The 72089-nt window shown below is 41.7% G+C and overlaps 2 protein-coding genes across 2 annotated transcripts; one reads left to right on the top strand and one right to left on the bottom strand.

Moving 5' to 3' along the window:
• Positions 1–26689: 26689 nt before the first annotated feature.
• MED10 (mediator complex subunit 10) lies at positions 26690–30813 on the bottom strand. The gene is made up of 4 exons (XM_035552808.2): positions 30640–30813; positions 30314–30397; positions 29139–29241; positions 26690–27493 (listed from the first exon to the last, which is right to left on the bottom strand). The coding sequence occupies exons 1-4, from the start codon at positions 30765–30767 to the stop codon at positions 27398–27400; spliced, it is 411 nt and encodes a 136-aa protein (XP_035408701.1). The 5' UTR covers positions 30768–30813; the 3' UTR covers positions 26690–27397.
• A 16771-nt stretch (positions 30814–47584) lies between these two features.
• On the top strand, positions 47585–64729 carry UBE2QL1 (ubiquitin conjugating enzyme E2 Q family like 1). Its single transcript, XM_035552708.2, has 2 exons — positions 47585–48600; positions 63402–64729. The coding sequence occupies exons 1-2, from the start codon at positions 47782–47784 to the stop codon at positions 63531–63533; spliced, it is 951 nt and encodes a 316-aa protein (XP_035408601.1). The 5' UTR covers positions 47585–47781; the 3' UTR covers positions 63534–64729.
• The last annotated feature ends 7360 nt before the right edge of the window (positions 64730–72089 follow it).

Below are 72089 nucleotides of genomic sequence, written 5' to 3'. Positions count from 1 at the left end.
CTAGGGAGTAATGACTGAAGCAAACCTGGAAGACAGTTGAATTCTCAAAGAAACCAACAACAAAACAGGAACAGCAGTGGTTGGACAGCAAGGTCCATCTACATACATGAGAAACAGCAGTTGACATTTTGGTTAACCCTAAGCCTCCATATATACAGTACCTGCATTTCAGCAGATTGTAAGGACATTCTCTCTTGTTTCAGCAAACTAAGCCTGAACTTCTTGACTTCCAAGAACACTACAAAGATCTCAGACTTTCTGCAAAGAGTGAAAAAGAGTCAGGGATTCTGGACTTCAGTGTATCTGAGCAGGTTAGCTAGTATCATGATTTTTATTTTATTTTTTTATCTCCAACATTTTATCAGCTTAGAATGATAATTCCTTAATTCAGTGTTTCAGATACAGTTGAAGTTTTGCTTTGTGTACAACAAATGACAACTAAACTGAGAAAACATATCCACCTAGCTGATATGATGCTAAACACAATAGTGGTTTGAAATTCTGAGATGAAAACACCTGTGAAAAAAATAAAAAGAGAGAGACGTCACTAAAGTCATATTATTCTTCAAATTTAGTATCAGAATAGACTTGGGTACAGCCTTCCAAACAAGTTTTATTTTTTTTCTCCCTCATATCACTTTGTTGGTGAAGAGCTCATGCTCAGACAGCAAAATAGGAAGCTGGGACCACTACAAGTATCTGGAAATATTTTATACACTTATCAATGGAATACCATTTACCATCTTCAACTATGGTGTTCCTCTGAACTTTTTTTTTCTTACATTTTTATCTTGCTGATTTTTTCCACTTCTTCCTCTTCAAAAATGAAAAAAACAATTTTACTCTATGATACTATTGCTTAGACCTGTTGCTGTAATAAATGCTTGTCTTTCACATTGTTTTACAGTTTGTTTTTTTTGTTTTCTTTTATTTTATTTTATTTTATTTTTTTGGCCTTCCTTATTTTGGCTGGCCCTCTCTATGTGTCATTCTCTCCAAAATGTGCTGATATTCTGCCTGTCAGAGAGCACTAGCCTTCTCCTTGGCTGCAAATCTAGCCTGGTGATCTTTATGTGTCCTGGCCTCTAAGCTCTTGTTATTTATATATATTTGTCCTGAAGATGGGGCATCAACATTGGTTAGAACCTTGGGCTAGATCTGCATGCATCTTTCCTAAAATAAACCTACCAAAAATATTTAAAGGCCTTCCTATCTTTAAAGTTGGACCTTAACAGAACACGAACTGGCATAAAATAATTTTGCTGACAGTGAAAATTCAGCACTTAAGGTGAGATTATACAAAACCACTGTAATCAGCTTTTGTAAAGAGCATTCCCCCTGCTGATTGTCCTAGCAAAGTTATGCCAGAAGATACAGCTTGAGCAAACACCTCACGGTGCCTACACATCCATATGAAAACCCAACCTGCCAGACTGTTCCTGTGACCCCGTGGCTCTACTCACCCTGGTTTTAGCCCCAGAACATTTTTCCATCTCAGTTAAAGGGAGGTGCTGGCAGCCCTTTCCCAACAGGGCTCCACCTGAAATGGAGTTGTGGCAAGGCAAATAGCCTGTCAGCCTGCCTTCCTGCTACCAACCTTTAGCCTTCCCAATACAACAGAAGTACCCACAAAGGAGGTAGTCAGCCAGAAAGAAGCCATACTGGCTGCCACGGTCTGCTTTCCCTGACATTAAACACTCCCATGGGCAAGGGTTGTACTTTTGTGTATGCTTGATGAAGGGCCTGATAGACATTATTCAGAGGAGAGGATTTTACACGTAAATAGATGCCCTCGGGGAGAGGGCTGGCCTGCTGCTCCCAGGCTGCAGCCTCAGGGGAGCAGTGAGGTGTGGCTGCTAGGCCATGCCAGGGACTGCGATCATGGTTTAGAGGCACAGACAACCACAGGCCAGCACTTAATTGCACGCATGGGTGCTGTTTAATTTGCAGATGTAGACATAGCAATTGCCCTTGCTGGCAATATATAATGGTCTCCTTCATCTGTGGCTCAGGCTGTGCCAGAAAATCAAACAGAAGCAGGGCACAGGCCCAAGTGCTGGTCCCCAGTCACTCATGCTCCTCAACTGGTAGCATGTTCAACCTGGTCCAACCCACTGTTTCCCAGCACTTGGGCATGGCTGGGAGGCTGACCTGCACCATGGGCCCTGGGCTGCGCAAACAGCTTGGGTGTGCACATTATTCCCATCCCTGAAAGTGCTCAAGGCCAGGCTGGATGGGCCTTGGAGCAACCTGGCCTAGTGGGAGGTGTCCCTGCCCATGGCAGCGGGTTGGAACTGGGTGATCTTTAAGGGTGATCTCCCTTCCAACCCAAGCCATTCAGTGGTTCTGTGATTCTGGTCAGTAGGTTAAGAGGCTGTAGTTGCATGGGTGGTAGTCATTGTCTGCCTGGTGATCTCTGAGACAGCAAACTGATCCTAGCCCATCAATTGAGGAGCAGGACAAACCCCTTACACCAATCCAAGGGGGCACAAGGAGTTCCCTTCTGCAGATGTCTTCCAGGATGCCAAGGGCATTCTCAGTTCATGTGTGAACACACTTCTCTGGTTTCACCAATAGTAACATCAATGATTTATTTATTTATTTATTTATGATAGTGCTTGGGGGTCTAATGGCAAAAAGTTCTTTAAAATAGCTATTTTTGCTACTCACTGAGTCTATGTTCTGTTCTTTACTCATTCATTGCCTTGAAAGGAACTGCAGTCATCTCATGAAGAGCTCCACTAACCAAAAAAAGATGTTTTTTCTTTTTCTGCATGACCATTATCAATCTCAGGCAAATTTAAGAATCAGTTTTTGATGTTTTTAATAAATTTGAGGAACCCCATGCTTGCCTTTTATGCAAGGCATTGTTTGAGGCTTTTTTTCACTTTTGTTGTAAACAGAGCCTGACTTCTCACATGCATTTAAGCATTTACTTTGCTACTTCTCTCTATATGTCAGCCATTGCAAGACCATTTCCAGATATTCTGGAAATGACCATTTCACTGAGATAAATGGCATTCCCCTTCAACCTTTTCCCCTTCAGCCTTTTCTCATAGAAGAGATGCTCCAGGCCATTTTCATGACCATTTGCTGGACTCTCTCCAGTATGTCCAGGTCTCTCTTGTACTGGGAAGCCCAGACCTGGACCCCACACTCCAGGTGTGGCCTCACCAGTGCTAAGTAGAGGTGAAGGATCACCTCCCTCCACCTGCTGGTGAGACTCCTCCTGATGCAACCCAGGTTGTAGTTGACCTTGGCAGGCCTCGGTTGCTATACACGGGAAAAAATTTGAACTCTCCAAACTGCATGTATTCATCAAGATTTCAAGTTGTTTAACATGCTGAAGACAGAGATTTATCCATTCACAGAAGCAAACTCCTTCTGCAATCTACTTTAATCATTGTAAATTCCTTACATGTTCCAGTTACTAAGATGAAGAGTATTTTTCATAAAAGGGCTATAAATAGAGCATGATAGGAACATTTTCACAGCAAGATGACCCACCTCCCAAGACACCTCTATTTACTTCACATTTTGAGCTCTTAACAATGGGAATTGTAAATCTGCATATTATTAATTGTTCTGGAGTACAAAGAAGTCAATATATCAATTCACCAAAGGCAGTCTCTTATACTTCACTGATTGTTACTAAGGAAGTCCCCTGGTCATGAACAGTTTTTTTCTTATTTTTGTGATAGTAAGACTAATTTGGGCAGCACTCAATTTTATTGCTGCATTTCTCCTGGGTATTCTTAATGATATAATCAGCTGTGTGCAATTCAGCCACTGAATTTTCTCATGTGAAATTTCTTACAGTGAGGAGTAACAAATGATGAATTTTTAGATAAATTGCTCTATTGTTCTCAATAAAATAATAATAGAGCAAGTGCAAGAAAAAAATGGTTTACACAGGGGAATCTTGATCTGCAAAACTTTCTACACACATTCTATTCTTGATTTACAGAAGCAAACTTAAGAATGCATTAGCCCACAAGAAACAAAAATGAAATTACTTGAAACTTGTGGAGAATCAAAAGATACCAGGAAATAAAAGACTGACTATTTCCTTTTTTATTCTGCCTAGGTGTTGTTGTCCCTTTAAGCTACTTAGAGCTTCCTGCACAAATCTGGAAAACAACACACACTTAAAAGCAGACTCAAGTAGCTTTGTCCTTTTAGATATGCCTGCAGTACTGCCAAGAAATGCTGACATAGCCACGTTAGCTGCAAACAAGCTAATTCAGCTATGAAGTAAAGCCTGATAGCTGGATAAATTGGTACTCTAGAAAATGAAGGGATGCAAGACACGAACTCCTGCTGGCTCTTGAACAGGAGACCTTTATTGCCATTTTTCACCACTACATATACTTTCCCCATAGCCCCACGTGCTGTCCACGCGCCCGAATCTGTCTTACAATTGGTTAGAGACCCTCAGACACGCGCCTCGAGCCAGCCAGCAATTGGCTACTGCCCAAAGCTCATCTTTAACACTGTAGCCAATTTACTTTATCTCAGCCTTGCTCAAGTTTTTGGTTCTACTGCTGTTTTCATCATTATCTCTAACTCAGAGACGTGCGAAACAGCACAAAGCTCCCTGTGAATTCCTTTCCCACAAGAAAAATCTAGAAACTATAGGAGGGGCCTGCTGCTGACACTTGATTCAGCTGGTTTACATTTGCATTTGGTCTGGGTGCAGACAAGTGCTGGGAGAAGGGGAGTTGTGTTTATACTAGCTTATAAATGTAGCAAGGGCTTGGACAAATTACTGATGGTTCTGACTCAAAAAGTCGTATTTCTTACTCTTGTCCCAGAATCAAAAACCTGCATTGTGCTCTGTTCAGAGAGCTTGAAATCAGCACCATAATGCAGTCTGCTGGACAGGCAAAACCCTATGTTTCACACCTCATCATGGGGTCCTCTCTTCCTCTTTTCATACACTATTTATTCTTCCTTTAAAGCTTTCATGTTCATCATTTTATTTTTTCAGGTTGTTATAAGTGGTCCATTAAGTTCTTTTTGCCTAGCTAAGGGACAGAATTGCTTTGCCACTTGCTAGCGTTGGTGCAGTTTTCAGGTTTCATTTTTACTTCATTTTGCTAACAAGCAAGGACTAATTTAAGTCATCTGATCAGCAACTTTTTTGAAGTAAAAATGGCATTGGTTACTTGTTAGGATGTTTAATATAAAGAATCAGAGACTAAGGGATAGTCTGATCTGACCAACAGGTTGGTCTATGAGAATGGCTCTGGTAGATTGGAACCCTTGCTGCTCTCAAGTTTAGTGAGACTTGTTCATGCAGAAAGTATCTTTGCAGTTGTTGATATTAGAAAAAAAAAAGGGCTCTCTTTATTTTTGATGTACTGCGCTCCTTTATAAATGTGCCAGGGTCCCTTCTGTGAGAGTAAACCAAGAAAAAAATCCTGGAAGGCTATACAGAGACTTTATACAGTTTCAGCTGTAGGTGAATTATTCTAGATATGCTTAAATACCTGAAATCATTCTGATTATAATGAGGATGTTGTCTTATTCCCAGCAATATGGACAGCAGTGCAATACTGTGTCCTTTTCTAATTTTGATCTAGTACACTGATGCACTTTATTTCATGCAGATTGATCAAAATCAGTATCTAGCACACAGAGATTCTTCATTTCACTTCATTGCTCCAGAATACCTCTCTTTAACTGCATCATTATGCAAGATAATATATGGGAAAGAAATAAATGGATTGTGATCTGAATATTGCTTCGAGTGCTAAAACCCATGTCATTCTCTTTGTCTGAAAAAAAACCTCACTGTATATTGGGTGGTTACCTTTTTCTTTCTGCTTTAGTTGGCTGCTTAATTAAGGTCCTGTTTTAAAATTCTGAATAATGCATATTGATTAATAGCTTTCACAAAAACTGCAAGAGTAAGATTGGCATCTGGCGGACTTGACAGATGCACGAGCCATTCACAACGCTTTTATGTCAGGCAATTCAGTCCCCAGAAAAGGAGACTGCATGACTAATGAGTTTTGCACCTCCTCTTCATGTGCTCATCTGCTTTCCCATTCATGTAATTTATTAGGCACTTATGTGAGTCATGGTCTGCACACTGAAGTGGGAGTGGTTGGTGGCAGCCATTATAATAACCATAAAGCAAATAAAACAGAAATCAGTAAAGTGGGAAATGATGTCTAAGAAGCAGGGAACACCTGTTTTCTGTTTATGCTTGCACTAAATATTTGCAAGGAGTTAAATAAAGAGACAGTTACAATCAGAGTTTGATAACATATTTGCACTCACAATTATTTCTGCAAACAAGCATTTTTGTACCATTGCTGGACTTTTGAAAAGCAAGGTTGGTGCATCTCTACTAAATGAAAACTTTCATCATTGTTCACTATCATGAGCTGAGTAGTTAATGTGGCATCTTCACTTTGGTAAAGCTTTTGACACTGACATGACAATCTGATGAACAAAACATATTTCTAGGTTGTCATAGGGTGGATATATAGTTTTTGGAAGAATGACAGTGGTTAACTGTCAAAGTAAGATATTTCAAGGCGGGGGGGTGTTACAGGAAATTTTCTGAGGCTGTTCCATTCAACATTTAACTTAAGGATGGTTGGAAAAAGCATAAACTACTGACTTCTATATGTAGCCCATTTATTTTGCATTGTTGGATAAAGTAAGAGGCTGTACAGACTTCATTCTCTTGATGTGGAGTTTGGCTACAAAGATCTTTTGTGGTGACTACTAACACATCTAACCTAATAACAGATGGGGCTCAAGGTAACTTTAATGTGCTTAAAATATAGTTGAGTCATGAAGAGACACTTCTAACCAAGGACGAAAAGTCTTTGTAGGCATCAGAAAACTGCTGCCGTCTGCAAGCATCAATAGGACGCTGTTTAGTTGGTTCTTTGGAAGTGTATCAGTACAGGTGCTGTACATCACAATTTTTTCTGTTCAGTCCATTGGCGTTTGAGATGAACAGGAACATTGTGTATCATGTGAATAAAATCAGCTATGGAAAAGTCAGATCTGAGAAGAACACAGATTTGAGCTAGTTCAAGGCAAACTGTAATGATGCAATTGTACATAGGATCTATTCTGTCAGAATTTGGAAGTGAGGTTGTCTTGTTTATTTAGGTCCAAGCCAACGCGAGTCATGAATTTCTATTAGCATCTCAAATACTTTATTGATAGAGGTCCAGAAAGCTGAAGAATGCTTGTACACGTCATAAAGAGGGTGTAATAAAGTGAATAGTGTTCAGCAAGTTGTTAGTAAACTTTTTAAAAGAAGATTTTTGCTGACTGTGACAAATGTGTAGCATTTCAACACTGACCATTAGGGAGAATAGAAACATTAAGTTCAATAAGGAGAAGTGCAAAATACTGAATCGGGGCTGGAATGCACCAGTACAGACTAGAAACTGACTGCGTGAACAGCAGTCCTGCTGAAGCAGACCTGGAGATAACAGGGGATGGCAGTTTGATTATGTCAGCTGTGTGGTCTCATTGCAAATAAGGCAAATTATGTGCTGAGCCACATTAGTATCGCACCCAGCACTCTGAGGGAAGTTTTTAGCTTCCTGTACTTGATATTACTGATGAATCCCCACCTGTGTGCAGATACAGACCTCTAAGTTCAAGAGGGATATGAAGGAAACAGAGAGGGTCCAGCAGAGATCAGCTAAGATGGTCATGGGCACGGAGTATGTGTCAGGGGAAGCTGTATTGGCTGGACTTTGGTAGTGCCATGAAGAAGAAGAGAGAATCTAATATCAGCCTACAGCTATCTAAATGATGGTAACAAAGCTGATGGGCCACATTCTTCTTTGCAGCAGCTGATGATAAAACAAGAATTGATGGATTTGATTTGTAGTGTTGGAAACTCAACTTGGACATTAGGAAAAGAAATGTTCACCAGAAGGGTAATGCAGCACAGAAGCAGGTAATCCAGACAAGAGTTGGAATCTCTTCCTTTGAAAACTTCAAAACTTCATTACACAAAAGCATGGATGACCTAATGTGGCACAGCAATAGTCCTGTTTCAAGCAGGAGGTTGGAGTAGAGACCTCAAAACGTCCTTTCAAACAACCTTTGTATGGTTTTAGGACAGTTTTCCCATCCAGGCTCCACCACATGATCTAGTTTTAAGCATTCTGAAAGCAGATGGGAAGACTGAAGTCATAGCAGGAATACACAGGTTAAAAGGCTGTCCTAGAACTGAAATCCAGGATTTGTAGAGATTGCCTGAAAAAGTAACAAAAGACAGTATAGAAAATAATTAAAAATACGGCAAGGCAATACATTACCAACAGAGCGCCAGCTGAAAAGAAGCATTTGGAGGTAAAAACACCCTGGACCCCTTTTAGACAAGACAGACCCTGTTGTTTCTTTTACAAGCCGTGACTAACTATTTCCACTTGTTGAAGGGAATAAATAGAAGTAGAGAAATGGCATAGAATGTAAAAATTTGCTAAAGGTTAAATTGGTGTTTCAAAGTCAATCGATTCAAAAGCAGTATTGTCTGAAAACTATTTCAGTAGGTATTGAGACCATCAAGCCTACGTTATGTGTGCAGAAACTAATAATTTCTGGAAAGTTAGTGCTTCAATCCTGTACCTAGTGTGACTTAAGGAGCGGAGAAAAGTGAGCCAATCATTTTTGACAGCAACACAGGTATTTACTTGTATAAGTCAAGCAAGACACTATGTATAGGGACTGAAGGAAATCTATCTGCAATTATCCAAGACAAGACTGGCACGACGCAATTTCTGTGGTTTATTGGTTAAGTCAATTTTTTGCTGCATTTGTATGGTGTTTGATAAACTTATCTTCTGATTATATGGACTGTGTTTTAATTTTGACCTGAATTTATTGTGCTTATTAATGCATTGCAATTTTAGTAAAATCACAGTAAATTAGCTCAGTGTATGCTCAGTTAAGTAAATAAATATAGACAAGTTGCAATGACTGAGAGCTTAAGTAGCCATAGACAAGAAATCTGCAAGTCAGTTGTCTCTTTGCAAGGTCATTTCCTCTCAGCAGCAGTTCAAAAAGAATTAATTCACTGCAGAACTGGTTCTTCCCAGAAATGCAAATCTTCTTCAGTAGAGCTGCATTATTGAACAGAATAAGCAGTTTTATTGGTCACACAGTTGGGGTTGACTTCTTCTTGGAAGAGCTTACAGAATTTTTTAAGTGTGGAAGTTTTAGTAACTTGCAACAACAGTACGGAAAGAGTTGCAGGAAAACAAGAACCTGAACTGAATAGGAAGAAGAAAATGTTATACTTTATGATTTTTATCATAAGATTTTAGGTGTAATCTTCCCAGCTGCTGCCTCTGTTCCACTTCTGTTACGACAAATTTGAAGTCGTTAATATTCTTTGCATTTACATTTTCTGCTTCCTTCTCCTTACTGAATCATGACATTATCTTGAAATACAAAGATGAAGATACTGAGTCTCTTAGCTCAGTCTCCTGCTGTGTTGCAGACAATCATACAGCACAATCTTTTGAAAACTTAGTTAACATCCTTAAAATAATAATAATAATCATTTTTTCCTGCCTTGCAATGTAGAAACTCATAAATTCCCAAGACAGTGACTTTGCTGAAGAAGAAGACAACAGTTAGGTATATACCACAAAACAACACAAAACTGGTTTCAACACAGAGATTTATAGATTTGTTCTGTTCATCTCCTTCAAGACTAGACAGTAGATATAGTTTACGGCTGAATTATATTCTGGGTGGGGAATAGATAGGGGAAGGAGGAGAAGGAGGAGAAATCCTTACAGTATCATGATGCAATCTTCTTCTAATTGATAAACAAGATTTACTCTTACTTTATAGGCTAGACAGTGATTCCCTGATTTTCTGGCCTGCTATTCATAACATTCCTATAATATATGAGTTCCTCACAGCCTTGAATATTTTCATCCATACCATCTTCCTAAGCAGTGTGCAAGTAATCTCAGTCCTCTTTCAGACAGCAAAGGCACAGGTAAATTCTCCAAGGTAGTTGTGTAAGTCTAATGCGACTATTTTGCCTCCAGTTTGGAGCCCAGGAGCATGCTCTGGGCTGTCTGGTCTCCTTACAGAAAACATTTGAAAAGTTAAGGTGCCTATAAATGGGATTATAAACAGCCAGCCCAGATAAATGACCTGTTGTGGATATTTGCTGCAAACTAATGTGAATTAATCTCTCGGCTGGTTAGGAATGGAGCCTGAAGTGGTTAGCTCAGATGTAAATATATAAACTGTAAACGTGTTCATTTGGTCAAATGGACACAATTTTAGAAGCGTGTCGCTGGTTTGAATGGGGTTGTGGCCTACTTGGAAGAGGGCACGCTGATGCACACACTCACTTACTTGTGTTACACCATGGACGTGCAGGCCCCTGTGACCAAGTCATACTGCCCGTGATGTGTGCAGACCCCATATGGACACATGTGCACACAACAGGTATCCCCTCACCCAGGAAAAGAGAAATGTATGGAGTTTAATGAGAAGCCAGGACAGACTGCAGTGGACACAGGGCAAGGCCAGGCATGCATACTGACCGGCGGCCTATTTACACACACACAGCCCCATTGATCCTCCACAAACCATTTTGATCCTTCTCTTTCCCCAAAACCCTTGGTTTCTCCTCTACACATCCCATAACAAGTCATGTGCAATCCCCAGATGCTCTTCTGCATGCTGTAGCATGTCCCATGCCTCTATAGACAGTGACCCCTCTCAGCCCATAAGGCGATGGTGACAGCCCCTCTTCTTCACTTGTGTGTGGAAGAAAGGAAGAAAGAAATAGAAAGAAAAAAAAAAAAGAATCATTACTGAATTAGTTATAATAGATTCACCTAACCTGACTTCTGGCACAAGAAGGACAGCTCCTCCACCTGCAGGTCTAGAGTTGCAGAACAGGTTCAGTGCCCTGCTATCAGGCAAGAGGCAGATCTCCGTATCTGGGAAAGCATCAGAGTTGGCCAAGCATGAACCACGTGTTAGCAAGAGGAGGAAGTGGTATGGGCTAGTAGTGGTAGGTTTCCATTTGTAGAGGACAGAAGTCCCCATCTGCCCATATGGCTTTCTGTCTTGAAAGATCTATTGCTCGCCAGAGACTTAGATCCAAGATGTTGCAGAGAAACAGCCAAGGCTCTCAGGCTATTACCCCCTGATGCTTATCCACATGGACACCAATGATACTGCCAGGGGAAACCTTAAGTGTATCAAAAGTGACTATAAGGATCTGAGAGAGAGGATCAGGAAGTACAGACTACTCAGACTGACTTTGACCCCTCCAAAAATCATGCATCAAGGCCCCCTGGAGCACATTCAGGAGTATATGCAGGAAAAGGAGGTGATCGGGAAGAGTCAGCATGGGTTTACCAAGAGCAAATCATGCCTGAACAATCTGATTGCCTTCTGTGATAAAATGACTGGATTTGTGGACACGGATAATTTTGACTTTGACTTTGTCACTTGTCAGTCCTTTTCAAAACACTCTTCCTTTTCTTGACATAACGAATAAAAACTTCATCTGATAAATTTCTGTATTATGCCTATCAGTTAGTGTATGGGTTCTAAACAGCTTCTGACCACAGCTACTTGAAGGAGCTTGCATAAATAGTTATGTCTGTCAGTTATAGCACAGATAGCTATGTGTGTCAGTTATGGCCCTGCCATGCTGCAGGTATAGGGAAGACAGTGATCAAGCTGACCTTTCCTAGCTGGGGTCTCAAGGAGCTGTATGGAGATGTGCTGGCACCTTGAGAAACTTCCCTGTCAGGTGCCATCAATAGTTACCATTCTTCTTGACCTTCTTCACCACTGTTTTTAGGGCTTTTAGGTTTACTTTCCAGGCACACCCACCTGAAGCTTTCTACTACAGATCCCTATAAGTGAAACAGTACCTTCTCCCCTGAGGGGCACCAGACTCACCTCTACTCTGCCACATACACACTCACGTGGTCCTGAGCAGACCGTTCCTGTTTCTCTGGAGGAGTTTCCTTCCTCCTCAAGCAACCACTGACTTGAGGGTGTTCTCTGATGGCAATGAGAGACTCATTATGGGCATGGACTGCAGGTGCTTTCTGAATGCCAAGGGCCACACTCTCATTAGCCTGTGGAAATCATTCCCTTTTCTGGGACACAGGGCATGCTCGCCAGCTGTCTGACTCCTCAGGACAACAGCAGGAAATACAGCCACAGAACAGCACTGTGTCCATGCAGGAAGCCCAGCACACCTTCCCTTTCCACTCCACCACCTCTGCACTCCAGTGCTAATCTACTTCCCCAACAACTCTCTGCTGTGATATTCTCCATTATTACTTCTACCCATCTAAAAGAAGGGCAAGGCTTCCTTTGGAGCATCACAGTAAAAAAATGAACCTCATCCTCTGCTTTTTTAGTATTCCTTCCTTTAGAAACACCTTTCTCAGAAAGGTGTTTCTTAAGAAGAAGCAAAAATTCTTCCCTGAGCCTAAGCACACAAGCAGTTATTGCCCACAAACAAGAGGGTCATGAAACCATAAAAAGTATGAATGGCTTCAAAGTACAAGCAAAAGACCTGGAAAGGAAAGGACACTGGTGAGTGCATAACTATGTATGTTTGTATGTGTTACATAAAGTTACCACTTTATAATTTATAATTACAAAGGCTTTCAAAAGAAAAGGGCAGTTCCTTTTTATTTTTTATTTTTTTTGGTCAGGAAGAAAATAAGCAATTTCACTCAATTTCACTTAAAATCTGAAAACCTCTGAAACAGTAGTTTTTCAGAGGTTAAAAATAATGCAATTTTAATGAAAGGAGTACAGTATCCAGGTCTGGGGCCCCCAGCACAAAAAGGATGTGGAGCTGTTAGAACGAGTCCAGGGGAGGGCCATGAAGTTGATCAGAGGGCTGGAGCACCTCTCCTATGAAGAAAGGCTGAGAGAGCTGGGGATGTTCAGCCTGGAGAAGAGAAGGCTCCAGGGAGCCCTCATTGCAGCCTTCCAGTACCTAAAGGGGGCTTATAAAAAAGAAGGGAAGTAACTTTTACACAGACGGATAATGATAGGGCAAGGGGGAATGGTTTTAAACTAAAAGAGGGGAGATTTAGATTAGATATATATTAGAAATTCTTCACTCAGAGGGTGGTGAGGCGCTGGCAGAGGTTGCCCAGAGAAGCTGTGGATGCCCCACCCCTGGAGCTGTTCAAGGCCGGGCTGGATGGCGCCTTGGGCAACCTGGTCTGGTGGGAGGTGTCCCTGCCCATGGCAGGGGGGTTGGAACTGGATGGTCTTTAAGGTCCCTTCCAACCCAAACCATTCTGTGATTCTGTGATTTGACATTGGTTTATCTTCTTGTGAACATAACTAACAAAATAATAGAAAACTCTAAGCTGCTTAGATGTATTCCAATCTGGACAAATACCAATTTCATATTCACACACAGAAGCCAGTATTTTGTTATTTCATTAGAAAGAGGAAATTAAAAAGTAATTTCCTTCTGTATTCTGAATTACAGGGTTAGTAGTACTATATTTATGTTAAATATTAATATTTCACCTTTGTCTCTCTTCTTGTTGTATTTCGTAAGTGGGATATGGTCTTTGAATAGCTAGATAACCATCTGAGAAAGTCAAAGTGCAGGGAGAAGTGGCATTGATAATTTATTAGTGGGGCAAGATTTACAAGAGTTGTGCTTTTAAATGTCTAATTATCCCTCCTGGTGCCCAGACTGAAATTTTAGATTCTCAAAAATCCTGTTGGTTTGATGCCTAAGCCCCAAAAAATTTGGCTAAAAGTGCCAAAATGTATATTTATGTTAACACATTACATTCTGTAAACGCCTATAAAAATGGACTCACCTAGTATGTAGACAGGGTCTGAGGGAGGAGAACACAGGGAGTAGAGAAGGCACTGCCATCATTTCTCTTATATAAGAACCCTGAGGATGACATCAGGGATGCTGCTGCAGTAATGATGTTTCTCTACCTGTGGAAACCTGTATCTAAAGCTCTTTTGGAACATTACCATCATAAAATCACATGGCAGCTTCTTAAGTGGCAGTAAATCTGGACTGCAAGCAACCAGCAAGTATCCTGCTGGTGGCAGACAACTTTCTCTACACCAAGCGCTTCAAATGACATGATAAATGCGGGTAAAAGAGGGAGAGGACAGAGAGGGTTTTAGACTTTTTTCACCATATTTAGGAGAAATATAAATGGAGTATCACCCCTCTCTTCCTACTCCCTCAGTCCAACCCTCTCCACATGCATATTCCCCCTCCTTTAGTTTGCCATATCCTACCCCATAAAAAATTGGTGGAACAGTCTTGATACAAGGCATTCGGGGTTGGAAACCCTTCAGCATCACAGCCTGTCGTATTTTGAATGGAATAATGATTGGTTATTAAGTGAGAGAATTAAAGGAACTAAAGCTTAATTTTTAGAGCACTTGCCTAGAAGCTGTTGAATACTTAATATGACTGTGATGCATTCACAAAACTGGAACCATGTCAAATTAAGGCAATGAAAATCAACACAGGCACTATATAGGTAGGGAAGGTGATATTTATTTTAAACAAAACTGGTTCTCCACTCTTACAATCGTTCTTTCCTAGGTTTCACTCATGTAAATTGTGTGTATTAATGTTTGGAGATGGATCGCTTGTGTGTAACAGAGAAGATGAGAGATGCCAGTTACTGAGCGCCCACTACGTCTTCTGAATTTCTTTGCTGGTGACAATCAACTGCTTTGGAGCAGTTATATCATTCCCTTCAGGAGCCTGGGATGAAGAAAGGCAACGCATGTCCTGTAACCACGCTGCCACCCTCCTGCTGTCAGAATGCAAGTCTTCTGCTGAAGAGTCGATTGTGTTGTTGTTTTGGTGCAAACACCACCTTCCTTAGTTGCTACTAGTTTTATTACTGTCACATATGTCATTGTCTATCGATGTAAGTCATTCTTCCAGCCTGGGCTTTCTGCAGGAGCACAGGGCATGGAGGAAAGAAGGGCTCTATGGTTTTGTGAAGTCATGCTAGTTCCAGTCTCCAAAAGAAGTATATTCTCATTAACCTTTCCAGAGGGGCTAATACAATGAAGAACAGCAGCCTGCACATCCACATATACTCCTCCCAACTGTGAAACGAGACCAGAGATGCCAGGTGTAGATATGCTCCTTCCGGAAGAGTTCCCTATGGAAAGAAGAAGAAACCAATATCAAATAAAGTGTTATTACTTTTTACACCACGTCCCCCTTTTGCTTTCCTGCTTAAGCACTACTGCAGTAGAACAAAATAAAACACAGAAAAAAAAAAGCATAAAGTAAATAAATTATGATAGCAACACAAAGGCAAGATTCCTGTTCTCCAAGCTTCATTTCAAAAGCTGAGATATGAAGACACGGCCCCTGGTCTTTTGCTTTTTAAGTTTTGTTTTTTCTTTTTTTCTTTTTTTCTTTTCTTTTTTTTTTTTTCTCTCTTGAAAGGCAATACTGTTCGCTGATCTGAGGTTCAGATTTCCTAAATTCAATCACTAAGATATTTTATTTTTAAAGCTTTATAACTGTACACAGTGCTGTCAAATGACATGTGCGGGAATAACATTAGTTCCTCTTGGTATCTGTGCTATGCTTATCTCCATGGTAGCTAAGCAATTTAGAAAAGAATAAGCAAACAACTTATTGCTGCATACTTCTCTCCCCCAGCCCTCTTCCTACTTTTCTGTTGCTTGCTGTTAGTATAGACTCTGATGTCAGGATCAGAAAATGCCAAGGTTAAGAGTCATGTAATCTAACAGTGCAGAACACTTTGTCTCCAGCCCTTGAAAGTCCTGGTCCTGCTAAAGCTAGTTATTCAGTCTGATCCTGTCAAACCTGGAATGAAGATGGATTGAGGAGTGAGTACTGTAACTACCAGGTATCATTAACACAGCTCCTCCCAGCAGCAGGTCTGTCAAGCCTTCCACTTCACACTTCCAGACCATAGCCCCAAGCCCTCATCCTGTTTCCCTCACCAAGGAGCTAGTAATTCATGTTTCCCCTGCAGGACTGGGCTTCCCTCCAAAACCTGTGCCTCCTGCATGTGGGATGCAGCCAACCAACACACTGAGGAGCAATACTGGGGAAATGGACTCCATCAGAGATGGAAGGTGTGTGCCTCACTTGAGACACAACCCTGAACATCAGCCTCACTTTCACCTTCATTTGCAGGTATGATGCTATTACATGATCCAAAACAGACAGAACCACAGAACGGCTTGGGTTGGAAGAGACCTTAAAGATCACCAAGTTCCAACCCCCCTGCCATGGGCAGGGACACCTCCCACCAGACCAGGTTGGCCAAGGCCTCATCCAGCCTGGCCTTGAACACCTCCAGGGATGGGGCATCCACAGCTTCTCTGGGTAACCTCTGCCAGTGCCTCACCACCCTCTGAGTGAAGAATTTACTCCTAACATCTAATGTAAATCTCCCCTCTTTCAGTTTAAAGCCATTCCCCCTTGTCCTGTCATTGTCTGCTCAAGCAAAAAGTTGTTCTCTATCTTTTTTATAAGCCCCCTTTAGGTACTGGAAGGTTGCAATGAGGGCTCTCTGGAGCCTTTTCTTGTTCAGGCTGAACATCCCCAGCTCTTTCAGCCTGCCTTCAAAGGAGAGGTGCTCCAGCCCTCTGATCAACTTCATGGCCCTCCTCTGGACCCGTTCTAATAGGTCCACATCTTTCTGGTGCTGGGGCCCCAGACCTGCAAGCAGCACTCCAGGGGGGCCTCACAAGGGCAGAGGAGGGGTGACAATCACCTCACTCACCCTGCTGGTCACTCCTCTGTTGATGCAGCCCAGGATGGAGTTGGCCTTCTGGGCTGCAAGCACACACTGCTGGCTCATGTCAAGCTTTTTGTCCACCAGAACCCCCAAGTCCTTCTCCGCAGGTCTCCTCTGAATGAGTTCTTCTCCCAGTCTGCGCTCATGTCTGGGATTGCTCTGATCCAGGTGCAGCACCTTGCACGTGGACTTGCTGAACCTCTTTGGGTTCATGTGGGCCCAATTCTCAAGGAGAGCTGCTGGGGGAAGGGCTTCTCAGATAGGGACTGCTGAGGGACCCCAGGAGATTCCCCTCCCCAGCCTGCCAAAGTCCATCAGGTTTCTCCCATCCCCATCTAATGGATGTGGCAGCTGCTTTTCTCTTTGCAGGTGTGACCAATAGTGAGACTGACCATGTATTGCAGAGATACAGTTACGCACACCTACCATACACACAGTACTAACGTGACACATGGACTGACACATGGACCAAACAGTGCTTTTGCTGGCACCTACATGAACGCAACAGCACTCACATAAACTTAAATACAATTAGCTAGGTCATGTTCCTTCTCTCAGTTTGTCAGGATTAACGTTCACTAATGTGAATATACACACACCTTCATTCTGCAGATTCAGAAGCACAGCACATGCATAAATCCTTTTGGTATTAGCACAGGCTCTAAGCCATGCTGATACCCACACTTGGGCCATGGGCCACTATCCAGGCATTGGCTCAAACCTTCAGTCTGTCCAAACACAGGTCTTCTACTTGCAGCTAGTCCATCTTGAAGTGAATTACACACACATACACACACGGAAGACTGAAATTAGCTTGGGAAATGTCAGCATACCAGACTCTCCAGTAGGCACTATGGGCCCTCATGAGCTGGGGCCCCTACTGCAGTTACTGACACTTAGACCACTCCACACTCACACAGGAGAGAGAGTGATATTACACAGAAAAAAAATAGTTAAGAATAGGATTTAATAAGAAGACAAGACAGACTGTAGTGGGTACGGGCTCAGTCAGACTCATGTATCAACCAGCAGCTTTCTTTTACATGATTATCCTCTTTTATCCCCATTTCCCTCCATTTTCCCATGCTTATAATTCTCTCCACCCATCTTGATCCCAATCTTTATCCACACTTGTCTCTTCCCAAATAAACAACCCACACCAATTACTTTTTCCTTACTGGTCCCACTTTTAGTAAACAACATTTGGCATCTGATACTGTTACCTTATGTCATCTAGGCCATGGTATTATTGACAATGGTAACTTAGGTACTGTTTTCCATTTAAGACTGCACTCCCAGAAAGGTTCCCAATATTCCCCTCCAAGTACCTGTAGAGATTAGCCTTCTCTCACATAGCTCCCCATAACAATTTGTGAAATCCAGCTATTTCTCATGATGTTACTTTGCAAAGTTTGTCAGCAGCTCACTCTGTTATTTGCTACGTTCAGCATTTTCTCCTGTCATGTCTGGTATTTTCTCATGGTCTGTTCTGTTGCCTAAGCCCACACACAGGGCCTAGTCATGTCCCTGCATACTTTCGTGGGGAATGTAATCCATAATGTGCCCCAGTGCAGGAATGTTTCCCTTGCATGGCATCAGAGAAAACCTGGTTGGAAAGGATTTATGGAGGTCATCCAGGTGAGTCTTGAGAACTGCCAAGGAGGGAAATTCATCATCTCTTTGAGCAATCTGTTTCAGTGCTTAACTACGCTCAGGGAGGAGAACTGCTTCCTTACATGTAAGTGGAATTTCTTTTGTTGCAACTTCTTGCTGGAAAAGTTTCCCATTATGGGAAACAATATGTCTGACCCAGGACAAAGACCAGGTAAATCTTCAATCAAAACTAACTAAATTAATTCATGAAAACAGAATTCAACTGCATTTCCCCATAGACTGTTCCAAGAGACTATAGGGACGTAGAGATATATCAAATACATTACAGCTTTCAGTTCTATGGAATCACTTCCTTGGTAGCAAGGCTGTCTCTTGTGCAGAGAAATGGAAGGGGACAGACTTGGGTTTAAAGCATAAAAGGCAGAGAAACTGTTACAGAAATTTAAGCAGATGGAAAGATACTGCCAGAAATTCAGAAAAGGAATGATACAACCTGGCCAAGGATGTTGGCATTGTCTGAGTTGCTAAGCAACTACATAATACTTACTCATTTCAAGATTAAGTAAATTTTGTAATTTAAGGAATGAATTACAGTCTACTCTGTATTATTTAGAGGAAACCAAAATATACTTTGTAGTGATATAGTACTTCTCCTTCCTTTTTGCTGTACAGCAGTCTGCCACTAACATTTTAACACAACACTGAAGCAATATGAATTCCTTAAATCAAATTTGAATATTCAGACAGAAGCAGCGTTCTTTACTCGTTTTTTTCCCTTTTCTTGAGATGTCTTAATGTCACCAGTCCTGAAGCTATGTCTATGACTCCAGTCCTCCTTTCTTTTTTTGTTTCTGTATCTCTGTATTTGTCAGTGTATGACAGGAAGATGTATTATAGTAATCAGTGTTCTACTGAAGGCACAGCATCATGTTTGATGCTTATGAGATTTATGAGCTAAAATAAGCCGTGGGTCAGCACAGATGTTAACTAGCTCCAAAAATGCTGTTGGAACCATCCCAGCATACTATTTTTTTTTAGAAAAATCATTTACAATTCCCAGTTTGCAGCACTGGAATACATGACAAAGTATGTTCAGACATTCTGAAGATTTATCTACAACCTCAAGATAAATTAAAGAATTTAGTGACATTAAGAAAGATGCCATGGAGAAAGACACGCAGGATAAGAAAGGAAGGTATTTAAGAGTAGATCAACAGCTGATTACACTTTTAGGTATAAGTATCTATGCCCTTTTGTGATTTTTATCACAAAATAAATCTGAACCATATACTTTGTAGTAATCAATAGATCATTATATAGATCTAGATAGTTGATACGATTCTGCTTTTGACTGTACCATCAATACAATGGGCCTAATGATAATTGTCGACTAGTAAAAGCCGGAGGGGTCTTACAGATCTCAACAGATCGACATATACTGGTCAAGCACCTTATTCATTTCTTTTTGTACGTCAGTCTCCTCACGTGGCACTTCCCAACTGCTCTTTGGGGAAGGAAGAAGATTTACCATTTGCTGTCTACCTGGGGATTTGTTTATTTATTAATAAGGGGAAGTTTATTCCGGGTGTTATTTGAGGGTGAACAATAGCAACAGAACTTACTCAAAGAGCAGTTCTTCAGCACCTGGTTGCAACATGAATATTTATCCGGCTTCACACACAAGCTCTGAGCATCTTGGCTATGCTTTTCTCCTTCTGCAATATAACCTCCATTGTTGGGAGACCGCTGCCATAGCAACAAAGGGCAGCAGAAGGCGAGAGGGCTGACAGTCATGTATATAAAGCAGGTTGGATTTTCAGGCTAATTAAAAGGTTTTGTGTTCAGGGTCACCTTGTAAATGAGATATGATGCTCAGAAAGCTGTGGCCAATGCTGCTCAGCAGAAAGTGGAACAAATGCACAAAGGCTCATTTGGTGTTCACCCTTTCTTGAACATAACCTGTAATTTTCATGGTAAGCAATTGCAGTGGCTCTAGAAAATTGGTTGCTGGGTCATCTTGTTAAATAGACAGAAGTTGTTTTCTGTGAGCCAGACTGTAAAAACATTCACTCCCGATCTGGTGACTGATTTTTATCAGTGGACTTCTACCCCCAGAATCTTTTCAACACACTTGGTAAAGGGCTTTACAATTAATTTTGACAAAGTCAGATTGAAATGGATATGAGCAGCTCTGCAAGCTCTCCCAAATATTTCATCCTCTTGATCAGTTCAGAGCTCTTTCAGTTTAAGGCGGGAATATTTGTCAAATATCCATGTGTATATGTATCCATGTGTATATGTAGAGCATCTCTAGCCTACCTGAGGAACTGGTATGGAGGCACATGGAGCCTTGTTCTTACTTTTGTTCCACATCTGGCCTATGTTGATGTTTCTAATTCACTTAATAAATCTGCAACTATAACCACACTTGCCACAGGGATATTGTGAAAATTAGTGTTTTTCTAAGCACTGGATTTTTTTTCCTCTGTACAACAAAGGTGGGGAGAAGAAAATGTAGGGGTTATTTTCTTTGTTACATGTCACAGTGTGGAATAGATGACTAAATCAAACAAAGCTCTAATGGCATTTGGTATGTAAGACTTCTGTAATTTGTACATGTAAGTAGGAAATATTTATTTTAGGGGCAAAACTAAATGCCAGCAAGCTACAAGGGCCAACTGCTCCCTAAGTGGCAGGGAGCCCATAGATGGTGAGACCTCCCAGCAGGGCAGGGGGACCCATCCCATAAGGTAAGCAGGGCAGGCCCAGCAATCGTGGCCAGCTTCAATCTGGTCTCCAAATCCTCAGGAAAGGTCACAGAGATGAGGCAGGTCCAGCACTATTTGTGTTCCTTAGGTAATAATAAAGGTAACAGTAACAGCAATATTTATATGGTTAGCTTTGTAACTCGTCGGTTTGTAAAATTTGGAGCCCAAATATATGGGAGAAAAAAAGTATTTTTACTAATTGCTTCCTTTCTTTTGCTTTCACCATAATCTCAGTGAGTTCAAGCATGTTATAATAGTATTTCGTTCTTCCCCACTTGACCAAAAAAGAGTGGAAAAGGAGATTTTTCTTGTAATCTTAATGATGTGCAACCATGACTATCAACCTCTAGATATGACAGAGCTTACAAGTATGCTGAGCAGACACAGAAAGTTCGTATATATAAGAGTTGAATTTCTGTCCAAGGGAAAGGTACATCTATGAAGTTATGCATCTTCTGCAATATGCTGTGTGAGAGAAGAAATTCCCAGGATGAGTAAAAAGCTGCCACATAATTGATATCTACTGTACTCTGAAAACATTTCACAATTTTAGATATTTTTTTCACATTTCTTGAGAGAAGAGCTCTGAAAGAAGACATTTTGTTGATTTTTTAACATGCATCTCTTACGTTAGATTTGTTGTATCGCTGAATCTTTTTATTTTTTTTAAACCAGGTATATATTCAATGATTCCTTTAAATATTGTAACTTCATATGTGATGACCAGAAATGATATTAAATAGTTTTCAACCAAGACTTATTTAGTCTTAAGTGATATTAAATACTCTTAGACCAAGTAACATCTTATATTTGATAAGAGATCTATTCAAAGCCATTTATGTCTGCTGAAACTTCTTGCCTTTTAGGCTTTAACCATATCAGAGAAACACTTGAGAATGTATTGGTCAGATGTAATAAAATAATAGAGAATAGTCTAACATTTAAAAGGTAATAGTACTTTGAAAGTAATAATAACCCTGAAGAAGGAAATTCTTTTATATTTAAATGGTAATCTCTTACTTTAGCAGTGTGTTTCTAAGGTGCCTAGGGTAAAAACATTTATATCATTTCCCCTATAAAAATGGCACCTACCAGTGATTTCAGTGACAGACTGTTATGAGCTTCTCTTTTTGTTTTCTGATGAGGACTGGAAATTCCCATGATGGTACAGAAGTGGCTTGGTATATGTCATTACAGCTATACAATCACAGAAATTTTTAATCTTTAGCATCATACAAAGTAAACATCTATGAATCTCAACAATTAACATTAAGAGTAAATGCTATTTTTGCAGCAGAAGTGATAATAAATATGGCCCAGATTCCCACAAAGTAACTTGTTAAATAATGATGTATGACAATAATTTCAAATTGCCTCTTCCCAGATTGTATATAAAGGTAGCTGCTTCTTCCTTTGAGGAATATTTGGAGAAGTTTGAGTATAATGACCAAAGGACAAATACCAAGTAAATTAGAATCAAGTTATATCTATAGGAGTGGGAATATAACATGCTTTTTCTTAGCACATAAAGGGACTTTTCATTTAGGAGAGAAGAAGGAATTGTTTTGAAAATTTTCATACTCTGCGGAAAGGTATTTCTTTTTTACTGTCTGCATTACATCATGTTGAGACTAAATACATCTAGTTCTGAGTATGAAATATGTCACAATACAGAAAACAAAGATTCCTGATTTGAATCAACAGAATTGTTATAGAAGTACCTTGCAATGCGTGCCCTTCAATTATTTTAATTAAGAAAATGAAGAGTTTTAAGCATAAAGAAGTAGTCAAAGCAGATGCAGTAAGCACAGTGTTCCCAGAGCAGGGCAGACACTTGTGTCACCTTGACTCCGTGTTTCACAGAGCTGGAAGGACACATTTACCAGTTGCATCATGTAACTCCTGTAACAGGTGTATTATTTATTACCTGTTAGAATTCACAGCTTTAGGTTAGGCATCCTATACATGAAGAACTAAACAAAGCAGGGTTTCAAAAATGGGAGAAGGCTGGGGTCCCAAATGCACCTGCAGCCAGATGAGGGGGCTGCTAGAAGACACAGCACCTTATGACCAGGACCTGCTGGTGGCCCACAGTGCAGACAGGTGTGGCTGACTGTATCTAGGCCTGCAGCACCAGTGCTGGCAACTGAAGGTCTCTGCAAGGAGCACAGGGTCTCCTAAAGACTTACCCCACTCCAGACCAGCCCTGGCAATTTGTGGATTTCAAAGCAAACCTGCTCCCCTCGCATGGGAACACATCTGTCCATGTAATCATGACCTGTTCACCAAGGCGGCTCACTTCATCCTGCTCAGGGCATTGCCCACATCCCCACAGGCCACCCAGCTCTTCCTAAGACAGTTCCCAGTGCCCTGCAAATGCTTCCAGACAGCATCATCAATTACTAGGGGCTCACTTCAATGCCCTTCACAACAAGCCTGTGGGCTGTTCCTTTCCCTGAGAGGTTCCTCCTTTTCACTGTGAACGTCACTTCTAGTCTCCGAGTCGAGCACGATGAGAGGAGGACACCTTGACCAATGCTGTCGCCAATGGGGAATATCAGCTTAAAGAGTGAATGCCAACAAAGGTGTCACTCTCCAGCTTTCACACTTCCATGTCCCAGCCACACCATCATCCCACTAAGAATTCTGTCCTTGAATATTTCTGCTCTGCTGGAGAAAGAAACATATTTTGGACTATGCTCTTAGTCATATGGTCTGAATTTTTGGGTAGACCTGCATGGTGCCAGGAGTTGGACTTGACGATCCTTGTGGGTCCCTTCCAACTCGGGATGTTCTATGATTCTGTGATTCTATATTAAAAAGCAGCTGAGATGAAAAATCTCATAAGCCATGGAGAAGCAGGAAGGAGATAGAGTTCTAAGGCTAAAAGCTGTCAAGAAGCACCAGTCAAAAGGGACAAAAATTTTTAAAGAAGTCCACTCGTTCATGATATAAAGTGGAAAGAAAGTAATCTTTATATTATTTTGGCAAAATATTCTTCATTAATGTCCACTAAATGGATCCACAGGATGGAGGATAAAAGCAAGACAGAGGGAAATGCACAACCTGAGGAAATTATTACCCTTTACACCATAAAATTATTGTTAAAAACTGGAAATATCTAACAGCATAGAATATTCTTTGTTAACTGGGATAACAATAGGATAAATTTTAAAATAAAAATCCCTATTGTGCTTATATAAAATTGTTGAGGACTTTAGATGCTGTGATTCAATTCTTGTTTTGGAAGTGTTGTTATTTGTTAGAAGCCTGTGCCATTTCTCTTCATTCTGCAGAAATCAACTTATTCAACTACTTTAATAATGTTGCAGTAACAGCATTAACAGGGAGAAGAGAGAATGCACAAGGCCTTCCTGTATTACACAGCTGACACAATCAAATCTTTAAATTGGTGCCAGTATCAGGAGAAAATGTCTGAAATTGAATGATGTTTGCAAACAAATCAAATGCGCAGAATTAGTCCAAGTCAGTACAGCTTTTGATTCTATGATTTAATGATTCTATGATTTTATAGAAGGATGGCAAGGTTGTAATGGCAGCAAAGTGAATAGCTTCTTCCACAAGGTGGAGGAGACTGCCTAAATCCCAAAACACACTGACATTCCTGTAGAGTGACATGCAGGCAGTAGTTGAGGATGAGGAAAGGATGCTTACTGGATAATTAATCAATTTCAAGAGCTTCCCAACTTCAAGAGCTTGCCACACTGAGCCCACCAAAGCACAGAAAACTCACAAATCCTATGAACAACATTTCTCTTTCACCATCCTCTGCCAGAAAAAAATCTCATTTCCCCCTGCCCTGCTGGTGCTCTTAGAAATGGAAAGCAGAAGAGACGTGAAGAAATGGTTCAGCTGCATGGCTGGAGAAGGCAGCTGTGACACATTGAAATAACACACACAGCTCGTTTCTTTCTGTTAAGAACAGGAAATATTCAGGACACAAATATTTAATATTCAGAATGTTAACTTTTGAATTCTCTTTAGTGTGTTGATAGTCAAGTAAAAATCCTGTTTCCAGTGAATTGATAATGGCATCCCTTTCCTCCTTACCTCTTCTTTTCCCATCAGCAGTATGTTTAAATCCATACTGTATAAAACTCCAGTATCCCATTAGTAGTTTCTACAGAATAAATAACATGGAATATAGATACGGAAAGAACAAAAAATACCTACACCATATTAAGCTCATCAGCTCTGAGATGATCAACACAGTGCTAGTCAGCATATCAACTGATGGAGACTAATTTTTCAAGCTCCGCACATCTACAATGTAAATTTCTGATAGGACTCTCACATTAATGGCTAGGCGTTTGTGTGTAAAAACTAATTTGAAAATGAGGACTACATTTTAAAATATATTTAAAACAAAATATATATATAAAATAAAAGGTTTTGAACAGCAAATACTCCATAACCAAGCCAGTTACCTACTGTCTTCTTGTCCTAGAAACATTTCACCTTCCTGTTGCCGATGCTCTTGCTCTCCAGCTCTGCTGCCCAACACGACATGCACCTTAAAAACACTCTGCCTTCTGCACTCCTGCCTTGTATTCTGTCCACTTTCTTTAGAGCTGGCAGGTGCCAACCTGAAGCCACGCTTCAAGAATTCCTCAGGACCTTGCAATCCAGGCAAAGCAGGAAAAAAAAAAAAAGTTTGTGCGCTTTTTCTTTATTGCTGTTATTTGCCAAGTTCGTGGAGTAACATTGTGGAGTGAAAAGTGCAATTAGTGGTTGGAGGGAGTACAAGGAAAAGGATATCTGCAGACTAGGGCAAGGCAGAGTAGGACCAAGGAAGAATTAGATCTCTTTGGACTATCTTGTGGCAAGTCTTCAATAACTAATTCAGAGGAACAGCCAGCTTTCTCAATTTTTTTCCTTTTGTTATGCCAAAGTCTGGTCACGAATAAGTATACTTGACATTACAGATGCTCCAAAGGCTTTACTTCATCAAAGTGACTAATAATCATAACAGACATTATGCTACTTCTTTTGTGATAACAAGTTTCTTGAATTACTTGATCTGTGAAACTATGTGAAATTGGATGTTAAGTATCTATGAAACATGAAACACATCTCAGCAGTAAAGGGGAAAAAAATGAAACTGTCTTCCCCTTCAGCAAGGTCAAGTTTTTATATGCAAATTTGGTTTCTTTCACTGTAAAAGCAGTCTTCCGCACTATTCCCCTGGGTAGCAATCCCATCAAGCTGTTTTCTTTCAGGACTGTCTTGTATATAAACAGTAAGAGATTTCACAAATGAGTATGAATCTAACCAGAAACACTTCGTGTGATAATCACTGATACCCAAAATCTCCTGCTTCAGGTATTAAAGCTTTCCCCACAAAAAGCAAAATGCCAAGATTACTTTACCTGTAAATATAACTTGTAACACCCAAGTTCTGATACCTGTTTCATTTCTATCACTGACACTGATAAATATGCTAATTTACACAGCTTTTGGTTCATTCCCTAAAGAGTAACACACAAGTTTAATTTTTTTCAAATTTTTATTCTACAACTTGCTTAAAGAAAATGAACGAAGGCCTACATTAAATACTACACAAAATATTAACATTGTTGAGGAGCTAATCCCTGCATATGCTCCACTTCTACATCAGTCATCTGCACGGCAGCTTACAGAACAAAACACATATCTGAAGGTTTTCTTGGCTGTGATTCATTATGACACATGCAAACTGCAGCCCGACAGGCTCCTGTTCAGCAGAATTTTCCAAGGTGAACACAGTCAATTGTTTGTACAGTGATAAAAAACAGTTTACAAATAAAAAAAATCAAGTATAATAAATATATTTCTCAAAAACAAATGAACCCACAACCCTGGAGCACACTTTTCAGAAGACAAAAAACATGGTTTTCTGCTCCGGAAATGCACTTTGTAGTAAATGCTATATAATCACCTGCAGGTTATCAAAGCATTTCCAAAACCTTTCAGGAAAGAACAACCAAGTACCACAAGAAGTTTCAAAAGCAATCTTTGAGTGAAACTCTTCATAAAGATGCAGTAGCTTCAGACCAGAACCATGAGTGATCATCAAGCTCCTTTATGTCCTATCAAGGCCATTTGTACTTTAGTTTTTAACGAAGTCTTGGATACCCCACCTCTTCAGTCCATGTTTTTATAAAGAGTGGTAAGCATCAATTTATAGAATTGACATTTTTAGAGTTAAAGGCCAACTTAAGGAGGAGGATCTTCTCCTCGAATAGCTTTGTACTTTGCCATGTCTTCTGGGAACACCTTTGTAAGTTCTTGAATTAACAAACTTTTAAATTTCTGGAAAGAAAAAAAACATTATGTAGAGAGAGACAGAGATAATAAATACACACACTCCCACCTGCATCATTTGGATTTCATCTAGCAGTGTAATCCAATTAATAGAAATATTTTTACAACATTTTAACATTTCAGTGACCTAAAACACGGTTATCAAAAAAGACCCCACCCATCCAAAGTAATGTTTACAAGAGTCAAAGAAAACACTAACATGAAATCCGCTAGAAAAGGATCAAACTAAAATGCTTTTAATTAGCCATAAACTAACTAGCACCTTCACTCAAGAAACATAAAGCAGTGGTATCTCTCTGGTATACTCTGGTGCATCGATACCTGTCTAGGGTCCCGTCTCCCTGTCTCTAAGCAGTTTCTTCCATGTATCATAATTTAAGGAATAACAATTTGCAGAAAAAATACGCTGGACTCAGAACCTTAAGCTTCAAATACTTCTTTTCCTCCCTACTTTTACCACCACATTCCTTTCAGATGCTTTCCATGAATTTCTTCGGACAATTTTGAAGCAAGAATCCCTCCCTGCTGCAACTGCCTTATCTCCTGGGATGGAAAAGAAAGTACTGGAGTAGTCCTATGCATTTTATTTCCCTTTCTAGAAGGGGATGATGGAAGTATATGATAAGTAAGTGGCATTACTGAAATTCAAGGAAAGCAGGTAGTCCTTTTCCCCCCCATTACCCATTCATGATCACCCAAAATCAACAGGAAGTCAGATCAGAATGAAAGCCATTCAACTTGTTTTAAATAGTCTCCAGAAAGTAACCATAAACACTTCCAAGTTTAAGACATTCTATTCCAGTCATACACCCTTCATTGTGAAGGTGACTTGTTTAGATGATGATATTGATGCAAAGCTAATAAAGGACATGCCCACTTGATTTGCTGTGTAATCCCCTCCACATCTACGAAGGAACTCACACCTGCTTCAGAAATGCATAACTGTTCCTACGACTTTTACAAGCAAGCTCCATTCTATCAAAAGAAAAAAAATGCTGAAAATATACAGATATGTCTGCATTCTGCAGCATCCTCCACGCTAATTTTAAAATCGAGCCTAAGAACGTTATGAAACGCAAACACCCCTTTCTTTGAACTTCCTTTTCTAATTTTGCCATTCAGCAGTAGTTAAAACCATATACCGGAATGCTTAAGTTCTTTCTGAATAAAAGTGCAAGTTCAAAAAACCCTAAACGCTGGCATAAAGTCATTCAATAAAGACTAACTTGTGCTCATATACCCTATTAAAAACGGCAAACATGCTAAGACCCATTCAAGACTGTAAAAATACCTCTTCTGTTTTGCTTATTTCTAAATTTACACACGTCACACTGTTACAGATATATAACAGTGTGAGGTACCCATTAGTATTCAGAACACAAATAACAAAAGAGATCTGCAACACTATATACTTTTAGTCAAAATGAATTCATAGCAACATCTGCATCTCCAGCTGTGAATTGCAAGCTTCCTGTATTGGCTTCTCTATTAAGGCACACGGATGCAGAGCAATCCCTAATGCAGATCACACCGGAGGATTTAATAACCGCATAAGTGAAATCCTTTCTCCCCATATATATTTGGGGAAAGGACTGAACAAAATACATTAGTAATTTCATTATTTCTGGCTTACCTTCATTGTGTCAATTTTTCCTTTCACTTGCTCATTTTTAGCCAAAGCTCGCTCCAGACACTCTTTGGTGTAAAGCTGAGGGTTGCGACCTTGATCTATATATCTGAAAATAGAAAAGATACTGTCTAAGGGATTGCATTTGTACTAGAAAGTTCTCCAAAGAACAGAAGTATTCGTTCTGCTTTTTTTATTACTATTGTCTGAAACGTGAATTTTAAAAAACACAGCTTAGATTAATCACTTTCAAAATATTACTCAAGGAAGGCAGCAAGCAGCTGTCCTGATATGTTGTTTTAACTCTTTGTTTCCAGAGACCCATGATCTTTGAAAAAATTATCAAAAATATAATACCCAGGTCCTCTCATACAATAGGTACATATGAAAGTAGAAAGGTGAACCCATCCTTAGTAACTGCAAGGGGAATAACTATAAAATAGTTTCGTTAGCACATGGTAAGCAATTAACACGTAAGACACCAAGCAACTCAAAGAACAATTACACATACGATACTAGAAAGTAAAAATTGTACCAGCACTTGAACAAGCAAACATAATATAGCAAAATAAAAATATGCTTAAGTATTAGACAAAGGGAAATTCCATCCCTGAATGAAGAAAAAGGAACATTTACGAGTACTATCATAGATAAATAAAGAATGAAAGACTTATGAGAAAGCCCTATACAGCTAACAACACACCAGAGCGTAGCAAACTGATGATATTTTTGGTTTTACAAGATACTAACAATTTACTAGTCTTCTGCATAAAAGCTATCTTGTAAAGCTCTCCCTCTACATTCATAATTTTACTTATAACAGTTAAATCTCCGATAGGACGAAGATTGCCACTAGTGAAATTCAAATACCTACGTACTGGCCTAATTTATTTTTGTTTGCAACTCTACTACCCTGATTCTAACCTAGTTAACCTAGTGTAGAAGTGCATTTCCAAAATGAAGGATTACTTACTGTATTGCTAGATGGGGCAGAAGCTATATTACTGCCTACATGTACAGTGTCGTACAACGTAAATTAAAAAATATATATGAAAGAGCTGAAATCAGGTGTATAGTTTATCATTTCCTGGTACCCCCTGAGATGTGATTTTGGAAGGAGGTGCTGAAGGAGGCAGCCTCCAGAGCCCCCCAGCACCCACCACGGGCAGGAGGACACTCACTCGAACACCTCCAAGGGCACGCTGATGTCGTGAAGCTGCTGCCGGCACTTGTCGATATCCTGCAGGCCCGTCACCATGAAATTCCTGCGAGGAGAAAACAGGGCGGGTCGTGAGGAAAAAACGGGCACCAGGACGGAATGTGGGCTGGGTTCGGGCTGTTTTGGGGTGGGTTTCGGATGGGTTCGGGGTGGTTTGGGGTGTTTTGGGGGTGTTTTGGGTCGGGTTTAGTTTGGGGCTGTTTGGGGACGGATTTGGGCTGTTTTGGGTCGGACTTGGGGGTGTTTTGGGGCCCGCTCAGGGGAATGGTGCCGCGCGGGAGGCCTCACAGCTTCTGGTTGAGGCCGGCCTGGCTGCTGGGCTGGAAGTCGCTGACGATGATGCCGAGCTGCCGGATGTTCTCCACGAACTTCTCCAGGTGCTCCTCCAGCGAGTCGAACTTCTCCGACATCGCCATCCCCGCCGCCACCGCCCCGCCGCCACCGCTTCCGGTGCACCGCGCATGCGCGGGAACATGAGCGGGGGGGGGAGGGGGTCAAGGGGAGGAGGGGAGGGCGACGCCACGCCTCCGCCTAAAGCCGCCCAAGATGGCGGATCCCCGTCAGCCTCTGCGAGGCTTTCACTCCGTTTAATTAAACACCTAATTAAGCGCAGCGCCGGCCTTGGGGTGCTCTCTTTACCGTGCGGTTGGGCGGTGTTTCACATCGTGTCCTGGAAGTCAGCAGCGCGCTGGCTCCTGCGGAACACCCCAGCACAATGGCCATTTGTCATTTACGGTGGCGTTTTAATTGCGCTTCCCACTAACCGCTTCCACAGCTGATGGAAAATGAGCGCTAGACAAAAATAAGATCTATAATACCTAATTTACATAAGTCGGTGTTTGCTTTGGGCACTCCCAATTTATCAAATACGTGACTGCGAATAATGAGAAATATTTTTTTACCCCGAAGGCAAATCAATACTAAATTATATTTAGCATCTTTTATAAATGTCAGATAATTGGAGTTTGACAGCATGGATCATTCAGTAGCCCTCGGCACTGCTTTCCTTTTTTTTTTTTTTTTTTTGATACCACGTAGTATCTCTAGGAATTTTTCAGTAGCCCCCAGTGGAGTGGGATGCACGCAACGCGATTAATCATGTCCGTGACAAAATTGCCAGCACCTTTAGAAATAGTGAAATTTCTAAACTCACTCCTAACTCCCCAGTTTCTGTAGCCTTCCAGACATGGCCTGCTGCATCTAGATCTCAAAGTGTCTTTCTGCCTGGCTTCTCTAAGACAGTCTTTCCTTCCTGTCCACTTTTATAATACTGTTATAATCCCCTCTCTTCATTGTTTTTCGATCATCTTTTACTCGGTCCTCAACAAATATTAGCATATGGCCAGTAGTTTTAGACCAACATTTAGTGCCAGAACCTCTCTGCTTCTGAGTGGTTCCCTGTTGTGTGCTGCCTTTGACACAAAACTGAAGCTCCTTTTCAGAGCCTTTCATAACCTTTGCCCAGCTCCCATTTGTCCCCACCCTATACAAGAGGCTGAACTCTAGTCCTGAACCCCTCACCGTGCAGAGCTCACTCCTTTCTCAAAAGATTACAGAAAGGCAGCTTCATGCTTTGTCCAATACTGCCTTTTACCGTGTCCTAGCATTTGACTGCATCCTGTCAAATTCCTCCTTAAATTGCCTTGGTACCCACACTGCACGCTGCTGCCTGCTGGTGCAGGGGTCGCCTCTGTGAAGTCCTTGCACAAAGGGACCTGACTAGCAGGTGAAGGTCATAGCCGCAGCTGGGATACGGGTAACTGCATAGATCTAAAATGCAGATATTTTCCTGCCAGCCTTGCTGGCAGTATCTGATCAGCAGATATGCTCAGACAGTGACCGACCACACACAAAAGGAGCCCTCAGACATCCCGTGTACCTGGTAATGAAAATACACACCCAGAGTGCAGGATACCTGGATTTAAATCTCTCTCTTATCCACAAGAGTCAGAGCCTACAGAAAGCCCTGGCCTCAGAGGGTAGTGTGCATTTGGCATTGGGGTCCTGTGGCTATTCTTTGCGTGGAAATTAAGTATTCCTTCAGGAGCAGAGAGAAAAGGTTTGGCGTAACACACAAAAAGAAATGAAGGAACCACTGACTGATTATCTGATAAGGGCTTGTTGTCTTCCCCATCTGTCTTAGATCTCCTAATTATGTGTGCTTCTCTAAACTGTGTAAGAAATAGAAGAAACAACAGCCAATTTTGCTTGATAATAAAAAACACAATGGGATTAACTGTAGAATGACAAAATCTCAGTCTATATTAAATAATCTAGTTAACATTTTCCTTGTGGGAAGATTATCTGACATATTTCAATTCCCCTGGCACACCACAATAACTGCATGTTTTATAAATAGCTTATTTCCAGTATGCCTGTTTTCACTTGAATCTGAGAAGTAATGTCAATTGGAATTTAAAAGTCAGCCCTTCAGGTCTGCCAAACTACCACTGATGTAAATGGAGTTTGCTATCAGCTTACAGCAGATAAGAATCTAATGCTTTGATTCATAGTGAGTTATTTGAATGAATATCTGAAATAACAACTAAACTAATATAGATATGATGTTCAATCAACAAATTTAATGTATTTTATGAATTCATAGGTATAACTTGCAACCCTTTCTGTTCAAGAGTGAGAACCATCACACTCAGCAATATTTAATTTTAAAAAGAATAAGCAAGTGACTGTAAACAGCACTAAGTGTCAAGGAAAATATAGTACTGTGCAAATGTAAAATTGTAAGAACAAACCAAGGCTGCAAAAAGTAATTAGTCAGTTCCAGGCCTTGTCAATTATTGTCACTGTATGATAAAATAAATCAATTGCCTATTGATCAGCAATTGCTGACCGTTCTGTTTTAATAGAATGTTCTCTGGAGAGCAGAAGTCCCAGAATTATGACATGTAAAAATGAGTACTTTTCACTGATTACATGAGAAATCTTCATTTTAGGAATTGAATATTTTTTTCTAATATATGGAAGGGAAGATTAAAGAATATGTTGGATTTACAAGATTAAATCTGAATGTGAGGAAAAAGGAGGGAGGATTTTGAAGGAACAATCTAAATACATTCAGTTGTGTCAGATGTCGCTCTGCAGACACAAGAACCTGGGACTGAAACAGAAGAGTTGCTTTATATCCATCTTTGCTTATGGGAAAAGATCTGTTAAACGCACTCAGTGTCAGAGCAGACTACCTTGCTTTAAATCCAGGAACAAAAATGGGCTTTGAGATACTGTTAAAGCCTCCTCTCCTTCCTCTTTGTGGAAAAGACCTTGGCTCTCCTCTCCTTCTTCTTTGTGGAAAAGACCTTGGCTATCCTCTTCTTCCTCTTTGTGGAAAAGATCTTGGCTGTTGGAACTGAGCAAACATGACTTCTTGCTTTCTTGGGATGAGTGAAATCTGATGCACATCCATTACCCAACATAACTTGGGTAAAGTATCTGACAGAAAAAATAATGGAAGTCAAAAAACAAATGTAGGGATATCCAGTTCATATTAAGTCTATACTAACTAAGTCAATTATGTTAGATTACTGAATTTTGTTAGATAACTGTGTGTACAGTGCTTTTAAGATTAAAAATGGCTATAAATATACAACTAGTTACTAAGTTGTTCTCATTATCACCAGATTGGAGAGTGCTTTCCTATTTGTGGGAAAAAAGGCAATACAGAGAATCTAGTGGTGTTCCAATGAAAGATACAGGTAGATGGAAGATAGGTAGAAGACAGATGGATGGATAGATAGGTAGGTAGGTAGGTAGGTAGGTAGGTAGTCTGACAGATAACTTAATCAGTCAAAATAGACAGAAAGATTTAGAAAGAAAATTTCATGGTCCACGATTTAAGTAACCGTATTGAACACCTACTTTTATTTCCACGGAGATAGCAGGACATTAATGGCTTGTAGGCCAGACATTTGTACTGTGCAGTTAAGTAGAGTTTGTAATAAAGGATCTAATGAAAGGCCTTGTGGATCAACATGACCCATTTGGGAAGAGCAACAGAGGTTATGTAAAAGAAAATTCTGCTTTGTAAACTTCTAATGATTTTTTCAAGGGGTCAGCAAGCATGTAGATAAGAGTGATCTAATTGATACAATCTACTTGAATTTCCCATTGGCTTTTGACAAATTCCTTAACAAAAAAATATTTAAGGAGCTACAGCAACCACATTAGAGCAGAAATTCTTGAGTAAATGAGGAACTGATTGCCAAATAGGAAACACAAAGTAGGAGGAAATATTCAATTCTTGCAGGGGAGAGTGGTTCCCAGATGAATTCTACAAGGTCTGTGCTGAAATTTGTGCCATTCTCTGTGTTCATAACTGACCCAGAAAAAAGGGATCAGTGTGATGAGAAAACAGCTGTATGAGAATGTTAGGGGGGAGAGTAAAGATGAGTACAGGTTGTAGGAAACCATAGAAGGACCGGAAAAGTCTTGGTGACTGGGCAACAAAATATCAGAAGAAATGCAGATAAATAACATAAAATGATGTACATAGCAAACAACAACAACAACAAAACTAATTTCACATGAAGATTCATGACCTCTGGGCTGATGGCCTCTTGCTCCACGCAGGAGCAACACTCAGGGGTGTCAGAAGAAAGTCCCATGAAAATATCACCTCGGTGCTCAGCAGTGATCAGAAGTCATACAGAGAGTTAGGAATCATTAGGAATTTGAGGACAAAGTAGAAAATGTCATTATGCCAGTGCATAAATTCACAGTTCACCCCAACCTTGAATACTATGTGCAGTTCTGGTCCCCTGGAGTAGACCTGGGATAGAGCCAGAGAGGGGCTGCCAAGATGACTCCAGTTAAGGAAAGGCTACTGTGCTAGGAAAACCTGAATAGGTAGGAACACTTCAGCTTGAGAAGCCCAGAACAGTATTCAGGAGTGGTCTCATACATGTTTGTCATTTCCTCACTCTTTAGTATTTATTTCTGGTTATTGCTGAGCACAGGAGACTTTGTCTGAATCTGTGTGGTCCCACCTGTTCGACTTGTCCAAGAATGACGTGCTGTGTAGGATGTAGACAGATTGCATAGTGGTTTCTTACCAAGCAGAGCATAAAAAGGTTGATTTGAGACAGTTTTATCAGGTCAGAAAAAAAAAAAATCAATTCACTATTTTCATATTTGATTATACACTTCAGATAAATGACCTTTCCAGTGTAACAAGGCACAGTGCAGTGTTTAAAATTAATTACTGAAAATGCTAGCATTATCACCAAGTCCTCTTAGAAATATAAAAAGGCAAAATTTAATCATATGATTCTCCATCTCTAAAACTGTGATTCTCCTCCCAGCTCCTGTTTTCTGCCACTGGTGAATAAAATAAAAGTGAATAAAGAAAATAAAACCCATTGAGTTCCAGTGATGTATCTTTTCTCTCTTTTGGTGTGTCTCATTTTCTCTTTTTTTTTTCCTGTTTTCTTCTGCATTATTGTATCTAATCCATGGATCTCTTTCTCATTCTATGTCTGCAGACCCAGAAATGTAGGCTGAAATTTGACATCATTAACTGGGGGACATCGCCTACGTTAGAATTCCTCTTTTATAAGCCATCTACCCTTCTTTAATTACAACAAGTGATAAGCAAAAGAGAAGCAGGGAAGATAGATGTGAGCAGCACAGAGAATACCATTTACCTGTTCTTGATATATATCAGGTTGATAGTATTTACGTTTAGGACAGTTTTGGAATAACTCCAAAGCATGCTGTATTTTCACATTTTACTGTATAAAAATAAGGTGGTACAATAAAATAAACAAGTTTCTCAGGGAAAAAAAAAAATATATATATATATTGTTCATCTGGATAAGAAGTGCAATGATAGTTTCCATACAGATGGGATATTTAGCAACTTGCTAATTAATGACTTGAAATGGTACACTTAGCACAAACTAGTGGGATAGTGCATTTATGTATCATGACTGGATCTCATTCTTACTGAAATCATCCAATTTTATTTATTTATTTATTTATTTTTATTCAAGAAGCAGCAGATCAAGATTTTGTTCATACAGTAATTTTGCTCTTCCTAGTGCAGTAGATCTGGAGATGTTTTAGTGGGCCATGAACCAAAGATCACTGAGACCTTTGGAACTCTCTCTGTTGACAGCAATGGACTTTGGATGAAAGAGTCTCTTCTCACAACTCTAAGACACAGCACAGGACTTAAATATGCTTTTCAGTATAAGAACCTTATTTCCTTAGGGTAATGACAATGATCTGTAATGTTGAAAACTTTAATTCCTAATAACCTTGATATTACATAAAGAATTAATTGTTCATTTTGCTTTCAAAATATGCTGAGAAAATCAATACAATTATCTGATTTTTTTCCCCTGGAATATTAATTGTACTGATTAGAGTGGGCTTATATTGCATCCGTATTGTCACCAGTTGTCATTTAAAGCAAAATTAAGATCCATTCTTCTGAAATGCAGAGTCATTTTCATTATTTATCAAGTATGTTCACATGGTATTTTTCCAGAGATGTGAGAAATAATATACACTGTACTCTTGAAAAAATGTTCTTTTCCTTATATAATAGCAATAAGCAGAGCTGGTTCTGCTTTTTCTTTTTTTTCTTTTTTTTTCTTTTTTTTCCCCTACAACTCACTAACTAGTGCACTATATTTAAAACCGACACTTTAATTACCAGAAAGGCAGGAAAGAAGGCACAGGAATATCCCAGGCAGTAGGATATACCGAGATTCCAGACCACATGTGTGCTAGCAAATGAAATGGACCTGGGACCACTCTCCAGCACTGAGTCCAACTGGCACTGCAGTATCTACATTCTGAAATGTGCCTGAAAGCACTTCTGGAAGAGTGCTGGTTGGCATGGTCCAACAAGCTAACTGGGGACCTTTGTAAGAGTTAAACAGAGTGGATGCCATTCTGTGGTACTTTTAGTTTTTCTAAGGTAGAGCTATAATTCATGGTGTACGAGTAAAAGGAGAAAATGAATGGGCTCATATGGATTCAAAATGAATCAAATCAGAAAATCAGAAAAATTACTTAGCATTCACAATTACATCCTGTGGTGGAAAGCGTTTAAACCATACATCCACCACATTGCACAGAGCCACTATTACATCCAGTATGGAACTACTGGCACCATTGCCTTGACATTGGAAGTAGGCCTGGAGTTGTCATGGATTTCATGCAGAAGAGGTTGGAATGAGCAAGCACTACAGGATTCACCTGGATCAAAATGAAGGGTCTCATGATCACCAGAACAGCTCAGAAACTGCTTCCAGTTCAAACTGGGACTGTCTCTGAACTGCTCAGCTTCAAAACCATCGCAGTATATGAGTTAGGAGCAAACAGGCAGCAGTAGGCTTTGGGGGACTTCAGAATTCAACGGGGCAAAAGGCTTGTACATGTAGCTCCTTCACCCCACCTTGTGTGGACACTCTAGACACAGTTATAGCCACCCAGCTTTCTGGTATACCTTGTCATGTTTTGCTCTCTGCAACTACCTGAAAGAAAGGTGTGGGGAGCTGGGGGTCAGCCTCTTCTCACAGATAACCAGTGATAGGACTAGAGGGAATGGCCTCAAGTTGCACCACGGGAGGTTCAGGTTGGGAAAGAGCAGTCAGGCATTGGAACGGGTTGCCCAGGGAGGTGGAGGAGTCATCGTCCCTGGGGGTGTTCAAGGAAAGGTTGGGCCTGGTGCTTAGGGACATGGTTTAGTGGGTGACGGTGGTGGTAGAGTGGTGGTTGGACCAGATGATCCTGGAGGTCTTTTCCAACCTTAATGATTCTGTGATTCTACTAGCAAGGTCATGCAGCAGATACAAAGGTCCTTCCTGAAAGGCACTGTGATACTGGTAGGCATTGAACTAAAGACTCTCTTTCTACTATTCTTTTTTGGAGAATTCAAGTAACTCTTCAACTTTAAAGTCATTCTTCACACTCTTGTGCATTTATATTCCACCCTCTTTGCAATCTGCCTGCATTTCTGGGAATGTTATTTTCTTTACTGTTCATGTTCAGTGTCCAATCTTTAAATAGGTTTTAATCACAAAAGTTGCCTCAGTAAGAGTCTAATTTATAGGTTTCTATTCTCTCCACATCTCTGCCTACCTGATGAAGAAATGCTTTATTATCCAGTTAGTTTGTTCTGAGATATCTATTCTGCACTTTAATCAAATAATTGAATCATCTCTCAGTCCTCTGTATGATAAATTAAACAAACCAAACTCTTTACACCATTTTCTTGAATCACTTTCAGCTTTTTCTGCAGTATTTCCAATTTTTCAATATTGTCAGAAAAAGACAGATGACCTGCACATTGAAGTCTGATATTTGTCTTTGCAGAGCTGTGGGTCCCTGTGTTCTCCCATCTCTCGTGCTGCTCTCTCCTTTCTTGTTAATACACTGCAGGACTGCAAAACTCCCCTTTGCCACAACGTTCTGCTGGAAGTTTGGGCTGATCCAGTTCAATGAACTTGCATGACTTGCTCCGAGGAAGATGACTTTGCAATTTGTTTGTATTAAAATACATTAATTTCACAAACCCAACTATTCAGTTTAGGCTGCCTCAACACTATCTGTCACTACACTGGCCTTTCTGTGCACTCCTTCTTTTATTTACAATTTTATATTTACCTCCAGATCAACCATAATAGCTGTATGACAACTATTGAAGTTAATCAACCGTAATAAGTTGTATGACAAAATGCGTGTTGTTGCTAAACCTAATAAAGCAAAGCCTTCATCTTTTGGCTTCCTAATGACAAACCCAGTAGCCAATCTACAGTGATGTATACAGCTTCTGATAATCCAAGATCTTTGCGTGCATCTTCGTGCATACAGAGTGGGCAGGAAAAGAACCACTGATTTGCACTAAACCCATTAGTGGGGCAAAAGCCCTTCTCTTACAAGATCCGTGACTGCAACCACAGTGACCACAGAACACTTGTCAGGCCGCTAAACCAATTTCCTTTTTAATTTTTTTTTTTTTTTTGCATGGTGTTTAATGTTATGCTCACTAGATTCCTTCTTACATTGGACCTGCAGATGAAGCAGTAAGCATGCAAGGAACTGCCATTTCTACTTCCAGAGTACAAAGGAGGTGCCATCCCAAAATGCATTTCTGGAACTTAAGTGATGAAGCACATTAGTGTCGTCCAGTCATAAAAAGGTCCAGTGTTGCATGTCTGATGTTCTGAATTTAGTATGCTTGTTGTTCCAGCCATGTCCATGGATAACTGCTTACTGTGAATGCTATCGTAAGATTGCCCTGTTAACAACACAGGTCTTGTCTTTTGTCAAATTCCAAAATGGATTTTGGGCTGAAGCAACGTTTCTTTAGCTTTCTGTAGATGTTAGCTGCTTCATGGCCTAGCTGCCTTACTGGGACGTCTCTCCAGCCAAGGACCAGTGAACTACCAGCTGGTGGCAGCAGCAGCTTCTCCAAGACCAAGGTGTGAAGACTTGATCACAGTTCTTGGGAACAATGTATGACAGTCTATATAAATACTCTCCTCACTTTTGAAGAACTAAGCCATTGCCAGTAATCTTTCAATTAATCTATCTATCTCTTAAAGTATTTAGCTTTTCTACTCCACTTGGGAGTTATAATTGGCATTTGAGAAACATGAAGCTAAAGCATGCCTCTTGTTATTGTGCTGACAATGCTAAGATCTTAGGGAAAAGGAGAAAGAGTTTATTACCCATAAATGCTTTGCAATTGACCTTTCTTATGGCTGTATGCTGTAAAGAGGAAGATGAGAGAATGTGGTTGGATTTAAAAGAACACAAAAGATTGAAGGGAGTCAAAGCAAAAAGTGTTCAGCAGGCATCAAAGATGAGCGTTCTGGGATTCAGATGAGAGCTTACGAACATCTTATGCAATGGTGCTAATGCTTCCCCATCTTTTATAAAAGTAACTCACTGTCTACCATCAGTCACATTAGCCTTTCTTTTTTTCAAGTTGCATCACTCTGTCAGCACATCCTTTTTAACCTGTCTACCACTACACTCCTCTCTCTCTCTCTCTTCCTTGTCTGCTCCTCCAGATTTACGTAACAATTCCTTATCATTAGCCCCTCAGCACACGACGTTTTACTGTTGAACTTTGTCCTGTTTCTGTCACTTCAGGTGAACAAAAGGTCTGGTATGCAGTTTTAAGACTTCAGGAGCCAAAAATGATTCATTGGCACTATGAAGTATTTGAAACTAAATTACTGAAATTCCAGTGTTTTGCCTTTAAAGTCAGATTCAATGGGTTTGGCTGTCTCCATATGTTAGCTTGGTGTGGTTCAGACTGACACCCATGTATTACTTAGCTGACTTCAAGTCTTCGTGCCTTTGTCTAGCTGGGGGTTAACCTGGCACACTGAGCTGGTAACAAGCATGGTCTGTGAGTCCCTTTGGTGACTCACACCTGGCATGGTGGAGTACCTGGAGCACTGCTTTCAGGTGCAGCCACTGCGTGCTTGCTAGCAAAACAGCTCTAGCAGCAGCCATCAACTTCATGTGGAGCAGACTGCAGCTTCCAGGTTCTCTGGTTATATGAAGCAGGCCAGGAAAGTTCATGATCTCAGATCTTTAGAAATTCTAGCCAGAAAGTCTAGAAAGTCCCTGTCTGCAATGACAAACAGGAATTTTTGTATCCAGAGTAGAACGACCATCATGTTGTTGCCATTCCTCCAAGCACTGCATGAGATACAGCTTCCTCACTGAGCAGCTGAGGGATGACTGTACGGGTGACATTGTAGCATGAAATTGTGCCCAGAAGATGTCAAGACTAAAGGTGGAACAAGGTAGAGGATGCGCTGTACTTTTATTCTGGGAGAAATTTATGAGTGCTTTCTGTACTTCACAGTAAGGCTTTTCTCAGGATTACTGACCATGTCTTTTTTTTTTTTTTTTTGGTGTGCGTGTGTTTACGAGTGGAAGAATTCAAACATAGTTGTGTGTGTATGTGATGGTCATCTTATGCAAAGTAAAGGATGCTCCATGATTCAGAATTCCTGGATGCAATTCTTGTTCAGTCAGTAAGCAGCAACACACGAAGGTGAACGCTATGAAAGTTAAAAGTCTGAAAATTTCCAGCGCTGCACAGACTTAAAGAGCAGACAGGCAATTATATTCTCCAGAAATATTGTTTACCTCCTCATCCTTAAAAGCTGTTGCTGTGATAGAGCGGCTATTCATTTATCCAATTTATTTAACCATGTGTCCTTTGCATTTATCTGAGCTTATCATGTCTGTGGAGTGGATGTTACCTCATGCATTTTGTTTCTCTAACTCGGTAAAAGAGATTAGAAATGTTGGATGGACTTGTGACACTGAGAGGAAGGTAACTTCAGAGCATGTGTCAGCAGTAATATAGGGACCGCGCATGCACCTCTATTGGCTTTTATGTTCCAGGAGTGAAAATAGCTCTGTGTCTTTCTTCTTTCTTGATTTGCTTGTTTGCTAGCATTGCCTTTCCTCTGAATATCCCCTTAAAAATAAGCGGTGTGGTGTGACTGACCAATAAACCCCTACACACAGATGATGTGCCCATGAAGCTCAGGGATTAATGCGGGCTGTGACTGGCCACAGCTGTTGCAAAGAAGCTGAGTTTATCCCAATACAAAAGGGGACTGGAGAGTGGCCTTTGTTTTAGATAAACAGCCATCAACAGTCAAATGGATGGACTGGTGGTATAAATGTTTCTCCCTTCATTAACAGAGTGTGAATGTCTCCAGTTGTGTCAGACCAGCATGAGGGGGAGTGAATGCATGTCTCAGCCCTACATGGAGTATAAAAACCAAACAACTACCAAAAGAATTTTGAAGAGATCAACAGGCTCGAGCTGGCTTCAGACCTGCGCATTTCTTCCTGGTGACTCTGGATGCCCAGCATTGTGATGGTTTGTATATAGAGACCAGTAATGGCAATCACATTCGTACTGTGATCCGAGGGTATACTGCAATTGGTATATTGTGATTGCACAGTGATTTCAGTACACTGCTAAAATGAAATTCCCCTGTAACATCGAATATCTTCCAATCAGTACATTTGATATTAAGCATTGCACCCTCCGTGTGTGGAATACATAAAAAAAATGATCAGTTAGTATCAGAAAAGTCAATTTGGAGGATGAAAGGAGGCAGAAAAATAATGAAAGGTGCCCACAGACATACTAGTAAGTATTGGGATAACTCAGTCATGCGAAGGAAGAAAAGATGAGATGAGTAAACAGCTTGCTTGTTAGGTTAAAAAAAAAAAAAGTCTTTGTAGATTTGCAAATAATTTGTTAAATAAAGCCTTGGTTCTAGGAAGGAGACTGTGTCCCATGCTGTAAAGGAAATCAATGGTGCCTACCAAGCTGATCTGGGTAAACAACTCTAAAAGACATCCAGTTCTAGAGGCTGGCCTAATCCTGAGGATGTGAGCAGAACACACAAACCTTAAGATTTTAGTGCCACCTATAATAATCTACCTGCAGACCTACAGGGGAAGTCAAAAAGACCAGCAGAGGACAAATTATGCATCAAGAGGAATGAAAAATATTTTCCAGCTATAGTGGAAGCCCTGAGGCATGGAATTATTATAAGTGTAATGCAAATCAACAGTGATCTAATCTCTTTTCTCACACAACTGGGGATACCGACACATCAGATGCCAAGGGACTCATAACATAAGCCTACTTTTCTATCCTCTCCTATTCTATTCTGTTGTACAGTCATGTCCATAACCTTCTCAGGCTCCATCCTACAAGACTGAAGGCTACTGCTTCTAGTGCTTGGAAGAGTATTCAAGCCCCTCATTCATTAGATAGCTGAAAGCCTTTAGATTTCCAGTCCAAATGCATTCAGGATTACTCACTGTACAGCCATTTGATCATGTGATGAAGTCAATATCTCTCTCTGACATTTACTTCTCAAATATATTTATATAGTGTCACCACACCCCCATTCAGTCTTTGCTGGGCTATTCTAAACAAGACAAGATCTTCCAATTCTCCTAAGAAGATGTGCATTTTGTTCCCCCAGTCATCTTAGGAATGTTTCTTTGCTCTCATTACAATTAAAGTAACATCTTCTAACTTGCTCATCTGAGCCTTAAAAATGTCCTGCATATACGTTGAGGCAAACAGTACACATCACAACTTTTAACTGAGTCTCAAGTAACTCCTTTTCTGCAAACTCAATAAAAATGAGAGAATCACAGGCCAGACTGAGGCTGCTAAACCAAAATGAAACAAACAAACAAAAAAAAAACACCACCACCACCACCATAAAGACCTTCTTGGTAGCCCCAAGCAACACCAAATTACAATAGCAGTTCAGAGCTCTACATCTCCAGCTAAGGACAGATGCCTCTCTACCCATCTGCAAAAAGCATCTGAGATGCCCTTCACTAGCTGCAGTCTGCTCCATGTGATGTCGAGGGCTGCTGCTAGACCTGAACTATGAGCACTATCTGGTTTCAGTAATCAATACACGATGGCTGGGCCTGAAAGCAGCTCTCCGGTTGAAGATGCAGGAGACATACCTGCAAGATGCCAGCCTATTTTTTCACACCCAGATGCCCTCCACCTCCTCGGTCCTGAATTAGTTGCATCACTCTAGGATGTCTTTATGTACCACGAGCGGAGCAATTAGTCCTGCTCCAAAAAAAGAACAGGAGGACAGTGTCTGGGAAACTGCAGATGAGTTCAGTTTGACTTCTGCACCTAGCAAGCTGGTGAGAAAATATAATAATGAATAGAGTTAATAGTCAGGGTTCTTCTGTGTAAGGTACTATGGAAGAAGAATTGATGAGGATTCCTTAAAGAGTGATCGTGGACCAAAATTTGTTATTTTTCAATGAACATTTGGGTAAGGACAGTCTGATTGATGCAGGAGGAATCTCCACTGTCAAGCTGATTCATTCTGTTTTCCTTCAAGGCCCTAGACTTGCAGCCATCCACAGTCTGTCCTGGACTTACAACTAATTCCCTTGCTGAGGAAGCTAGGCTATGAAAAAGAAGACTCCACTACATCACTACAGCTGTTTTATCCTACAGACAGTACGGACACAGGTTGTACCAGACTGAACTAGTTCCAGCACGATCAGAGCAGCCCCCTGTCACAGCACAGCACCATTTGTCAGGGCACACCTATTATACCCTACACCCCATCGAACCAGCTTTCTCATCATTCCCATCATTAATCTTGTACTGTTTTGCAAAACAATGGCACTGCTTGGCTCCCGTCTCTCTTTGCAGAGACCCTGCTCTTTTTTGCAGCTTCCCCACTGGGTAGATACCTCAGCGGTTATATGAGGAAGGTAAATAACTTTCGTCACGTTAAATTTACAACCGCGGCTCCTCCTGCCAACTATCACAGGGATACCATGCAGTGACCTTTCAGTCTGAAGCACTAATGGAGCCAACACAAAGGTTCCAGTTGCTAATTGGCATTCTGGTTCAGTCCAACATATGTGCCTGCCTGTCCTGGCTGGCACTGGACGCTCAGCCAGGAACAACCACCGAACACCGTGTCCTGCATGACTGCCCACTCAGACTGCAGCTGCAGGTGACACTTCTGTGACCACCAGCTTTTCACACAAGCAGGAGAAATCTCCAGACCCATCCTATCTTATTTCTCTCTGCCCTGCTCCAGCTGCAAACAGCAGGAACAGCAATATCCTTCTGTGCTTCTCCCCCTGCAAGTCCTGCTGGAGACCTGTGCTCATCAAAGCACAGATTACGGGTTACTTAGGAGCATCACGCATCAGAAAATGGCTGCACGCAGTTTGTCTGTGCTCCAGAGATTCCCAGTTCCATGGATGGGCCACTAATATAGCTCAGTGGGAGTCTGGGACTCCAGAAGGTTCATACGGGAAGGCTTGGACACACTTCAGTATCATCTAACCCAGCGGTTCCTCAGTCACGCAGGCAGGGTGTGCTGTAGAGAAAAGGAAGATAGGAGAGCAGCATGAGGTGGACAGGACATTACCAGCCAAGTCAGCCTACCCACCTCCAGCTTCTCTGGGACCTGGCCTCCCAGGAAACATCCCATATTTCACATGCACATCTACCCAGACGGGGAAATTTAGCAAACATCACCAGCAACAGACCCCAGGTACCTTCACAAGCAAGGATCGAAGCCATCCCAAAGGTTACCATACTAACAGGCTTTGGGACTGAGCAGGTAAACAGCATGGAGGGCAGGAGCAAAAAAAAGAAAGCAGCGTAGCACAGTACTGGTAACCACACATGCTTCCTGGGGCATCATTTACAGCTCTTCATCTTCTTTCCATTCAAAGCAGACTAATTAATGAGAGGTGCACCAGGTAGCACATGCAGGCCAGCTCCACCGTGTCTCCTAACCCACCTCTACAGGGTCTTCTGGGAGCAAGAAGGGGGCCTCCACCTCCAGCTTCCCCACCCCCTGCCCTCAAAAAGGAGCTGCAGAGCAGTGCCACCACCCTCCAAGCCCCACAGTGTCACGGTGCAGCCAACAGCGGTGGCCCTGCCAGGGCCACAGAGTCATGCTGTGCATCCTCCCCATCCTTCTTGATGGCATGTGGCCTGTAATTTAGAATACATTTGCTGTGATCTCTTCAAATACCTATTTCATACAGCAAGTCTTCCTGCTACATTATTAGGTAAACTTGAAAATGAATAAATACTTATTCCTATGCTCTGTGCGGATTGTACAAACTGAGAAAATAAATGAAATCGTGAACAGCCTCATAGAAAAAAGGTTTTTAATAAGATTTTGAGCCCTTAATAATGCCATATTTGAAAAACAAATATGATTCTAGGATCTCAATTTTAAAAACAGCAAGATTTATTTTTTTATTATTTTTTTAACCTATAGTGTATCAGGCAAATCTATCATGTGGGTGCATCCGTAGAGCCTGGCAGGGAGACTGGATGTTTTTCATCTTGTTTGCTGTAACAATTGCTGGTGAGTGGTCACCTGGTGAACGTGGAGCCGCTGGTAAAAGCAAGGGGTCTGAGTAACAGCAAGAAAGAAGGGAAAATAAGCTGAAAAGTGAACTGACCCCAGCAATTTTTGGAAGCAAGTCAGTTTCCCAGTTTTTGATGAAAACATCATGTGTCCTGCAGTATCTTTCAAGAAGCCCAAGTGGTTTCTCCTGGACTTCGTTACAGAAGTGCAGCAGCCCTTTTCCAGCGCAGGCAAGTCTTCAAAACCATTGAGGATGGGGTTTGAGGGCAGTCCTAGGGAAGGAGTCTGTTTGCTTGGAAAAAGTATCATAGAATAAAGTGCTGTTCCATGCACACACTGCCCGTTGCTTTACATACTCCGCATGGTTGATAAAACTGTATTTTGGGCCTTGCCTTCTCCCTAATCCAAAGCATTCTCTGCATTTTTTATATATTATTTTCCAGTCTCTGAGGGCAGAGGGCTGTGGGGACAGATCTGGGGAATTGTCTTTTCTCTACCGTGCTGCAGGCAGCCCGAGGAGGATGGACGGACCTGCTGTGGAGGGAGCAGGTACCGGAGGGATGAGGTCTGTGCGTCTGCTGCGCGGGCACACGAAAGCACATGAAAAACAGAGGGACGTATGCACAGCAATGCACGTGTACGTAGGCACTTACACCCACAGTCACGCACTGGGTGGTACAGGTGGGGTTAGGATATGCAATATATAGGCAGTGCATGGGTATATATACATAAACACGCAGTCTTTACGTGCTTTACACGCGTGGGGGTGAGCAACACACCCGCACAACAACAAACGGGTGCGCAGGGACACGCGTGGGTACACTTAGGCTTCCACGCAGCCCCTGCACACCCACGTTAGACGTGCACCGGGCACACACACACACAGCCGTGCACCGGGCACACGCAGCCACCGCGGCAGCACCGCGCGTGTACCGGGGGCTGCGGCACCGGCAGGCGGGGGGTGCCCGGAGGGGGGGGTCACGGAACAAAGGGGCGGGGGGCGCGGAGCCCCCGCCCTCCCCGGCCCGGGGGGAGGTGCCGGGAGGGGGCGCGGCGGGGACCGGCCCCCGGGGGAAGGGGGGCGCTGGGGGTGGGGGAGAGCCGGGAGGTGCCGGGGGAGCTATCTGCCGCACCGGGAGAGCCCGCCCTGCGCCGGGGGGCTCTCCGTGGCATTTCTCTATTTCATACATATCTTTAATTTTAATTTTTATTTTTTTTTTCTCCCGTTTTGCCGTGGTGATGCCCCCGGCGTAGCGACGGGAGGGCGGCGTTGGAGCGGCGGCCGCACGCCCCCCCACCCCCCCACCCCCAGCGGCAGCGCCGGCGCCTCGCTGCCTGCCGCCCCTGCAGCACCGGGGGCTCGCCGTGCTCCCCCCCCTTCCTCCTCCTCCCCGCGGCCACCGGCAGCCCGGCGGGGGCTCCTCGAGGATAAAGAGCCTCCTCCCTCGGCGAGAAAAAAAAAATTAAAATATTAAGAGGGAGGAGGGAGAAGGGAGCCGCGCACAACATGGCCACTCTGCTGCGGAAAATCGGTCTGATTCGGCTGCACAGCCGCGACACGGAGGACCCCAAGCACCACCACCACCACCACCACCGTGGCAGCAGCGGGCAGCAGGGCTCCTCGCTGCGGGGCCGGGGCGGCCAGAAGAACAGCAGCAACAAGCCCCAGCCGCAGGGCCCCCCCCCCGCCGGCGGCAGCAGCAGCAGCAGCAGCGAGAGCAGCCCCGGGGGCCGCAAGGACAAGAAGGCGGGCGGCAGGGAGAAGCCCCGCGAGGCGGCCAGGGAGCCCCCGGCCGGCAAGGAGGCGGCCCAGCAGCAGCACCACGGGGGCGGCCGGCATGGCTCCGGCTCGGGCTCCGGCTCCTCCGGCTCCGGGGCCGGCTCCGGGCCGGTGGCGCCGCCGTCGGGGCCCGGCCCGCTGGCACCCGCGGGCCGGCAGCAGCACTGCACGCAGGTGCGGAGCCGCCGGCTGATGAAGGAGCTGCAGGACATCGCCCGGCTGAGCGACCGCTTCATTTCGGTGGAGCTGGTGGACGAGAGCCTCTTCGACTGGAACGTGAAGCTGCACCAGGTGGACAAGGACTCGGTGCTGTGGCAGGACATGAAGGAGACCAACACGGAGTACATCCTGCTCAACCTCACCTTCCCCGACAACTTCCCCTTCTCGCCGCCCTTCATGAGGGTGCTGAGCCCGCGCTTGGAGAACGGCTACGTCCTCGACGGCGGAGCCATCTGCATGGAGCTGCTCACCCCCCGCGGCTGGTCCAGCGCCTACACGGTGGAGGCCGTCATGAGGCAGTTCGCGGCCAGCCTGGTCAAGGGGCAGGTAGGGGGGATGCGGGTCCCACCGCGCGTGTGGGGCGCGGGCGTCTGCGCAACCCTAAGGATGGCGACCCCAAAGGGTGGTGGGTCCAACCTTGGCCAGGACCAGGCGAGAGGTTCCCCTCGAGGCACGGTGTTGCTGGTGGGCAGGAAGGGGAGCATCTTTCGCTCCCGGGGGCCTTCTCAGCACAGCGGAGGTGCAGGGCAGCACGGAGGGGTGAGGAGCAGAGGCAGTCGTTATGCCCTCCTGCCTGGCTCCTCAGCTTAGCCTGGTGGCGTGTGGCACTGAGACAAGGCACAGGGTCCCAAAGCAATAGGGGCCCAGGACTGGAGTCCTCCACCTCCTGCCCTTCTCCAGCTGGTTGGCCATACTTGCTGGCCATGCTTCATGGCTTCCATGCTTGCTGGCCTCCTTGGTGAAGTCTGGCTGCTGGCGCAGGGTGCGATGCCAGAGCTGCTGCCCCCAGGTCTTTGTCCGCTGCTGTCCTCTGCAGTGGCCCCCGGAGGTCACACCTGGTGCTGCTGTGGCGGAGTTGTGCCAGCCTAAAATGCCCCTGCCCAGAAGGACGACCTAATTCAGGGTGCCTCTGCAGCGACAGCAGCTGGACGGATCCGGCCAGCTCTCCTCTCCCCTCTGGAGGAGGTTCCTGGTTCCCCCGGCAGAGGATCTCGCCTCCTTCCCAGCTGAATCAACATGTTTTATTTGTATTTTCTTTCTCTCCTGCAGAATATCCTTAGAAGTATTTCATAAACGCGTTTTTAATAAGTAGGTAAATATTGCTGGCAAAACTCATAACCCGTCTTTCTTCGTGGTCATTGTAGTGGGCAGTGTACACATGGCTGTGGCGGGGTGTTTTTTTTGCTGCTCACTTCATGAATGCCCTTGAGCCCGGTGGGCATGCACAGCTCCTCATCTGTCACTGAATGATGCTGAGTAACTTCTTAAATTCCTATCTCGGTGAGGATGGGAGAAGGAGTAAATAATAACATGTTATTCATTTGTTTGAAAAGGTTACTCCCGTTTGCTTCTGTGGAACTGCTTGCATGAACAGGAGTAAAGACTCAGTTTACCTTAACACAGAAAATTTGCTTATGTAATGGACTCATTTGTAAGTGTGTTTTCATTCTTCCTTGTTTCATTCGGACCTACCGCTTTTTTTTTTTTTTTTAATCAGGTAGTATTTTTCTCTGCATTTCATTTGAAGAGGAATAGGTCAAGTTCCCTAGGTCACCTTGGGATATAAAAACCACCTACCAGAAAACAAAAAAAGTCTTAATTTACATTAAGCCAGAGGTATTCTGAAGTTCTGTAGCTACTCTTAACATGTCATGCAATGTGGTAACCCATCTTATTATAGTGATTATATTTGTCACTATTTTAAACAAGGATTTAGAAGGACAATACTAAATTCTGTCTGTTTCTTTTAACAATTCAGCACATTTCTGCGGTATTCAATGTTGTTAAAGGGTTAGGTTAAGGTTTACTGAGATCATAAAATGACTTAGTAAAGAAAACCACTAAATTATTAGATAAATAACTAATATTTAGCTATTTAACCTGTATTTTTTGCCTAATCCCCTTAAGAGTTTTTTCCACAAAGTAATAGTAGTTTCTGATAACACAGGATGTTTATGGGTGCACCATTAGTAGGCACATTTAATATACAAGAGTTTCAATAACATTCTTCCAGAAGTTTAAGATGTTAATTATAAAAAAGAGAATGCATGTGGGATAAAATAAAAGTCTAAAACAAATTGCTGCTAGTAACTTACTAGCTAAGTAGCTATAATGTGCACTTCAAAGTCTGCGTGTGTGCATTCTAAACTGAAACGTTAATAGGTAATATTAACAATAAATTTAATTTCTTGTTACAGATGTGTAATCTGTGGTGGGCTGCCACTCTGTAATCGTAGCCAGGCTCTGTGTAATGGGAGCCACATTTCTGTAATCACACTCTGGTTATGTAATCTTGATTCAATTGCATAATACAGCTCAAAATACAGCAGGCACTCCCGGATCCCCATTTCATTTTGTATTTTAAAGGTAATATGCTCTGGACTGTAATATTTTTTTTAAATGAAAGTACAGCTGCAAAAATGTCAGAAGTAGGGGTACTGCATTTCCCTGAGCTGCAGAGCTGGTTTTGGATAACTTCTGTCATGCTGTGGGTAGCCTCGCTGGCTGCAGTGGCTGTTCCTGGACAAATGGCAGTGGCTTAAATTGGGGTAGTTGTTTAATTTCTGAATTAAAAATTAATGGCAACTGATGGAGGGTGCAGCCTGGCTTGTGCTACAGTCCAGGGAAACCATCCTCAGAGGTGGCTCTGCAGCGTGGGTCCCACCAGGAGCATTGGGGAATGGGGACCTTCAAGAGAAATGTCACCCAGTCATAGGGCGGTGATTTAGCATGAAATCATTGTAAATACTTGAGCCTGTGACACATCTGAGAGTGCGTGTCTGTAATACAAACGCAGATGTGAGTAGGCAGGACTGAACTTTCCAGCAGCTTACATTTATCCTTTTGACAGTTTGAATGATAAAACTAAGGTGGTTGATTTCATTCACTGTTTCTTATCAGTGCTGTTTTCCATTGCTAACTACTGAGTTGCCGATCTGTGCTGGGTTTTAGTTGCTTGGAGAAAACTGCAGCACTTCTTGGTATATTATTTTGTTGACCTATGTAGCGTATGTAGCCTTTTTTCTTTTTTTTTTTTTTTTTTTTTTGACAAAGTGATAGAAAAGCTAATGAGGCTAACACTGAAAGTACACTTTGGGACAATCAAGACTCTTGGCAAATTCAGATTTTTCAATGGATTTCACAGACCTTTTAGCAGAGCAACAGAAAAATGGAGCGAATTCATTTTGATTTTTCTCAAGTGAAACATCTGATTCAGGATTGTAGGGAGACTTAAGTGCGCAACAAAGAAGTTGATAGGTGGCACTTCCCTACTACTTTTCCGCATCATACTTGAAGCGTTAGGTCCCGATTCCCATACCCGAGCAGGAATTTTGACTCAGGCATGTCTCCCAGGGGCTGGATTTTAAAGTAGGATAGGTGTTTCTCCAGGTTCCCCAAGCAGGAGCCATACGCCTTAGGTGGCCTTGCTTGGGAAGTGTCCTACATCATGGGATACAGAGGTACTCCCATTGGCCCAGTAAATATTTTCTGTTCCTATCCATGCCCTTGCTTCCTATCAGAAACTTTGTATTGCATTTTTAGGTGGCTTTTTTTCTGGAAAAAAAATAGTTTAGATGAAAGAGAGACAATTTCTGTTTGAATGAAACAATTCAGCAACCCCAAACTATGCTTTTTTTTTTCTTTTTTCTTTTTTTTTTCAGTTTTCAAGGGAGAAAAAAATGTTAATTAACAAACAAGTTGGGGTTTGGTTGGTTGGTTGCTTCAGCTATTCAGCTGAAAAAGTCAATTATTCACACAGCCCTAGTCAGTATCTTGAGGGGAATTCTCAGTACATCAAAGGCCTAAGATTGTTTATCTGTCTGGAATCCAGAATCTTATTTTACAAACTCGGTGTTGCCCTTATCTCAACTTCAGCCTTGGTTTTGAGGGGATGACGTTGTGCTGCTCGCTGGCTTCCACTGTCATGGCCAGCAGCTCGGCCTGTTTCCACCCGCGGCGAGGTGACCATGGGCCGCTGCCGAGCTGGGATTTCACCCAACGAAAAGCTCACCTGAGGCAATACTGAGGAAATAATTTGAACGTCAGCTGCTTGCTGTCCTGGAGGCAGCTGTTCAGCACCACCCGTGTCTACCTGCTCACATGGGCTATGGGATCTGCCTGCTCTGCGCAATGCCCCCGCAGCGGCGTGCTTTAAAGCTGCTTTTTACCAGTTTGGTATTTAAGAGTGGGGCTTGAAAAAGCATCAGTTTCCTGATAACAGTACCATTGCCATGATCACACTGACAACATCAATGGCTGGGTGAAGGCAGTGGGAGCAGCGCCGGTCATATGAGAGCAGTGAAGAAGTGGGAGGTGGGTTGTGGTGCACGTGGCTGAGGCCTGCATCAGGCTCTGAGGGAACAGCCCTGGGTTTGGAGACAGATGATATGGTCCCAAATGAAAAACAGACTTTGCTCTGAAGTGGAAGAGGATTTTCAGTCCTTTAATACACTAAACCAAACACTCACACTTTATATTTGGAAGAAAAAGATACTGCAGCGTGGGTGATGTTAGCAGGCAGTTGGAAAAATGAGATGAATCCACGTTGTTTCTCTCTAGAGAGGGACAATTGGACATTGGTTTAGTAGAAGCTTAAAAGAGCACACATCTAAGTATGCTGTCAAAATAGTATATCATGAATTGCTCACTTTTTTTTGAGAACAAGTAACACAGATCTATATGATGCCTTGAGGACTTTGGGCCTAGGCTAGCAACTGATCAGTAGCAGCCTTGTCCTGAGTTCCTCGCTCTCTCTGTGGAGGCTGAGGACAGAAATACCAGACAGCGCTAGCTGTCAGGTGACTGACGACTCTGCAGATTATCTCATGGAAAAAGTTCTTTGTGTTGAGGAAAATATGCCCTCATCCTTCCTGTGAATAGAAAAAGCGTACAGGTTTTGTCAGGACGTACTGAAGTAGGAATGGGGAACCCCTAGTCATGAGTACTCTTGCTGGTGTGGGATTCTATATATATAATGATTTAAATCAAGGTCAAAACATATTTTATGATTAAGATTTAATTCGTATAGCAAAATTTTGTGAAATCAAATAAAAGTTATTTATTTGTGTATAGTGCTTTCATCACTTGCATTGTAATGTTAGAAGTACCTCAGTGTAAGCCTCTCAGTTTGCTTCAAGAGAGATGTGCTTTGTACAAACATTAGGCTGATCTGCATTTCCATTTTAAAAATGCTAGTATCGCAGCTGAATTCTAGCAGATTGAAACAGGAGAAATGGGCTTATTTTATGAAAAAGAAATACAGAACATAGCTGTTAAGCATAGACTAAATTAGTCCCTCTTCATCCTTTCAAACAAAAGTATGAGTGAGCAGATAGCAGATGGGACCTTGCATGGTGTCTGGGAGGTCAGCAGGCTGCAGGTCTTTCAAATATGTATAGCAGAAATTAACTGCAAATCCATGAGCTTTCCTACTCCAGATACTCAGTTTGAGGACTGTAGCCATGAATAAATCAGCTAATCTCAAATGCTGCAGAAAGGTATAGAGAACTCAATGGCCTCTAAATTGTTTAGGGCCATAAGGCCCCCATATTAGGGCCTTAAAAAATAAATCTGGCTTGCTTTTAGCTTTCGATTTATTGCCTGAGCAAACGATGCCAGTTATTATCAAGGGAAGAAATGTTGCTTTAGGTCCATGACTAAAAATACATTGACTCATATACAAAGATTACAGAGGAAACAAAGAACATTTTGTGGGGTTTGTTCCCCATGAAAAGGTATAAATGTTGGGCTTAAGAGGTAACAAAGAATATTGTTTAGTACAGAGAAAAATCAAATATATTGGCCTTCTAAGATTTCTCTTTTATTGCAATTGAGAAATCTAGATTTTCAAGCTGAAGTCTAAGCGGGAACATACATATTTGCCATGTTGAGGTGCTGGGAATGATGAATGGGCTGGAAAAAACATCGTTCGTGTGTACTCTGATATATTGCAATTCTGACTATAGACTCTATTATTATGCAAATATATTCTACTGAGAGGAATGAAGACACAGGGATTCCAACTCGTTGAAGTAGGAGGTTGCTTTAATTCTTTTAAAAAGCAGAAGGAATATAATCTCCATTTTACCCCTTGAAAGTGTAGAAAGGAAAAATTTTAGAGCTTTTAAAATACATTCAGCTATCATCCTTAATGTTAACAGTCAACAAATAAGTAAAATCGCTGAATTGAAACAAACCACTTATCTTAAAACATCCTTTTATGGCAAGTGGGACTAATTCTTCCTTGCAATACTTGGCTGATCTCCTAAATCAGAACTTAAAAGAATTGCCGCTTTGGATCCTAACAAAATTGAATTTGCTCAAAAGAGTAAAATTCTTCCTTAAGCTGTAGAAGGCCTCATTTTCTTCAGTGAAAGTGTTCAAATAGAGTGAACTGTAGCATTTGTGCATTTTGTCAAATCTTTGTGTAAGAATCATGTTTTTTCGAATGCAGAAAGCCTAGTCCCTGAGGGGTCACATGGTGTTCTCATGGAGGATTAACCAAAGCAACCTACTTTCTGTTGTGAGGAAGATTTACTCTTCATTATACAGTCTAGGCTTGAAAATATGCAGATTTCCTAGCATCTACAGAGTGCCCAGCGATTTCCATGCATGACCGGAGACTTCCAGATCAAAGATCTGTAACTCTACAACAGTTCCGGTCCTCATACAGTGGGAGTCTTATTGTCAGGTGAGATCCAAGGCATGTCCCCTGGGTGGGCATCTGTTGCCACAAAGTGGGACGTTGGTTAAGTGACTTAATAGTAGCAGCATTTCTTTTTTCCCGTCTCAGCTGCTTTGGGCTGATGAGAGACTGAATATCTCTTTCCTTGACATATTCAGTCCTTCACATTCAGTTTCCAGTTTACAAATTATCTTCTGCAATTGTCAAGAAAGGTAACGCTGACATTAGGCACCGGGGGGGAAGTGAGGATGGAAGGATTGCCAGGTGCAATTACTCCACAGTTAAACAGGGAGAACTTCAGAGGCTGTGGTGATTATGCTGTCTGAACGGCTCAAAATACAAGTTAAATTTAACGTGCGCGGGCTCCAGTCGTCTGACTTGTAAATTGAATGCCAGGTTTCTGTTGAGTACCGTCGTACTATTGAGAAGTGTGAGGCCCGGGGCTACCCTAACACCTGGTTCAGCCATATGCTACAGACTCATTTCTAGAGGGTGCTGAACGCTCCTCATGGCAGTCTTTAACTCTGGCCGAAAATGGTGGTAATTGAATAGGTTTGGGGAGTTACAGGACAAGCTGCATGGGACAGTGCATGAAAGCATAAGTTAGGGAGAAAGGTGCGTGTTTTGATGAACATAAATTTGCATTGTATATTGGTGTGCACAAAACAGGTAAGCGGGCACCATACTTAAGACACCCAAGTGGTTCCTGTTCTGAAATAGGACCAAGGTGCCAATCTAGTTCGCCCCATTCCAGTTAAAAGCCAAGCTGAGGAGCAGTGCGTCAGGCATGCTTGTATTCAGCTGTGTCTGACGGATGTGTGCCACATGCCTTCCTCCTGCACATGCAGAGTCAGCCCTTGGAAAATGTTTTTTTTTATCTACTATATGATTTTGTGTGTGTTGTTAAAATTGAGGATCCTCATTGATTTCACTCTCTTCTGCACGGGCTCTTTGGAAGCCCCAGGGCTTCTGCAGTGACTCCTTGGTAGAGTTACAAATCAGTAACAATCCCAAATCTGTATGCAAAGATGAGTGAAAATAAACCTTAGGAAGGAAGAGTAGAGTAAGCCTGCATTATGAAATGGCCTGGAGCTCAGATGTTTCTCATAGTTAGGTTTTATGAGCTGTAGAAGAACTAGATGTTTCTACTGTTTCTAGGTTTGTGTTATAAATGGTAACAAGATGACAGTTGCAGTAAGAAATTTAGAGCTTATTTCTTGAATGTGTGCCCATAAAAAAACCCGAAAGCATCACAAAGAAGAGTAAATTGATGTTAATTAATTTTGTCAAATTTTCTATACATTTGTATAAATGTCAAAGTTTCTATTATTTTGACAAAATTAAGTATTTCTATAAAATATACTCAGGATTGAAGTGTTTTATAGTTATGTGGGGGAAAAAAAAGCTAGTAATTTCAATTCCTAATTAGAGCACTTAAGCGGAGGAGTGGTGATCCAAACCTAGCATCCAGGTTTTGCTGCTGACTTTGGGTGCAGCCATGGGCAAGTCATATATCTTCTCTATAGTCTTCTTTCCTGCTTGTGAAGTACAGATAATCTTTTTTTCAAAGGTGATATGAGGATACATGCTTAAAGCACTTAGAAATGGGAGCTCTATGACTAAGATGTCCATGTGCATCAGTACGAAACATATCACAGTCGAGAGATGGACACGTTTGCATAAATAGCAGAAGAAAAAGCACACCAGCTTGTGGCACTAAGCCTGCCGAACTTAGTCTTATATCAGTTAAATGTTCCCAGAGGTAGTCAGATTTTTACTTTTAAAATTAAATTAAAATTTAAAAAAAAATTATTTTATTTTTATTTTATTTTTTTGTTGTGGTGAAACTTTGGGAAATGTGGAGATAGACATTGCTGTCTGGGCTATGGTTCCCTTGTCTGTAGCACCTGTCATAAAGGATGCTTTGCTTTGCTTTGCCTTTCTCTGTTTCGAGTTGCTTTGCTTTGCAGCCGTGGCAGCGTTCAACTTGGGTAACTTCAGTTTCATGATGTGGAGGACCCGTGAGCTAATGCAGAGGGGTTGTCACGGATCCAGCTCTGTCACTTGGACCAGACACTCAGTCAGTAACTGTGCTGGTACCTGGTAGCACAGAGAGGTACTCTGAGAGCTCAGCAGAAAACTGACATAGAAAATGACCCTTCTCCATCTAGTCTAGCAGGTACCATGTGATGGTAGGACTTTCTCTTAATGCAAGCCCACCATTAGCCTGATTTTACTCACGTTGTGATTTCAGGGCTGGAGGCATGTTCCACAAATGTAGTTGGCTGTCAAGGTTTTCTTGTTCTTTTGCTAAAGCAGTTTGTCCTATCCTTAAGATGCACAAACAAAGTTTTTTATCCCTCAGCTGTACTGAAGCCGTGCTGCTGACTGTGCTGGCTTCAGGGAAAGACAGGGAGGAGGGCACAGTGCTCCGTAGCAGGCCAACAGGGATTAGGGCTCTAGGTGTTCTCACATTGATTAAAAGCTACTTGTATCAGACAAGTGAGTGTTAATAATTACTCAGCTGGAACACAGTTTCTTTTTCCTTGTCAAAGAACAGTCACATTCCCAAAAGGAGCAGTTTATAGGATGCTTTAAAGCTGGAACTTGCTGAGTTTCCACTTCTTTGTATGGATTATTCATAAAAAGGAGATTAAAAAAGACAAGGAGATACTGCTTCAGAAATTACGCATTTGAGGGAAAACATCACATTTTTAATTCACTTACGCTGCGACATTGACAATATTTATCTGCATCATTTTCAGTACTGCTTTTTTTTAGCTATAGGTAATACTTATCTACCGTGCAGTATAAATTGTATGCAGTTTCTGAGACACAATTAACTGTGCCTCATCAGTATATGAAGAAAAAAAAATTAAACCCCATATATACATATATATAAACCCATATAAGTGTGTATATTACACTCTTAACAGCGATGTTATGGCACATTGTAGTCATGGCACTGAGAATGTGACAGTAGCTCACTATAGCATTTTTTTTTGCTTTCGAATGCTTCTCTAAAGCCAGTGGAAGTGTTTTCCTCCGAGAACTTGATTAAATATTCTAGAATAGGACTGATTGAGACCTGAGCATTGTATTCTTCTGTTACTTATCTGAAAAGATTTGACTGTGTTTGCATAATACGTGGCTTTGCACAGTTGAGGCCCAAGGCCATTAGTCACGGGCACATCAGTGGAACACGTTACCTGCCACAGCCTCACTCTGTGCTCCAGCTCTCCGAAAAATCTTTGTTTTTGCACTGTCTGTGGACAACAACGAGACAACAGACCTGGGATGTGAGCATATCGTTCCTGTCCTTGGAGGGATCACCACAGGTGCACTGTGAGGCACAGTGACTTCCTACAGCCTTTTGAGTACTTGTCTAAACCTTTGCTCATTTTCTGTCTCTCAACATTTGCCTAGAACTAGGTCATTACAGCCAGCTTCCTTCTGGGCTTGGAAAGCTGTGGCATGGCACAGCCCTTCAAGTGATAAAGGGAGAAAATGAAATTTTGCCCATGCACCCTTGTGCTGACTTGAACACACAGACCACGTTTAGCCCCACGCGCAGAACGCAGTTATGGTTTCATCTTGGAAGGCCAGTCATGAGTTATTTGCATATCCAGGATTAATGAGGGGAATGCAGGGCTGAGGTGTTTGTGATAAGACTGGTGCTAACAATATGAAGGCCTGTCTGCTTCTGAGTCTATTAGGCGTGTACTGTTTGTGATGAATAAACTTCTTGTTAACCAGGCCAGAAAAAAAAAAAAAAGCCTGGATATGCCTGAAAGGTTTGCTGTGGCACCTCAGGGATGTGTAGCGCGGGGGTTAGGCCGTTTTCAGAATAACCTCAGTTATGTAAGGGCTGAGGGCTGCATACGATGAATCTCTGAAAATCTGGGGCCCAGTAACACAGGGACCTGCATCAGGGCAGGACGGAGTGAAACCTCCATCCTTGAAGGATTCAGGAGCTGGCTGCGCAGTGCCACAGCTGCACTGACCTGTGTTGGCAGTCCAGCTCCAAGTAACTGGTTGGACCTGGAGACCTCCAGAGGTCCCTTCCAGCCACCAGTTCTGTCATAGTATGATCCCGTGAAGGGCCGGTCACCAGCCTGCAGTCCTGTCCTTTCAGATAGCGCCAAAAGTGATACGAGGTTGAAGAACACCTGGCTCTGTGCGCTATGCCTGAGCTGTTGGGTTTTGGTCTAGGAGCTACCATAACTGGTTTGATGAGAGAGATAAATCCCTTCATCGCTGCCGAGGGAATCCCCTTGAACCCATCCTGAGTCTGGAAATAACAGAAGAAATGCAAGGACTGTTTTTCATGGCACAAAGACCACATGTGGGCAGATACATGCTTGAGTCAGATTCCAAGGCTAAAGAGCTTCAGGCTTCGCGTTCGGCATCTCTGCACAGACTTAAATCTGTCTGCAGACCACTTTGTGACATGATATTGTCGGGTAAGGGAAGATGCAGCACATTCCTGATAATAACAGTGCTGAGCTATTCGATGTTGAGTTTAACATTGCTGAGGATGTACGCGCGTCAGTGTCACGCCGTGTTCTCGAGGAGAGGACATGCTGAGGAGCTGATGGTTGTGGAAAATGTGGAGGCTACCATGGCATCACTGAGAAGTAGAAAAGCTCCAAGATTTGCCCAGGATGGTCTGTAAATCTGATTGCCGAGCAATATGTGAGGCCTACCTCAGGTCTTTTGCTGAATATGGAGGGAGGGAGCAGTCCCTCAGCATGGCCAGGGTCCTATAAGGCAGCCTAGAGCACCTGGCAGTTACCAGCTTATAGACTGGATCCTTACCAGCTGTTTAGTCACAAAATTTGTGAGTTTGGGCAAAGTGTAGACGGGTGACATTCAAAACTAGGCACCGTAGGAGCAGAAGTTATAAGAAGGCTCAGTGCAGCACGTCCTCCCGCATTTCAGCATGGCTGTGTAAACCAGTTGGATGCTGTGTCATTACTTCCACCTTTCATATGTTTCTAGCTTGTTAAAATTGTATCTTGGTAAGCACATAAAGTTACAGCAGATGGCAAAATCTGAAATGTTCTCTTCAATTCTTTATTTTAATTAGGTTTTCAGTTATCCCTTTATGAAAAGCTCCCTATGAGTGTCTGAAAATATTGCAAGCATTTAAATAAGCTCCTGGTGCGACTACTCAGAGCTAAAGTCAAAATTAATATCTTTATGAAAGGATTTCGTGGGTTTTCTCTGTTGTTTTAAATCTTTTGTGGAATGTGCTCGTCTTGTTCAGATACTGGTTTGATGTCTTTTCTTGATTTGGTGCTGGGCACATCAAAACATTGACGTGCAAATGTTCTGTGTGTCTTGCCACAACAGTAGTGACATGAATGGTTTGGAAGTTAGTCAAAATGCAGTTGTGTGCAATTGACCTATTGCCAGTACTGTATTTGCATACTGTATTTACCATATTTTTCATATTTACAGTATACAACAGCTCATAGTCTCCTGACCAGAGTTAAAATGACTATACGTTTTAGTAGCAGTCTGAAAACAAACTCTAGTCATGGCTGGTAACAGTGCCCATTAAAGTGGTTGTTTGACACTATTTTATAACTATGCACAAAATGCCATTTTTAGTTAAACTCGGGAAGAGTTTTGTGCGAATGGCAAAAAGCTATAATTCGTTAGCACAGTTGATACCACTGTAGCGTTGACTTGAAATCATCTGAATTGTTTTGACTGAAATTTCACCCTTCCTTCTTTTTATCTCAGATTTATTTGATGCACCAGAAACGGAGACTTTCAATCCACGAGGTTAAATTTTATCCAAATTATAAACACCTGGCAGGGTATTGGTTAATAAGAGACAGTGCTAGCAATGCCACTTATAGTTTCTGTATAAATATATAGAAATAAGTAGACTGCATCTAGTAGAATTAGGTGGGCTTTGATGGCACAGTTTACATACAACCTGCATACAGTACCTGTTACATTGCTAATAAGTATGAGAATAAATTCGTGGAGCAATGCTTGTTTCATCTGTTGTAACTCCAGTAACATTTTAGGTGGTACGATATTCACTGTGTTATTCTAAGACCAAAGAATTCTTACTTTCCTTATTTCAAAGCAGCGAGTAGTTGACACTGCATATGAGTGGTAGCTGTTCTGAATGCAAGGATCCTGTATCTAGGTACAGATAAGTACTAATATTTTGATAAAACTGAGGAAGACGTAGATCATCCTGTGCTAGGTGTTATGCAGACGATTCAGAAAGGTATAAAAGCCAAAAAGTCTTGTATGTAAGACAAGAGATGGCAAATGGACCTAGTCCATAAAGTAAGTAGTAGAGCAGGTTTATATTTATATTTACATTCAAAAGTATTTCATTGGTGAGATTTTGAGGATGTAATTTCCTGTGCTGATTTCATCTTCTGTTGCGCTTTGCTTTATCTTTTCCTATATTTCTCTAAGTATGCTTCCAACAGAAGCATGGACTAGGAAGAAAATAGAAAACATGCTTTGTAATAACAAGAATACTTATTGCAGGATATAGAATTTAATTATTCAATGGGGATGCGGTGTGTGTGCAGCACCCAACAGGAACAGCAATTTTCCAGGTACGAGCAGCATTAGAAGTAGCACTCATGAGATTTTGAAAATGTTACCTAGTTTTATTTAATTATTCCTTTTGTCAAAATTAAAAAGGATCACTTTCTAAGAACACTTCTTTTCAGGGTTAAATGACTACCCTTCAGACCATCCTTATTTGCGAAATACTAATTGCCAGATTAGTGTGGGGATAGTGAAGTTGTCTTACTGTTCAGTCTAGTACAAGAATATTTAAAGAGAAATTATGCTAAAAATATGCTCACAGTTTATAAGTGGGGAATAGGAAGAAAAGGGAGAAAAAGCTCCAAAAGGTAGAATAGCTATTTTTGAGAAAACCAAGGGCGGCTCAAATAAATGGAGCGTGGAATTAAAGGCCACTCTTAATCTTAAGTTCTCTGAAAGAGAAGTCAAACCACACAGAAAAGGGACTTTTTAAAATAGGAATAAAAAACAGCTTTTTTATGTCCTATGTCTAGTTTTGTTACAATAATAGTGGTGCTGAACACAAAAGCTTATCTGTGCAATATTGTGACAGCTTTCTACAATAAGATGATTTGTCCACACTGCAGGGGAATCTTACTCATTTTACTGTGTAAAAATAACTTTGTTACTCTGAAGACAGAGTTTGTTGTTTTCCCTTTTTTATTTTTTTTCTCCACATAGCTAATTATTTTCTCAGGGTTAATTGTTGCATGTAACTAAGAATGACAGTTTTCATTTTGGATTCCAAATTGGCAGCAAAATATAGGAAGCAAAAAATGCAACCTGATGCATCCCTTTGAGCAAAAGAGTGCAAAATATCAGAAGGTGCTATCGTGGTTCTTAATAATTGTAACATGGTACTATGGTATCTGCTCATCAAATAACGTTTGTGCAGTCTGTCAAAAAGTTACAAAAATTATTGCACTCGTGATTTTATTAAATGTCTGTTTTGTGACAAACCTAATAGGCAGAAATGCTGTAAAGAGTATTAGTGCTGCAGAATGGAATAAATCTGCAGCTGTATTTCTTCCTTGTGTTTTCTGTTACGTGGTAATTGACATGGACCAATGTGCAAACTAAGGTGGGCTATTAATAACTCACTAAATGTCTATGTTGCCAAGCGAGGATTTGAAATTATATACTGATGTTTGTTCAGAGGTAATATTTAATGGCAAAGTAATAGAGGTGCAGTATGCATATATTTTTATGTATTGTCGAGCCAGCTTGTCACGATGGGGTAGTAAACAAGTTAGATTTTTCTTATGTAGGTTGGAAGCAAGCATGTTTAGAGGTGCTCTTAGGATGTGCCAGGGCTGTTCATTTCTGACAGTTCAGAGGAGAGGAAGAAAAATGAAGTGTGCTTGGTGGGAAGGATGTGTTTTGTAATGCCATTCTCCTTTAGCACCAGGGGAGCCCCTTCCTCTCCTGTGGCTGGGAAGGGCCACGGGGCCCCGCATTGCAAAGGGTCCCTGCCTGCTTAGGGCTGCCTCTCTGACCTCACGGGGCTGCATGAGGGTTTGCACGCCGAGCACTGCAAGGCAGACATCCCTACATTGGTTTGAGCGGGTGTGAGAAGAGCAGCGAGCCCCATGGCAGCAGCGGGGTGCTGCTGCGTGCAGGGCAGCCTGCCAGCACAGGGGTTCATCGCGAAGAAGCAGCCAGCAGATGTCTGTCTTTTTCCCCCCCCCCCTTTACTCCATTACCATTTTTAATCATCTCTAATAGTATCTTTGTCCACCTCAGTTTGGGAACAGTGCTTTCTGGTATCTGCAAGCAAATACACGGTGGCTGGAGGTGTTGAAAACTTAAGCTGTGGTTTCCAGCTGCGTATATTCACATGCTTAATGAAGGTTTTCTTTTTTGTTTGGTGCAGGGCCGTATCTGCAGAAAAGCTGGCAAATCAAAAAAGTCGTTCAGTCGAAAGGAAGCTGAAGCAACGTTTAAGAGTTTGGTGAAGACCCATGAAAAGTATGGGTGGGTCACTCCGCCTGTCTCTGATGGCTGATGTTAGCAACCTGCACTTGACAAAAATGCTGAACAAAAGTACTGTGACATCTCCTCAGTGCTGTACACCGCCCATCCTTTTCTACTTCAGCTTCAGTTACATACCATGAATGTCAAGGAGACATCTAAGTTATTTATGAACAGATGTGTTTACAGAGGGAGAGGAAAAAAAAAGATGCTGTTTAGGATTATATTTCAAGACTGGAGAATGGTCGTCATTGAAGTCACTTGAGCGGATGGTGAGATTGCATCATTTGCCCCCATACAGCCCACATTGTCTTCAGCTTCTTTCCATGACAGCAGCACCAAACAGCAGTACTGGAAAGTCTATCCATTACTGCTCAGTTCATTTAAATGTAAATGAAACAGTTAATATTTAATAGGGAAGCAGTGCATTGCAGGTACATGTTTGCTGTGCTGTTTATCTTTGTCTCCTAGCAGGTCAACATAACTTGAAGATTTGTCTTTATGTGGAACTGTGGTCTGCTGTGACTAAATTTAGACCTCATTTGTGCTCTATATATGACCTTTAATTCATAAATGAAACCGGAATTAAAATGATGAAAGGTCCTAGTGTTGACAAATTATTAAGTGGAATCACCCAACTGGTTACAATGTGCTATCTATGCTGATATTGTGATGTGCTGTTCAGAAATAAACCAGTGCAGTTAGCTGAAGGTTAGGTGGTTTTTTTAAACACATCCATGCCAGGGCTTGAAGTGGTTGGTGGTAGCAGAAGCATTATTACCCTGCCAGTACCTTCTGCAGTCGCATGTGGCCCCTCAGTTCTTCAAAACGGCAAAACAAACAAGTGGAAATGGACAAAGCAACCTTAAAAAAATTATCTGCTTAATTTTAAAATGATATGCCAGTAACAGAGTAAAAAAATTTCAAAGCAAATGAAACATGGTTTGTAAGATGATTTGCATGACTGGATTTTTCTTTTTTCTTTTTACTCAATAGACATTGTATGTACTTAGAGCCCAGTATCTGAGAAAACCCACTGATGTATATAAACGTCCTATTATTTAATCATTAAGATTTAAGTTTTCTGGTAAACAAATGGAAAAACTTTCTAAGGGACTCCATAAAAGCTGAAGGTAATGTTTAGAATGGTATAAGGAAAGCATTAAAAAAATGTGGATTCCAAATGGAAAATCGTATTGGACACATGCTGAATAAAATCACCAGTATCGTTTTTGTTGCCTCAAGGATTCCATCATTTTGGCCAACTTTTGTATTCAAAGTGATAGATTTCCTACTGTGAAATCCTATACATATATCTGTTGTGGCAGTATATTAATTGCAAGCAGGACAGTACCATTTGTAAGAATCTAATTTGGTGGGGGAAAAAGTGTGTGCTTGTAAACACTTTCCATTATATCTCTAAGTCAAGACTACATCAAAGTGGTTGACCAGTTTCTAGATGTGTGGAGACCGTGCAGACAGGTCAGGGGCTTAGAGTTTGATTTACAACAAGACACAACAGAGAAGACCAAAGAGTAACGAAGAAGAAAGGAACAAGAGCACAAATGAAGAAGTAGCAGAGCAGATTTTCACGCAGCAGTGGTGCAAACACTGCTCAGTTTATCTGCTTTGCCCATGTAGCTGTTTGTCAGCTAGATGAAGAGAAAAACATTCAGCTTGCAGCGAAATGGCTATTCAGGTCAGAGCCACTCAGTCTTGTGAACATGGCTGGTTTTTCACGCTTTTCCCTCATCTCCTTCATCTGCCTCATCTTTCGCCTGAGACCATTTCTGATACCCTCCTGGTATGCCTTATCTCAGTTATAACTGGAAATGCTTTTTACCATAAATGCGCACAGATCTTGCTGTGATTTATCCCACCCTGTTGTATACTCTGAGACAATGCTGCAATTCACTGTGTATATACTTTCCCTCTCAGGCTGTCACTTCTGTGCATCCAGCAGCAGAATGTATCCTTTGAGAGAGGGACAGCATTTCAAATCACGTAGTTACTCCTTTTTATGAACACTTTTTGCTATCTTTTAGGAAAGAGAAAACTGGTATGTTTAGTTTGGCATCAAATAATTTGCAATCCCTAGTGGGAGTTCCTGAAAACATGTAGAGGAACATAGCGCTGGAAAGCATAGGGTTTGTTATTTCCCTTCTGAAAAGCTCTTCCCTCGTCAGCATGGTAAAATGCTCTTAAAAGCAATGTGAAGGTGTGGTAAATCCTGGGGTGGGGGGAGAGGGAATATTTCTTTCTCTGCTGTTTTTCAACCTCTTTTTTTTTTTTTTTTCTGTCAGTGGGTTATTTTAAATCTTCCTGAGAACCGTATCTTTAATATTTAATTAAAGGGTTAGCTAAAAGGAAGGTAGTGGGTGGATTGCTACCACTTTCCTCAAACCTACTTATTATGTATCTTCTTAAGTGTGCTTTAAATAGTTATAGCAAACATCATTGCTAAAAATCACAGTTGCTTTCTGGCTGTAGGAGGTTCTCTGTATCACTCAGAGTCTTGGAGCTGTAGGAGAGGCAAATCAAAAAAATCTGGAGTGCTTTGAAGCTGTAGCAGAAGGGGAGCAGAGCACATGTGATAAGCTACAGCAACAAATATTCCAAGGAAAAAAAGAAGCAAAAGTACACTGCATGAACTAGGTCGGGATGAAGTTCCTGCCACACCAAAAATAAAAATGCTCTTATTGAAGAGACAGCTTATAGCAGGAGCAGCCTGTGCTAGGGGGAAGTGCAGTAAAAAAGGGGACAGCGGGAAGCATTAGAAGCATTATGCTTCTGACCAGGGAGGAAGGGAGATTGGTGAGAACGTAGTTAATTAAGAGATTTAGAAAGAGGGTTGATCTATTTTAAGAGAAATTAGTACATTGTTATTGTCTAGCTCTATCAGTAGCTTATGCCTCAGTGCTATTGCTGAAGAATAGGTTCTACTTCTGCACCAGACGAGCCTAAAAAAGTCAGTGAGAACATCGGGAAAGGAAAGGTGTGTGAGAAAAAGGAAGGGAGCAAGACCTAAGAGGCCAAAATAGTTTGGCCAGTCTTAGTCTTTCTCAAAGGTCCACAATATCAAAGCGGGGGTGTGAGGGGGAGAAGGGAAAGGGGAGAATTTCTTCTGCTCGCAGTAAATGTCAATATTCCATCTTTACTCAGTCCAAAAACTTCACAGGGCTTCTTGTAAACTCAGCAGTCAACATGGGTCCTCCAGTTCTCATTAGAGCCATGTACTCAGGAATATTATTTTCCATCTGCTGCCCCCAGAACAGATGATTAATTTGAAAGTAGGATCTGTGGAGGTGTGAAGTTGTATTAGGAAGTTGCTTCCTGGCTTTTAGAATATGCCCTTTTGGAGAAGCTTCTATAAGTCTGGAAAAACTACTCAACGCTGACATTGAATAAAGAAAGCTTATGGTAAAGGAAGGAAGCTGTCTCTGAATATCTAAACACTGAAGGTTCTCCACAGAGAACAGAGCTGGTGATTTATGAGGGAACACGTTGCTGTGACATTAGAAATTGGTCCTAAAAACGAAAAAAAATCAGCACTCAAAGACCTCTTGAACTTGCCTTATTTTCTCTCCCAGAGGCAAAGCATCTCCTTCCTTCCAACCTGCACTTCAGTCCCAAGTCCAAAGAAAGCTAATAAGCATGGCCTGTTTATTTAGAGCTATAACACCATGTCATATAAAAAAGGGTTCAATTCATTCTCCTTCTCCAAAGCAGTAAATAAGATCCTAAAACAGAGCTTCTTGTATAAAAGGCAGGGTTGGGACAAAGCCTTTCTAGCATAACAAATCCACGTGATATGACTGTGTAATATATATGGTTTTAGAAAACTCGTTTAGAAAGACATTGGAAGTCACAGTTGCCAAGCAGTGATTGCTCTCACGGCCAGTACCCTGATGCATGTGGACTTTTCATTCCACGGGAACTTGTAATACAGAAGAAAACAATCTTGATATGCTGGCCATGCAGAGAAAATACTGTGGAACTGGCATTTGGGATTTAAATCTGTTTTTTTTCTTTGCCACATTTTACTCGTCTTTCAAGATCATTGACCACAGCCATAGTGTCTTGGTTTGACACTTGCATTAAAGCCAGCGTGGTTATTTACATGACTCCAATGAGACGGTTGGCTATGAGCACACTTTCCTTGTCCAGCAGGGTTTTGGAGGGTAGCTGCCTTCCAGCTGAATGCCAGGGTATGGAGCTTTGCTGGAGTACTGAGGATTTACTGTTCAGTGATACATGGGCAGGTGTGATGCACGCGTAGGGGTCTGAAAGCTTATCTGTCTTCCATTGGGAAACACTTGCATAGTCAGGGTGAAAGGTTTGTCTCTCGTGTGGTGGGTGAATGCTGGTACAATGAAAGCGTACAATGAATTATAACAACAGAATTAAGTAGGCCGACCTGCCAGTACAATGTAATTTTCCAGTTATCTATCCCCCCATCCCTGACAAGCAGAAACCTATATTAAATGGCTTCTACTGCCCACACCACATTTCAGAAGATGACAGGCAGTAGAGGCCCTGAAGAAAAGCTCTTGGATATGTACCTTCTCCAGCCTTTTCAGCTGAGGGAACAAGCCCCTGAGCCTGTCTAGGCAATGTGCATCCTGCCTCGTATCCATATACTGATCTTGAAAACACTTTGCAATCATGCATATATTAGTTGGATTGAGTCAAAGTGCTCAGTGCGTCTCTGACCTGGGTTCAGATTTGCAGAGCAGATGGGTTACTAAATATGCACTGAAGGGTTTTGTGCAAGTTAGTGACACATTTAAAGTTTTTGCTTTGCTCGCTCCAAAGAATAAAGTGGCTGTCAAACTAGGTCTGAGGACAAATAGGTTGAAAGTGAGTCAGCTGCTATTATCAGCACAACTGCACTGGAGAGGTGGTTTCATTTGGAACATGAAAGGCTAGAGGTGAGGTACTGCCACAAGAGCAGCCAGGAGGACATTGCAAGAAGGTATAAAGACTTTTTCCCTCACCGTGTTATTGACTCTTTAATTGTAGCCACTTAAACTTACGTTACTCTACTTTGTAAATTTTACCCACCTCTTTAAATCACTTCCAAATTTCACTAGTATGCTAAGGGAACCTTAAAACAAGTCATGTAAATTGACATTTAAAACCTGCCTTTCATTCTAGAAGCATGCAAATGCCATGCTGACACCTGTCAAATTTCACCGACAGCTTCCTCACACTAGCAAGTCTTGGACAAATCAGTGATGACGGTAGTTAACACAAAAATAGAAACTGTAATTTGGATGTTTGAATTGGTCTTTTCCCTGATTGCTTTGTCTTTCAGTTTGATTGACTTCAGAACAGAATGTCAAGATAACAGCAGTGAAACTGCCATAGTGTTATTTGTTTATTTATAACAGTTCTTTTTGTTCATACTGCTAAATAAGGTGGTGATAAATATTCATTGCAGTTGTGTTTCACCAAATGGGAATTCAGAGATAACTCCTCACACTCTGAAAACTTTGCATTTTATACATAGTGTTTGCCACCACACTTAGCATGCATTATCTTATGTTGTCAAATATTCTTGTTTTCTTATTCGCTGACCTCATGTGTTTTAAATTACTTTGGTTTACTAACAGAAATATTTGAAGTGTGTCTCAGGTTCTCTCCACAAGATCAATGAAATGTAACTGAACCAAATCTAATTGTCTGTGTGATTTAGAGGAGTTTTTCGCTTGCCATTTGCATTAAAAAGATTTGTAGACTTTTGCCAGAGGTTCCCCTTCTGAAGTTTCTCAACACAACCAAGACTTTGAATTCAGCACAAAAATCCATACTTTCAGGAATTAGCATGCATCTTGGGAATGAAAGCAGACCAGCCTCAAAAAAAAAAAGAAACTTAAACCAGTTCTTCATTTATATCAGCATGGTTTGGTTCTGAGACTGTGTGATAACAGTACAAACTCAGGTAATGCCTCATATTGGGCACAATTTTTGTTATTAAATATAATTTTATAATATACTAACAGAATTTATAATAATCCCACCAGACTGGGAGGAATGATCAATATTGTAGAAGGCAAGGCTCAGTTCAGAGGGACCTGAACAAGCTGAAGGAGTAGGCCAACAGGAACTTTGTGAAATTTGACAGCAGGAGCTAAGTCTTGTACTTTGAATGGAGCCACCCAATTGATCAGTGCAGGTTGAGGACTCTCTGGCTAGCTCACAGTTTTGCAGAAGAAGACTTGGACAGCAGATTGACAAGGGATCAATGGTGTGCCTTTGTGTTAAGGAAGGTTAGTCACACACTGGGCTGCATTGGCAAGAGCATAACCAAATGGTGAAGGGAAGGGATTCTTTTCCTCTGATCATCACTTGTGAGGTGAAATCTGGAGTATTGTGTCCAGTTTTGCCCCGTACTCCTAAAACAAGACAATATTTGACAAATTGGAAGGAATCCAGTGGAGGGGCACCAAGATGGTTAGAGGTCTGAAGCATATGATGTGTGGGAAGAGGCTGGGAGAGCAAGTTCTGCTCAGCCTGGAAAGAGAAGGCCGAGGGGAGTCTGACCGCAGCCCTCCACTGCCTAGAAGGGGATTGCAGAGAAGATGGAGCCATCTTCTCTGAGATGGAAGAACAGAAGAGCAAGCAGCAGCAGACGCAAGTTGCATCAAGCAAGGTTATAGCTGGATGGAGGGAAGATCCTCTTCACACGAGCAGTTAAGCACCAGAGTAAGTTGCCCAGAAGTAATGGGATCTCCACCCTGGGAGATTTCTGGGGGTCAGCTCGACAATGCCCTGAGTAACCTGACGCAGCTTTAAATTTAGCCCTGCTTAAAGCAGGAGCTTGGACTAGGGATCTCCAAAGGTTCCTTCCAAACAAAATGTTTCTGTGATTCTGTAATACTACTAATATTATTAAGTTTGCTATTCAGAGGTACTGAATAGCAAATAAATGGCAATAGCAATATTAAATAAATTTTATAATTATATAAAGTAAATAATATTAAATAAATAGCAATATTAAATAGCAAATAAACAAATTTCATGGCCAAAAATATGCCTGTCCTAATATGTGAAGCTCCACCTGGATCCATAAAGCTGCTAACTATGCAACTTCAGTCACTTCCAGGAGGCTGCCTTCATTATTTACAACTCACTGAATTAAATGATTATAATAATGAGAAGTAGCATTTTCCGTCCTGTTATGTTTGAGAAATAATTTGTGTCAACCATAATCAAAACCACAGCTGAGTATAAATGAAAGGAACCTGAAAACTTGCATACAAGCAAATTCAGAAATTAATTACACTGGCACGAATGAAAGGAAAACACCTGGTGATTCGTGAATTACCACATTAACACATGCTTTCTCCTCAAGCTGCAGAAGTACTTCATGCTACGTGGCCCTTTTGATGGTTAGAAGTTTGGAAGGATGGTAAATGGGCAGAAGATGGCGCGTGCAGTATCATAAAACCAGAAGATGGGCCAGCTACTTTTGCTCCCCATGCCCTCTCAGTTATTCAGAAGAAAATCAAAGCAGCAGAACTCTTCTACCTTCTTCACAGGGGAGACAAGCCTCCAGCAAGGGCCAGTTGTTCATGGCTCAGTACCAACCAATTTTTAGTGTAAACCACCTCCTCCCAAGTAACCCATGCTTTAACATAATTGTGTGGGTGCAGTTGTATAAGCTCATGCAAACACCTGTTGAAGGTGTCCCTGGATTAAGCCTAATTAGCAGAGCCACACTGAAATTTTTCCATACATACAACAGCTACCAGTCCACTGTTATAAATATTTTCCATATAAATACGTATTTTGAGAGAACTCTCAGTTCTTTTTTTCCCTGAAGCACTTTAAGCCTAACAGGTTTTTCATGCTGTCTCTTTGCCTACAATGAAAGACTGAAAAATATCTCCCTCAGCAGAGAGGATACAAACGAAAGCATGTAAAGCAAACCTGGAGCTTACAGATGGCGTATCCTGTGGGAAAATTCTCTAAATTCTGAAAAGCAATTTACCGTACTGGAGGTTGCCTCACATTGCAAGGATTTCATGATTGCTAAGGTTTGCTAAGGATTGCCATTCTTGAATTACTAGGGCCAAAACCCCTGTTATCAATCTTGTCCTGGCTTTACCTGCACCCTGTTAATTTTTTGCAGATTGATGTCTGAAGCAAAATATAAAAAATAAAAAAAAGGTTTTGCTGGCATTTCTGACAGGGACCTCAACCTGGCATGTGTTATAATACAGCATATCTACGTGTTCTTTACGTCCTCTGCTGCTGCACGACAGATCCCAATCTGCTCGATACACATGGCTCCCCTGTCCAAAGAAGGCCAGTGTGAGAACCTGCATCTGTCTTTCCTTTCCTGCTCCCTGGTGTGCTTTGCATCACTGTTCCTAAACAGGGAAGCCTTCTGTGAAGGCACTTATTTTAACACCAATTCTGAGATAAAGTTTTGTTGTCAAGTACCCCTCCCTCACAAGCACAGTCAGAGCACTTGGAAGAAAACAAAGGGATTGAACAAAGAACTAATGTATTCAAAGTGACTGGCCCTAGAGCACAGCTGTTGACATTGCAACAGTGAGTAGTGTTGTGATTCATCTCGTTG

Source organism: Cygnus atratus, chromosome 2 (assembly GCF_013377495.2).
Source record: "Cygnus atratus isolate AKBS03 ecotype Queensland, Australia chromosome 2, CAtr_DNAZoo_HiC_assembly, whole genome shotgun sequence".
NCBI classification, from domain to species: domain Eukaryota; kingdom Metazoa; phylum Chordata; class Aves; order Anseriformes; family Anatidae; genus Cygnus; species Cygnus atratus.
The sequence above is the reverse complement of the archived record's forward strand: the minus strand, read 5'-3'. Positions and strand labels throughout refer to the sequence as shown.

Bases quoted from the DNA above. Each gene is read 5' to 3' on its own strand.
- UBE2QL1 (XM_035552708.2), top strand. From the start codon at position 47,782: ATGGCCACTCTGCTGCGGAAAATCGGTCTGATTCGGCTGCACAGCCGC. The intron at 48,601-63,401 runs GTAGGGGGGATG...TGTTTGGTGCAG, and splicing joins CCAGCCTGGTCAAGGGGCAG to GGCCGTATCTGCAGAAAAGC.
- MED10 (XM_035552808.2), bottom strand. From the start codon at position 30,767: ATGGCGATGTCGGAGAAGTTCGACTCGCTGGAGGAGCACCTGGAGAAG. The intron at 30,398-30,639 runs GTGAGGCCTCCC...TTCTCCTCGCAG, and splicing joins GCCGGCCTCAACCAGAAGCT to GAATTTCATGGTGACGGGCC. The intron at 27,494-29,138 runs GTAAGCCAGAAA...TTTTCTTTCCAG, and splicing joins GAAAAATTGACACAATGAAG to AAATTTAAAAGTTTGTTAAT.